We start from the raw sequence: 72,089 nt of genomic DNA on the forward strand, positions 1-72,089 counted from the left end.
ACAACTGTATTTGTCTGTCTCCCACTTCGTTTTCTTTTAAAGGTAGACAAGCAGCTCTTTTTTCTTTGACTAGAAAAAAATAAAAATAAAGCATAACGCCTCATTTTGGTGTCTCCTTTCTCATTTGGAAGGTTCACACAAGGAAAGGATTTCTCATTAAGAATTTTAAATGAAGAATCTACCAGTGTCACTGTTTATAGATACCACATTGACATCATTGCCATCATTGTGCAACACTTCTACTTCTCCTTCTTCTTCGGTGGTTACACAACAAAATCCTCTTGAATTAAGTGTTGCCACTCCAAATTAGTTGGTGTGGTTACTCCATGATGTTAATCTTCACGAAGAGGTCATCGATCAACTCGTCAAGATACATCACATGTTCTATATATTTTAGATACATGAACCTTGATGAGTTGATCGAGGGCTTCTTCACAGAGATTAACATCATGGTGTAACAACACCAATTGATTTGGTTGTATGAAACTTTTTTATCGAGATGTGCACATGACGTGTGAAAATCAGTATATAACACGTTTTAAGTATTTTATCATATGTACATTTTACTTACATGTTAATTTTTGTATATCTACTTATTGTGTATTCTAGTTTCTACTCTAAACACCAACAACTCTTAAATGTAAATCAAATGAATCAAAATAAGGAACTCAAACTTGAAACAGTGGAACTAATTTTTTTTTTTTTTTTTATCTTTGAATTTAAAACTTTTAAAATTTATTATAAAGCTCCATTAACAACTACTAAAAATTTTGAAGCTTTGAATTAATAGAGGTTATAATTCAAAAGATCTAATATTTAAGTTTCATCTAGTATCAACTATTACCACGGAGCCGAGAGTCTATCGGAAACAACCTCCCTATCTACCATGGTAGGGATAAGATATGCGTACACTCAATATCCTCAGACCCCACTTTGTGGGACTACACCGGGTATGCTGTTGTATCAACACGGATTGAGGTTATACATATTTTTCATGCTTTTTCAATAGCTGCATTTATTAGTACCTAATTTATCTGATTTTATGAAACCTTTTTATCGAGATGTGCACTTTAAGGGGAAAAATCAGTACATAACACGTTTTATTGCGTATTTTTGTCTTGTAAATGATGCTTGTTTACTGTCTCCTTTCTCATTTGGAAGGTTTCCGAAAGGAAAGGTTTTCTCCTTTAAGAGTCACCATTTACAAATACCACATTGACATCATCGCATTGGTTAAATCTACTAGAGTCGCCCTTTAGAGATACTACATCGACATCATAGCCGTCGTTGTGCTACACTTCTTCTTCTCCATCTTACCCAGTGGTTACACAGCAAAAACTTTTGACTTAGATGTTGTCACTCCAAATCAGTTGGTGTCGTTACTCCATGATGTTAATCTCCGTGAGAGGTCATCGATCAACTCATCAAGGTACAGGACACGTTCTAAATGTTTATATATATACACACACATACATACATACCTAATTTATATGGTTTTATGAAACTTTTTATTGAGATGTGCACGTGACGTGCAAAAATCAGTACATAGCACGTTTTAAATATTTTATTATATGTATACATTTTGCATACATGTTAATTTTTGTATATCTATTTATTGTGTATTTTTGTCGTGTACGTGGTGGTTGTTCAGTGTCTCCTTTCTCATTTGGAAGGTTTTGGAAAGGAAATGTTTTCTCTCTCAGAGTTTCAAATGGAGAATCTATCAGAGTCATCGTTTACAATACCACATTACCATCATTGCCATCCGTGAATCTACCAGAGTCACTGTTTACAATTATTACATTGACATCATCACCTTCATTGTACAACACTTCTTCTTCTCCGTCTTCTCCAGTGGCTACACAACAAAATTCTCTTGACTTACGTGTTGCCATTCCAAATCAGCTGGTGTTGTTACTACATGATGTTAATCTCCGTGAATTGGTCATCGATCAACTCGTCAAGGTACATGACATGTTCTATATATTTTAAATACATGTACCTTGACGAGTTGATTGATGACCTCTTCACTAAGATTAACATCATGGCGTAATAGCACCAACTGATTTGGTTTTATGAAACTTTTTTATCGAGATGTGCGCATGACGTGCAAAAAACAGTATATAACACGTTTTAAGTATTTTATCATACATACATTTTGCGTACATGTTAATTTTTGTATATCCACTTATTGTGTATATTTGTCACGTACATGTTGGTTGTTTAGTGTCTCCTTTCTCATTTGGAAGGTTTCTGAAAGGAAAAGTTTTCTCTTTAAGAATTTTAAATGGAGAATCTATCAGTCACTGATTACAAATACCATATTGACATCATCACCATCGTTTAATGTACTAGAGTCATCGTTTACTGATACTACATTGACATTATCGTCGTCGTTGTGCAACACTTCTTCTTCTCCACTTCTCCGGTGGTTACACAACAAAATCCTCTTAACTTAGGTGTTTCCACTTCAAATCAATTAGTGTTCTTACTCCATGATGTTAATCTCCATGAAGAGGCCATCGATCAACTCGTCAAGGTACATGACATGTTCTAACTATTTTTCTTGTATATCCATTTTTTTTTATATTTTTGTCCTGTACTTGGTGGTTGTTCGGTAGGTGAGAACAGAGGCAAGGAAATTCATCGATCACTGGTTAAATTCTTTCGTGTTACTTTTGAATGGGCATTAAAATGCACAAATGAACTTTTTCCAACGACTTGTAGAATATATATGAATGATATAATTATCTTTCTCTTTCTATACGCTATTAGATATTCATATGTATCAAAAATCGGTATTTTTTCGAGTTCATTTTTCATATATATATATATATATTTTTTTTTTCTTGTATATCCATTTGTTATATATTTTTGTCTTGTACTTGGTGGTTGTTCGGTAGGTGAGAATAGAGGCAAGGAAATTCATCGATCACTGGTTAAATTCTTTTGTGTTACTTTGAATGGGCATTAAAATGCACAAATGAACTTTTTTCCAGCGACTTGTAGAATCTATGAATGATATAATTATCTTTCTCTTTCTATACGCTATTAGATATTCATATGTATCAAGAATCAGTATTTTGTCGAGTTCAGCACAATCTCAACTCAGTCTTTCACTTGAAAATGTTTGCAAAATATTAGTATATACATATCCCTAATTAAGTGGGAGGGGAGCTAGCCGTGGGTAAGCACTTCAATATTTCTATAGAGTGATAAATCTATTTAATTTGTCATTTATCATAATAATGTTATTTGTATGACGATTAAGTAATTCTTGGTGCAATTCTTTAGTAATTAAAATCAATACCGTCATTCATATTTCAAGATTTTTTTTTTTTTTTTTATTGTTGTAAGAATGATATGTACAAGTCATTTTCGAAATATTTACCTATATATGAAAATTATAAACCTAGTTACCTCTATTAAGGAGGTTCCTATTTAATTACCTAACATAAATATATTTAGGGAAAAGGGTCAAAAATACCCGTCTACTTTAGAAAAAGGGCTAAAAATATCCTCTGAACTTATTTTGGGTCAAAAATACTCCTCCCATCCTTAAAGTTTTCAAATATACCCCTGTCTTGACGGAAATTATCCCCCAAAATAATCCGAAATCATTTTTTAAATTTGCTCCATCATTTAAACCCAACCCAACTAAATAATAACCCATAAAATCCCCTTATTCCCCCAATTCCCTCAAACTTCAAACTTACATATTGGGGGAATAAGGGGATCTTATGGGTTATTATGTAGTTAGGTCGGGTTTAAATGATGGAGAGGATTTAAAAAGTGATTTCGGGTTATTTTGGGGGATAATTTTCATCAAGACAGAAGTATATTTGAAAACTTTAAGGATGAGAGGGGTATTTTTTATCCAAAATAAGTTCGGAGGATATTTTTAGCCCTTTTTCCAAAGTAAAGGGGTACTTTTGACCCTTTTCCCTTATATTATCAAAGGAAAAGGCTCAAATATGTCATCCAACTATCGGAAATGGCTCATTTATGCCACTCGTCAATAGTTTGGCTCATTTATGCCATCAAACTGTAGGAAATGGCTCATTTATGCCATCGAACTATAGGAGATGACTCATTTATGCCACTCATCAATAGTTTGACTCATTTGTGCCATCGCCCGTTACCAAAATGATTCATCCATATCATATTTCATTAAAACTGATTTTACAATATCATATATGACATGTGACCTCCAACTAGATTATGGTTGTGAGTGGGTAAGGTGTATGGGTCGGATTTTTTTATTAATTTGGTATTTAAAATTGGACTGGTTTAATTAAACGACGCAGACCTCTAATTGGAGGTCACGTGTCATATTTGGTATTATAAAACCGGCGTTAATAAAAAAAAAAAAAAAAAACGGATGAGTCATTTTGGTAACGGGCTATGGCATAAATGGGTCAAACTATTGATGAATGGCATAAATGAGTCATTTCCTATAGTTCGATGGCATAAATAAGCAATTTTCTGTAGGTCGATGACATAAATGAGCCAAACTATTGATGAGTGGCATAAATGAGCCATTTTCAATAGTTGAATGGCATATTTGAGCCTTTTCCGTATTACTAATTGTATACAAAGAAAGGAACTAGACTCCAATCCTCTTAATTTTAGGCTTCAATAACTTGAGCTTTAAAGTGCCAAGTTTAATCCTCAAAGACCCATCAGCTAGGTCTCGAATAAATCCAAGTTCAAATAAATATCCTGCCACATAACTTCAAAATGTATTCTAGTTTCTACTCTAAACAACAACAACTACTCTTGAATGTAAGTCAAATGAATCAATATAAGGAATTCAAACTCGAAACTGTGGAACAATTTTTTATCTTTAAATATAAAACTTTTAAAATTTCTCATAAAAATCCATTAACAAATACTAAAAGCTTTGAATTAATTGAGGTTATAATTAAGAAGATCTAATATTTAAATTTCATCTAGTATCAACACGGAGCCGAGGGTTATTGGAAACAACCTCTGTATCTCCCAAGGTAGGGATAAAGTCTGCGTACACTCATCCTTCCCAGACCCCACTTTGTGGGACTACACCAAGTATGTTGTTGTAGTTTTTGTTGTTGTTGTTGTATCGACACAGATTGAGGTTATACATATTTTTCATGCTTTTTCAATATCTGCATTTATTAATACCTAATCTATATGGTTTTATGAAACCTTCTTATCGAGATGTGCATATGAAGGGGAAAAATCAGTACATAACACGTATTAAATATTTTATCGTATATACACATTTTGCGTACATGTTAATTTTTGTATATCCACTTATTGTGTATTTTGTCTTGTACATGGTGCTTGTTTAGTGTCTTCTTTCTCATTTGAAAGGTTTCCGAAAGGAAAGGTTTTCTCTTTAAGAATTTTAAATGGAGAATCTATCAGTATCACCATTTACAAATACCACATTGACATCATCACCATCGTTAAATCTTCCAAAGTCACCGTTTAGAGATACTACATCAACATCATCATCGTCGTTGTGCAACACTTCATCTTCTCCGTCTTCTCCAATGGTTACACAACAAAATCCTCTTGACTTAGGTGTTACCACTCCAAATCTATTGGTGTTGTTACTCCATGATGTTAATCTCTGTGAAGAGCTCATCAATCAACTCGTCAAGGTACATGACACGTTCTATATATATATATATATATATATATAGATTCCTAGTTTATACGGTTTTATGAAACTTTTTTATCCAGATGTGCACATGACGTGCAAAAATCAAGGCATAACACGTTTTAAGTATTTTACCATATATATACATTTTGCGTACATGTTAATTTTTGTCTATCCACTTATTGTGTATTTCTGTCTTGTACGTTGTGGTTGTTTGGTGTCTCCTTTCTCATTTGGAAGGTTTCCGAAAGGAAAGGTTCTTTTTAAGAATTTTAAATGGAGAATCTATCATAGTCACTAATAACGTCCAAATCCACTCCTCAAAGAGAAAGTGTACACGGTCATCGTAATGTAATTTACCCAACTATGAGTCGGGGTCAAATCCATAGGGAACAATATAAAGGTGATTGTGAAAGTAAAGGATTTATCACCAACTACGCTAAGCCAAACACTTTTTCAATATTTGATTTTAAAAACTAACAAAGATCAAACTAGAACGGGTAAAATGATCAATGGCCGCAAGCACGGATACAAAGGACTTTCAAATAATGATCCTATATATTTTACGATTTTACAACTAAGAGCAAGTTTATGTTAATAGATAATGATTTCTAAAACCTCAGTGAAAGTCTTCCAACCAAACCAATGAATTTCACTCTAAGCTTTTCCAAGCCTTAAAATGCCTAACTCAAGTTATTAGATGAGGTTTAAAGCCCCAAGTTCTTGTTAATTAATCTTTCTCAACCACAATTTTCCTCTTCCGAGCTCAAATCGAAGTACATGGGTGGGTCCTAGGGTTAGCTAATCTCTTAAGAAACATTAAAGAAAAAGATTAATTAAAAAAACAAAGACCCACTTCATTAGAAATAAAAATCATTCAATACATAAGCAAAACAAAGGATTTAATCCAACACTTGATAATGAATATTCTCATAAACAAGATTCTAGTGAAAGAATAAAATACTACACACTTAAATATTCAATACAAAGCAAGGTATTAAAGAAATGAAATAAAGTTTCAAGAAATTGCCCAACCAAATCTTCAAATCTTCAACACCCAAGTGTGGTGTAAGAACCCTAGCTCCCAAAATTCTTGTGAAATTGGCCAAAGATGAAAGATATTTTTCCCTAAACTTCACTTTTATAATTCTCAAATTTCCCAACTCAAAACATGATAAAAACTGCCACTAAATTTCGAAATTGCAGATCTGACCCCTTTTTGCATTTTTAGCTACTTTTCTCATTTTCTTCAATTTGGCCTCTTTTGACTTGTTTTTCACTTGGTTTCTTCCCGATCACTTCTCAATCATACAAAACCTGTAAAATGGAATTAAACAACATTAAATGCACTATTTTCTCAATCAAACATAGCAAAAATCTAAGATTAACTAAGAGATAAGTTGGTAAAAGTCACCGTTTATAAATACCACATTGACATCATCACCATCGTTGAATCTACCAGAGTCACCGTTTACATATACTACGTTGACATCAACTTCGTCGTTGTGCAACACTTCTTCTTCTCCACTTCTCCCGTGGTTATATAGCAAAACCCTCTTGACTTAGGTGTTGCCACTCCAAATCAGTTAGTGTTGTTACTCCATGATGTGAATCTCCGTGAAAAGACTATCGCTCAACTCGTCAAGGTACATGACACATTCTAAATATATCCATTTGTTACGTATTTTTGTCTTGTACTTGGTGGTTGTTTGGTAGGTGAGAACAGAGGCAAGGAAGTTTATCAATCACTGGTTAAATTCTTTCATGTTACTTTTGAATGTGCATTAAAATGCACATTGGATGAACTTTTTCCAGTGACTTGTAGAATCTCTTAATGACATGATTAACTTTCTCTTTTTATACGCTATTAGATTCTCTCTCTCTCTCTCTCTATCTGCACACACACACTCTTGTGTACGTATTTATTTTTGTATATCCATTTGTTATTTATTTTTGTCTTGCACTTGGTGGTTGTTCGGTTGGTGAGAATAGAGGCAAGGAAGTTCATCGATTACTAGCTAAATTCTTTCATGTTACTTTTGAATGGGCATTAAAATGCACATTGAATGAACTTTTGCCAACGAATTGTAGAATCTCTAAATGATATGATTATCTTTCTCTTTCTATACGCTATTAGATAGACATATGTATCTAAAATTGGTATGTTATAGAATTCAGCACAACCTCAACTCAGTCTTTCACTTGAAAATGTTCGCAAAATATTAGTATATACATATCCCTAATTTAGTGGGACGGTAGCTGGCCCGTCAGTAAGCACTTTAATATTTCTATAAAGAGATAGATCTATTTAATTTTGTCATTTATCATATTAACGTCATTTGTATGACGATTAAGTAATTCTTGATGCCATTCTTTAGTAATTAAAATCAATATAGTCATCTATTTTTCAAGATAAAAATATTGATATTGTTGTAAGAATGATATATGCAAGTCATTTTCGGAATATTTACCTATATATGAAAATTATAAAAATAATTACCACTATTAAGGAACTTCCCATTTAATTATATTTATCAATTGTATACAAATAAAGGAATTAGACTTCAATCCTCCCAATTTTAGGATCCAATAACTTGAGTTCTAAAGTGTCGATTTCAATCCTCAAAGACCCATCAGCTAGGTCTCGAATAAATCCAAGTTCAAATTAATTTTCAGCCACATAACTTCAAAATATATTCTAATTTCTACTTTAAACACCAACAACTCTTGAATGTAAGTCAAATGCGTCGAACTAAGGAACTCAAGCTCGAAACGGTGGAACTATTTTTTTTATTTTTTGAATAAAACTTCTAAAGTTTATTAAAAAGTTCCATTGACAACTATCAAAACCTTCGAAGTTTTGAATTAATTGAGGTTATAATTAAAAAGATCTAATATTTAAATTTCATTCAGTATCAACATTGATTGAGGTTTTACATCATTTTCAAGTCTTTTTCAAAACCTACATTTACGTTACCTAATTTATATGGATGTGTAGTTTTATGAAACTTTTTTTTTTCCGGAATGCGCACAATGTTGGGAATAAAATAGCCCCGCAAAAATAATATTCACGGTATTAGTGATAAACGCGGAACACTAATTTATGGTTAAATTAGCAAGAATAAAATACAGCAATAATGACACCAAAGTTTTACGTGGAAACCCTTCTGAATAAGGGAAAAACCACGGCCAAGAAGAACAGAAATATCATATCACTATAGTAAGGAATTTTACCTTTGTGTAGTAACGAGTATAAATACTCCTAAGACCACTACACCCACAAAAGAAAAACACTCTTTTGATTTTTCCCACCTTACTACAATATCACTCACACTCTATTTTTCTTCACAGACTATTTTCTTACACAGTCTATGGTATACCTCACTTTGCTCTCACTCAGATGTATTGTCTGAGATTTTTGGTGTGTCTTCCAAATGAAGCTTAGAACTCTATTTATAAGATTCAGAAAACACGTGAACAGTACACCGCGTGAACGGAAATCGCGTGAACGTATCACCGCGTGAACGATTCTGCAAACAAAATCGCGTTTATACGCGTGAACGATCACGCGTATTTACTATTCAACTCGGTGGGCCCCACATGTCCGAGGGACCTACTCAACAATTCTCCCCTCCCGACGACATGGGGAAGAATGTTCTTGTGAATCACCAAGAGCTCATACTGCTAGCTTGGAACAAACTTCAAGCTTTTGCCTTGAGACCGCCTTTGTCATCATATCAGCTGCATTTCCATCTGTGTGGATTTTCTTCAACTGGAATCTTTTTGTCTCCGTAGCATCACGAATCCAGTGATATCTGACATCAATGTGTTTTGTTCTCGCATGGTACATCGAGTTCTTGCTCAAGTCTATTGCACTCTGACTGTCGCAATAGACAATATACTCCATTCTTTGCTGCAATCCAAGTTCTTGAAGGAATCTCTTGAGCCATATCATTTCTTTGCCGGCTTGATGGCCGCAATATACTCCGCTTCCGTTGTAGAGAAAGGCGACACACTTCTGCAACTTTGACTGTCATGATATAGCTCCCCCTGAAAAAGTAAACAAATATCCAGTAGTGGATTTTCTGTTATCAAGGTCACCTGCCATATCAAAATCTGTATAGCCCTTCAAAATTGGATTTGATCCTCCAAAACACAAGCATTCATCTGAGCTTCCTCTTAGATACCTGAGTATCCACTTCACAGCTTCCCAATGCTTTTTTCCTGGATTTTCGAGAAATCTGCTAACAACACCGACTGCATGAGCATGTTATATCCCGCATTTTGTGCGTCGGAATATTTCGAGATCGAGTAAATCGAAGAAAATAAGTTCGACGAAAATTTGGGGAAATGCTGGGCGAATTTTTAAGTCAACTATGGAGGCGCATATCTCATAGTATATGTGGAGTTTTAAGGTGTTTTAAAAGCCTAAAATGAAGTTCGTCGAGTCTAGTTTGTAATGCAACAAACCGTTCATTGATAGGACATCGGAGTAGAGAATTATAGACGTTACAAAGGAAAAAATGTCGACGAAAACAGTGTTCCCGCGGTACAGCTAGATGCCATAGCTACTGTTGCGCTTAAAGATGCTACAGTACTGTATGTAAACCGACGTTAATAAAAGGGACAGAAACTTCATTTTATTTCAGCAAAAAAAGCTCCACAAATTTCCAGAAATTTCAGCAAGAAAGAAGAGAAAAAAAGAAGAAAAATCTCAAGCCATCCAACTTTGATCCAAAAAAATTCTTCTCTTCTTGAATTCTTATTAAGTGCAAGACTCTCTTCAACATGGTATAATTATTATGGCAAGAGAATATTGGAGGCAAGTGGAGAATTTGAAGAAAAGGTAAAAATTTTATTCCCTTGTGTTATGGAAAGCTTATCTATATGTTGTAGCATGTGAAAATGAATAAAAGTATGAAATTGTGGTGTCATGGTTATGTATGTGTGTGGCCGTGTGCTATTGAGCAATGGAGAAGGATGAACAAATTTCATTTGTTATGTTAATTGTGTTGTGGTAGCTTTGCGGTGTAAAAGGAAGAATACTAGCCATAATTTGCATGAAAATTTGGTTGTTAAGTTGTTGTAGGAAGTTTAGTGATTTTATGGTAAATTTATGTAATTATGGAAATGAATTGTTAAGGTGCAAATTGTGATTGTTGTTAATGAAATTGGAAGATAAAAATGTGTTGTGAAAGTTTATGTCGAAAATTGGAAGGTTTTAAGTGAATTGTGGTTTTGGTGGAACTTTTGCATATTTTGTGGAACTATATGAAATGCTGGAATTGCACTTGAATGGTCTTGAATTAGATAAAGAATATGGGAAGTGTTGATACTAGTTTGATAGTATGAAGTTGGGATGGAAGTTGTTGAACTATGTAGTGAAGGGAACTATTTACGTTATATGTGTTTCGTGATGCTTTTGATGTTATTGGCATTGTTGGTTTGGTTGTTGTTGATTTGGGCCGAGCCATAATTCTCGGGACGGTGTATTTACAGAGGAGATGCTGCCCAAATTTTTGTAGACAAGTGAAGAATGGAAGAGTTGAAAGCAAAAAAAGTCTACTATTGACCATTGGTAAACATGACCATTTGCAAATTCTGGGCGAAACGGGATTCGAGATTGAACGAGCATAAGACGTCCGAAAGGTATGTAAAGCTTCACTTTCCTTCTTTGGCATGTCTTAGACGTAATAGGCTTGAATATGTGCCTCGGGGACAATTCCTCTCTTAGAAATTCGAGATTGAAATTGACTACTATTCATTCAGTAGAATTGAGTTAGAAATTGTGTGAAATGATGGAAGAACTCCCTAAACCTTTAGAACTTGCATGAGTAGGACCCGACTACCTTATTATGTTCTACAATGTACGTGGTGGTATGACAATGTTCCTAATATAATTATTTCCTCGGTTTTCCAAGAAATGGCTTCAAACATGCGTTTGTGTTCCTTGATGATTTTAAAGAACTAATTTGTACAAAGGAATACAAAATTGACTTTTCTAAAACCACTCCGATGGGGGTGTGAGATTTTAATATTTAAACTTTCTAAAACCACTCCGATGGGGGTGTGAGATTTTAATATTTATACTTTCTAAAACCACTCCTAGGGTGCGGTGGCCGACATGCTTTAGCGTGCTATAGCCTCGGTCCGTGTCCGAGCGAGGCGTGGCCTATGTTATCAACGAGTGTGCTATGGCCTCGCCACTCACGTCGGGAGTACTATGGCCTCGAAGCCGTGCCGAGTGAGCTACTTTTTCCAAAATCACTCCGAAAGGGGTGCGAGATTTTACTATTTCATTTCACTTACTACTTTTATCATTACTAAAATGCCCGAAGGGCCATATATTATTGATATTGAGCTAAGCGATGTGAAGGGCCATTATTGATATTTGAGCGGAAGCGATTCCTACCACGAAGGGCCATTATTGATATTGAGCGCGGAGCGCCCGCCCGAAGGGGCCATTATTGATATCGAGCCGAGCGGATTTGCGGGCTATCATTATTTTGCGGAAGCATCGTCTGATGTGTTGCATTCTTTAGAAGAGGTTTCTAGATTATATTACTTACTTTGGATTCGTTCTCGGGATTGCGATTGTTTACTTAAAGCTAGTTGAGACTCGTGTATTTATTTATGTTTTCTCTTAAGCGAAGGCGTACGCGAGGTAATGAGCGTGATTGTGATTTCCTCCCTCCCGATTGAGCTATGGTTATTTGCTATGTCGCCTACATCTCGCACATATTCCGTACCGACCCTCCTTCTTCGGGGTCGCGTTTCATGCCACTTGTACACCCGGACGATATAGACTTTGCCAGAGGTCGTTCGGTGGGATTGGCGAGCTCCATCTCGATTCGGAGCGTTGCCGGTCGAGTACCGATGTCATAGCATTTGTACATTCTAGTGACTTTGCGGACGTTGTCCTTTGGATAGTGCGTCGGGAGAGCTTAATTTGTAATGTTAAAAGAGTATGTATTGTCCGATAATGATTGTTGTTTGAAAAGTTCCATGTTTAAGAGTTTTTGAAATGGCGAGGTTTTGCTACGCGAATGTCTAAGGGTTCGCTCGACTGCGAAGAGTCGGTGCCCATCACACCTAGTAAGGTCGGGGTGTGACGAGCAATATCCGGTCGAGTGCATACCATTGCATACATCAAACTTCCGACGAGCGGAGGAATAAGGAATCTTGGCCATTCTCTCTTTTTCCTCCGTTGTTGTAGGACACATCTCTTTGCTCGGTTGATGACCGGGGAGAGTGTGCTAACCCACTTAGCATTCTTCGTATTGAAGCGCTGTAGTACACGTTCTATGTACCTTTCTTATGACAAATAAAGCTTTCTTTCATCTCTTGAACGAGTAATTCTCATGCCCAAAATACGCTTAGCATGACCCAAGTCTTTCATTGCAAAAGACTTACTCATTTTCTTCAACTCGTCAATCCAGGCATTCTTGCCTACAATCAACATATCATCCACATATAGCGAAAGGATGATAAAGTCATCATGAGAAAATCTTTGTACAAACACACGGTTGATTCGAAGAAGTCTTTATAGCCTTGCTCCCCCATAACGACTCAAACTTCTTTTACCACCCGCATGCGGGAGCTTGCTTCAATCCATATAGACTCTTCTTAAGTTTGCATACAAAAATTTTCTTTACCTTTTTCCTTGAAGCCCTCGGGGTTGTTCCATATAAATCTCCTCTTCTAAATCACATGAAAAAAAACGCGTCTTCACATCCATCTGCTCAATCTCCAAATCAAGACTAGCAGTCAAACCAAGAACTGTCCGAATGGAGGACATTTTCACGACGGAGAAAATATTTCGTCAAAGTCAATACCTTTCCTTTGACCAAATCCCTTAACAACCAATCTAGCTTTGTATCCGGGCTTCAAACTTTGTGTTCTTCGGCTTTAACTTTGAACACCCACTTGTTCTTCAAAGCTCTCATGCCCTTAGGCAATTTCACCAACTCATAAGTATGGTTCTCATGCGGAGATTTCATCTCATCTTGCATGGCTTCGATCCATTGATCCTTGTGCTCATCTTCCATGGCCTCCTCATAACATTCGAGTTCTCCCATTGAACAGTAATACATACTCGTTAGGTGAATAACGGAAGAAGGAACATCTTTGTCTAGTAGACCTTAAGTGGAATATACGAGTCATCACGACTTCATGAGTAGAAGCATCTACCTCATCAATAGCGACATCGTTATCATCATCAACATGCTGATGCGGAACATCATTACGGGCATCGCCATCGTTATCGAGCCCTGACTTCATCAACATTTGTTTGAGGAACTTGATCGAATTAACTAAGCCTTGAACTTGAAGATTTTATCTTCTCCGCTTTGTTAATATCTTGAATAGTTTGATCCTCCGTGAAGATAACATCACGACTTCTTATGAGCTTATTATCAATTGGATCATATAGCATGTAACCAAACTCATCAAGGCCATGCTTAGTGAAGATGCACTTGCCTTGTCTTAGCGTTAATTTTGACCTCTCATTTTTAGGCACATGTACAAAAGCTTTGCAACCAAACACTTTCAAGTGGTCATAGGAAACATCCTTGCCATACCAAACTCTGTTTGGAACATCACTTTGCAAAGCAACCACAGGGGATAGATTAATAACATGTGCGACGGTCAACAATGCCTCACCCCAAAAGGAATTCGGCAACTTTGCTTCAGAAAGCAAACATCTAACTCTTTCCATTAAGGTCCTGCTCATCCTCTCTGCTAAACCATTAAGCTGAGGAGTCTTAGGAGGAGTCTTCTGGTGTCTGATACCCTGTTGCTCGCAGTATTCGTCAAACGGTCCACAATATTCTGCACCGTTATCGGTACGAATACACTTGGGCTTCTTTCCGGTTTCTCTTTCAGCCCGGGCAAGGCTTAAAGACACCCAACACTTGGTCTTTAGTCTTTAAGACGTAGACCCCAAAGTTTCCTTGAGCAATCATCGAATAAAGGTAGCGAAGTAAAGTGCACCACCCAAAGTCCTTGTCTTCATTGGACCACATAAATGCTGAATGCACTAACTCAAGCAACTCTGTCTTTCTTGAAGGAGGATGAGACTTGAAAGAAACTCTATTTTGTTTTCCGGCCAAGCCGGTGCTCTCCACACTTTTCTAATTTAGCACTTTCGAAATTTGACAATAATTTCTTTTTGGCCGAACATTTAGTCTTTCTCGCTAATGTGGCTAAGCCTCTTATGCCATAACGTTGAAGAGCTATTGCTCTGTTGCATTCACCATATCAACACGAGTGAGGCCGTAGTCCAAGATAGACCACGACGTTTTTCGCCACGAGCCACGATCATGGAACCTTTAGTAAGCTTCCACTTTCCGGCACCATTGGTCGACATATCCTAATCATCCAAAACACCAACGAGAGATCAAGTGCGGACGAACATCGGGTGCATGCTTTACATTGTTTAAAACTAGTTTAGTTCCAATACTAGTTTTCAAACAAATCGTTCCAACACCAGACCACCTAGATACGGTCTCATTACCCATGCTCAAAGTTCCAAAGTCACACGGGAGTATAGGATGAGAAAAATTCCTTCCGTGATGTCATGAGATGCGGCACCAGTCCACAACCCGGCTTGACTCATTACAAGCAATATTTATCGAATCCGCATCAAGGATAGTAACAAGATCTTCCACCAGTGACGGCGGCAACACGATTGCCATCTTCTTTCTTTTCCTCCCTTATCTCTATTCTCCTTTTTCAAAAATCCGAAGAAAACTTCTTTGTGTGCCCTTTTTTCCCGCAATGATAGCACTCGATATCTTTAAGTGCAGCACGGATTTGCTTCTATGATGTTCTCTTATTTTGAGAACCACGATTCTTACCTCTCCCCCTAGTGTCGGTCACCAAGACATCGATGAGGAGGAACCTTGAGATTTTCTTCTCATCTCTTCATTTAAAAGACTACTCTTGGCAAGATCCATAGAGATCACACCATCGGAAGCGAGAATTTGATAATGAAGTTCTAATAATTTCCCAAGAATACGGTAGGGAACCAAGTAGAAACAAGCCTTGAATTTCTTCATTAAAGTTAATGCCCATAGCGGATAAGCTGGTTCATGATCATCGAAAAATATTCGGATGATCTGTCATTGCGGAACCATCGTGGTATTTTAAACCCAACATTGCTTTATCAAAAACATCTTGTTGTTACCGAGTTTTCCGAGCATACAAACTTTCAAGATGCTCCCATAGGGTCCGAGCATGTGTCTCCCCGAAATATGGTTCAACACGTTATCGTCAACCCATTTGTCTAATAAAGCCGCAAACTGCCGATGCAACAAATTCCACTCTTCGTCGATTTATTATCGGACTTTTTTATTTGCAAAACGGAGTTCATGAAAATTCTTGACATAGAGCAAATCTTCCATTTTGCCCTTCCAAATGGCATAATTTACGCCACTCAAAGTAATCATTCTACTAGTGTTGGCTTCCATCGTTTATCACAAATACAAATACTATTTTATTCGAAGACCAAAGTAATTCTTTTCTGATGTGGAAGTTCAGACTGTGCTGCAACCACAGAGCATACTCAGACAGAACCTTGGCTCTGATACCACTTGTTGGGAATAAAATAGCCCCGCAAAAATAATATTCACGGTATTAGTGATAAACGCGGAACACTAATTTATGGTTAAATTAGCAAGAATAAAATGCAGCAATAATGACACCAAGGTTTTACGTGGAAACCCTTCTGAATAAGGGAAAAACCACGGCCAAGAGGAGCGAGTGATATCACTATAGTAAGGAATTTTACACCGTGTGTAGTAACGAGTATAAATACTCCTAAGACCACTACACCCACAAAAGAAAAACACTCTTTTTGATTTTTCCCACCTTACTACAATATCACTCACACTCTATTTTTCTTCACAGACTATTTTCTTACGATATGGTATACCTCGCTTTGCTCTCACTCGGATGTATTGTCCGAGATTTTTTCGGTGTCTCTTCCAAATGAAGCTTAGAACTCTATTTATAAGCTTCGAAAAACGCGTGAACGATCGTGGCTGGCCGCGCGTGAACGGTTGCAAGCACGAGAAACCGCGTTTTATACGCGTGAACGATACCACGCGTATTTACTATTCAACTCTGGTGGGCCCCACATGTCTGAGGGACCTACTCAACACACAAGACGTGCAAAAAGTGCACATCTATAAAAGGTTTGCATAGAAACTCTAAACTAGGTACTGAAATGCACATTTTGAATGCATTAAACTTGTTTCAAGTGAACATTGTGCAATTTTTGTATAACTTCTTGCATGTTTTGCTGAAACTTTATGGTACTGTATGGATGCCGTATACATGCTGTTTGTGTGTATATTTATTATATACATATGCATAAATTCCTTTAAAATGTCTGAGAAATCATCATAGACTCTCATAGGGCCGTCTTAACAATATCGGGAGCCTAAAGCCAAATTTCAAATAGAGGCCCTAATTTTTTAAAAGAGAAAATAGTCATATATATTTTAATTTAAAGTCTACTTTTCTAGTTTTTTTTTTTTTTTTAGATGAGAAATCATTAATTATTGTTTTATAATCGATTTGTTCTAACAATTCCTTTTCAATTGATTATATAGGTAATCCATTTAATCTCTCTCGAGACATTATTGATCTTGGATAAGAATTTATCAATTTTAATTTTAAAAAGTTTCTTTCAGTTGAGACAACATTTTGTATATAAAATACAACTTTAAGGAAAAAATTAGGGGCCCAAGCGATTGCTTTATTCACCTTATAGTCGAGCCGCCCCTGGACTCTCCGTCGATTTAGGTGTATAGTTCTCCGTTGCAACTTGCAACGCGAGAATAAATTCCTTCGCCTTTTTATTATTGCACGTTATCAATTTATGATTTTTAAATTTCTCTTCTTTTTTACTTGCAATTATCGATATCAAGATTTATATAATTCGCTGAGTTTGTTTTGGGGATAATGGCTCAACAAACTACATCTAGTTTTTCTGAGTTTGTAAATAACATTATGAATAATTTGCAGCATTTTTCTTTAGTGATTATGTCATCCCAAAAAGAGATATTGGTAATGAATCAGCTTATGTAGCATTGAAGAACTGATTAGCTAGCCTTTTGATATTTTTACTTTTTAAGGTGATACGAAAATTTACAGCTAAATGATCTCAAATTATTAGTCAAAGAACATTTTGCTTATTTCTAATTTGCAATATTCTGTAGTAGACGACATAAGTTTCGGCAATAATGCGAGTTACATGTCTGTTTGAGTTCAACTTTGAGTTACACATTCCCAATAACCAGTGCTGCAAAAAATCAGCGGCTTGATGATATATTGCATCAAGAATCAATGGACATGATGTTAACAATTATACAATTACCACAATATCAACACTTGCTCTCTGACAGCCAAATAAATTTTTTTTTTCTGTTCAAAGTAACAGAGAGCCTCAAATTATGTGTGATATTTGGATTAGTCATGTGACGGGTTTGCAAAATATTGGAAAACTCATGACAATTAAATAAGGATTCCAAGAATGTGGTGCATTAAAAGGCCATATATTTCTAGCTTACCAAAATGTGCATAAAAGAACTTTAACATTAACATTAACAATTACATAGAATTAGGATAGGATTTAACGTTCCACCCAGCTGAGGCCACCAAATTAAAAAACTTAATAAATTATGCAAATTTTTAACTAATTTCGCCAAGCTTCCAAAATCTGCTTATTTCGAAAACACTTTTTGCTTTTCAAAAGAAAAGAACATTAGAGTAATAATTTGTGTTCGACTTATCAATTTGAAGAGCAATTTTACCGATATTAGAATATCGATTTGTGCTTGGCCAAGGTTCAATAATTGCTTCCCGAAAAAACTATTTTTTTTAGTTTCTAAAAAGTAACTTCTGCTACTTCTCAAAAGCTTTTTTTTTTTTCTAAAAGCTTGGCCAAACCTACCTTAACTTTCTAAAATAAGTACTCTTGGCCAAACAGCCTAGCCACATAATAGGACTGAGATTTCCAGACCAGCATGATCACTTTCCTTTTACTATTATAAATTTGGCTCAACAAGATGATAATTTGCAGGATTTTGATAACAGAGAGGAAAGACTAAAGAATAAAAGGATAACTAAAATACAGCAACATTTCAGATTACATTTACACTTCTGTAACACCTACAACTTAATAAACAAGCATACTTCTCTCCAAGCCGCGGTCATTGCTCATTGTTTTGTGAGCAAAAGGTTCATCTCCTAGCAAGGGCAGCACGCCCTGACACGGTTACATATTTTACATATGCTATAATTACTAGGTTTCCATATAAAAAACTACCGTTTTTCATCTGGATTTACAGAATTTAACCGTCTGGATCTCTGGTCGAGCTCTGCCATTACTGCTGGTTCCTGCTTTTTCCTCTGTTTTGATATAGTAGTTGTTGTCATAGAGCCAACTTTGTCAAAAGCAACCTGAACGAATGGTAACGAAATGATTCACTGCAGAGTTTAACATAGCAGTATGTTGTCCTAAAGATTAAGCATCTTAATTCAGAACAAGAAGTTCCAGAACCAAAACTCATTTATGCAACGTTTGATGAATGAGTAATGAACGGATAATTACATTTTTGGACTGCTCTAAAACATAATAGTCGGTAAATGTATATGCTTTGTATATTTGGTGTAATATACCTATAATATACATAAATATACACATAACATAAATAATCAGTGTAGAGATTTTGTATATTTTGGCTAGCACCCGTAATTAACTTTGGCCGACGTGCCAAAAATGAAAAAATCCCAAAAATGAATTACATGGATCATCAGCATAAAACCAAAATAGGGTCTAGTGAGAATATGTTACCGTCAACAAGTCATCAGGATCAAAAAGGTGATGAGTGCTTCTCTGTATGATACTAATTACATCCCCCACATGATGTGCTACCAGCAACTTCTCTTCATTCATCTACAGTCATTTAAAAATTGCAGAACTCGCTTATAATTTTGAAATTCACTTCTACTGAGACAGGAAAAGTATCGAAGAAACACATTCAGCAAATATGTAAAACACGTACATGACACATAAATTTGAAGGAATATTTACCTTGAAAATTGCCAATGCTACATGAAATAGAACCTTAGCGCCTTCATAGAAGAGGACATCCCATACCCGCAAAGTTGTCTGAAATAAATTAGTAGACACAAATTTACTAATCAGTAACCAATTTACTAAACTATTTTATAGCAATTCAGAGATTCAGACACACAGAGAGAGAGCGAGCGAGAGAAGAGAGAGAATTCTTCACCTCAGAAGGCAAACTTTTGGAGAAAAGGCAGAGAAACCACTCAGTGCAAACAAGAGAAACATCAAATTCTAGAGAATCCAAATGAGCGGCTAACCTGCATTTTCCTCATCAATTTCAGAAAACAGTCTATATCCATGTGAATCAAAAACACCAGTTGAAAAAAAAAAAAATTAAAGAAGGCAAAAGAGCAATTAAGTACCTTGGACATTTTTTGGTTAGTAGATCCTTGAAGACTCTTTGCTCAACATGGCATCCGGACAAGTTATTAGTATAACAATCACTAACCAAGACATTCTCCAAAAGGACAGCAAGCATCCAGAAAGCATCTTCTTCAGTTTTCATCACAAGCAACAATAATGCTGCAACATAGTTCAATCCCTGCAAAACAATCAACTCATTTAAATTAGTTTGAAGGAGAAATTACGTGTTTTGATGTATCAACTACAAGTCAAGAAAAAAAGAAAACCGCTTGCTACGCTTTCCTACCTCTTTTTATCTAAGTGCAGGGCTCATTTAAGGCCATCTTATGTCTAACATCTTTTGACATGTAAGAAAAAGTTCAATTAATTTGGTTGAGAAACTGGCTCTAATAAGCTAAATATATTTGTGTTTGAACATTTGTTCCTTGAGGAGTGCTACATATAACTTCCGCAATAAGACAGCATCATTATAGCAACATAGGAAACAGCAAATCAGTTTGTTTTTTGGCTTTTAAACTGTCTAGGGTAGGTGCAAACTTGCAGGACGCCTTAATTGGGTCGAGTAGATTAGAGCTACGCAACTGTGCTATATTAATGAAATGAAACAATATATTCCTTAGACTAATTGCCCATCCTCAAATTTCACTTCCAAAGTAGCCTTAGTTAAATGTCCTTTTTTCTTCTAGTCAAGTCAAAAACAAGGACATAGCTTTCAATTACAAGACAACATAAGAGAATCAATTGGTAAGCCTCTAAGAAATGCATAATCTAGCTACCTAACAGATAAGTGGTTGTCACAAAGGACGGCTATATTTCTATAGGCTATAGAGCATGGTAGCATTGAGTTTTGTATATGAAACAGTAATATCAACAAGAAGGATAAATCTACCTGGCAGTAGCCAACATCAGAATCTCGGAAGGAATAGGCAACAAGAACCCGCCTAAGGGCAGAATGACCGTCAGGAGTGTCCAACCAGGGATGACCAGGAAAGGTTCGTGGGAGGTCCTGCAAATAAGAAAACAGAATACAGATTACAAATTTCATAATACCAAAAATGTTAAATAAATTGTAATACCAAGTTTTACGTTTCACTTCAAGCTCGATAACAAGTTACTAAATATAATTCTTGTTTCCACAAATTCCTCACAGAAGTAAAAGAGTTTTCTTGGACTTTAATTCACCGAAAACTAAACATCACTATGAAATAGCAACAGTGGCCTAGCTACCAGCCTGCATGCACTTCAAATTCATCAATCTGCATTGAATCCTTAACTTAACAAAGATGTCGATTCAAGCACTCAATCCCTGAAAGCTGCAGTACAAGTCACCTCCTAAAAACAGTGCCTAACCTTTCAGTTTTGTCCTAGATCAATGATTCAGGGTATATTCAGAGACGAAAAACCCTAAGAATTGCTCAACAAAGTAGATTTCCACTGAGACTCAATAAACACATCAAAACCCCTACATAAGAAGGTTCTATGGTTAAAACTTAAAATCATTGTCTTTTTCTCTTTTTCTTTGTTCTTTTTGGTTAAGGTTAACTGGTTAAAAACCAAAAAAAGCATTACAATTCCTATAGTCCCAATTAAAGTAAAAATAGCTTCTGCGACCTCAGCTTTTACCCTTTTTTCTCCACTCAAATTCTCAAGCTAGAAAACTAGTCTTGATTACTCAAAATTGTCAAAGTGAGTAGTGGCTGCCTTCCTCTTAGCTTTCCCCAATACCGCAAAAGAAATGCCAAATCATCAATCAGAGATTCAGCATTGCAACAAGCTAATTGCTGCACAATGAGAATTTTCCATCTCTATATTATTTACATTGGAAGTTTTTGGACCTCTTAAAATTGTTACATAATTGTTTAATTTAATTCTATAAAGTAGCCTCTATGCATCTTCAAATCCGCCGTAAAATTGCACAGGTCGTAAAACCTTATCACTCTAATGAAATATTAGGAAGAGAAAAATAGTTGTACATGTACATACAACAACTTTATCTGCCCCCCTCAAAAAAAAAAAAAAAAAAAAAAAAAGAAATCAGAATTATACTTCACAACAACCCAGGATTTTACTCTGCAACTAAATGATTATTAAGTATGCATTCGGAGCATATATTAACAAGAAAACTGCCCTCAAATGCATCCAACAAGTTATCAATAGTCAAGATATAGCAACAAAACAATCATCAAGGTAAAATCAAATAGCACACAAACACATTAAGAGACATAAACAAAACATGTCCTCCTAGTCACAACAAAGGATCAAGGTAATGTTTTGACCAAAAAAACTCACATGATCAATCTGTTTTGTTGCAGGTGTGTGCATATCCACAACAGCCATGGTCAAATCTTGATAATAACTTTCAGGCACGGTTGATTTCTTCTTAGCAGCCCCTGATAGTGAAAACCACACCTTAGGCCTCAACACAGGTGGTATCCCTTTCCTAATTAGCTTCTTCAAAGTAATTGCATTCACCAAAGCAGACAGTTTTAAGGATGTTTTAAGGGTTGATGTAACTTGTGTTTGCAAATACCAATTTGCACCTTTACTAGCTTCCAATGCCCACCAAACCCTCCCTTGTTCCCTAACCTTTTCCCTAACCTCATTTAACACATTAACATCATCAACATTGCCTTCAACTGTGAAACCATATAGATCTTGAAATTTCACAGTTATATTTTCCCTTCTTGAATGAATACTTGGCCTCAATATCTGAATTTGAGGATGGTATTCAAATTCCAAATCTTTTCTTCTACTTTGTGTTCCATACATTTTTGCAAAGATTAATCAAAAGGGTATGTGAAAATAGATGTAACAACACAAATGGTCAACTTTTTAGGGCCTTAATAGGAATGGATATTTGTGGGGCATCAGATTCTTGAAAATAAACTGATTAAAAAAAGGCAAATTTTGAAGCTTTATACAGAAAGATTATGAATTAACATATGGATAAGAGAACTTAGCCTTAAAAATCAGATCTTTTTTAAGTTCTTGAAAAAATTGTAAAAGGAAACAGCAAAATCCTTAACAACAGAAAAAGAGGAAGAAAGAAGATAAATTAGGAACGTTGGATGATGGAAAGTTGGATGATTCAAATGCAATGAAAAGACAACATTTTGTAATTTTGTTTGTGTTTAATCTATATAATTGAGTGAATCAAAGCTTTTTTCAAATGAAAAGGGATTTGGTGGCCTCAAAATAGAGAGAAGGACAAGAAAGATATTTAATTATTAGTCTTATGTCTAATTTACGATTTCTCTCCATTAACTATTTATGTGTCATTTTTATTAATAATAAAATTATACTAAAAGGAAAAATAATTAACTGTGACTTAAATTCTTAAAATGATAAATAATTTGAGTCAATTATTTTGAATAACTGCGATAAATAATTCGAGACGATAGGGTAGAAATTTTGATTTATTGTGACGTTATATTGAGAAGGATTGTGGGGTGCCATGATGTTTTTAATTATTAATTTATGGGGATAAGGTTTGTTGTTTTGCTTGGATGCCACTCACGCAAAGGCCACATATTAAATTCACTATTACCAATTTTTGCTGCTTCTTCAGTGCATGGTAAAATATTAAAGTATGAATCTACTTCCTTCGGTCCAAAATAGTTGAAGTATTAAGCTTGGATATATGGATTAAGAAATTCACTAACTCATAAAAAATTAGAGTGTTTTGACTCATATACTCTTAATTATGATTTTTTTATCTTTTTAGGTTGATATAATTATTATGGTGATATGAAAATGTGTCAATGACAAATTTGAAAAAGAAAACTAAATTCTTTCTTGGTTTTATAAAACATTAATTATTTTGGATCAACTTTTAGATGCTAAAACCTCAATTATTTTGGACCAGAGAGAGTATAAAACAAAAATATTTCCATTCATGTACCTCCCAAACCAAAGAAAAAAATAAACAAAACAGGGGTGACATGAAGACACTCTATTTACTGGTTCAACAAACGTGACTGCCTCCTAGTCCTAGATATGGAAAATAAATAAACTTAATTTATTTGACTATTCCAACCATAATTCATTGATCTACAAATGGAAAAAAAAAAAAAAAAAGGAATAGCAGCCTATAACATACTACTCCAGTAATAAGAACTTTTCTTAAGGAATTTTCTTATTTAGATACATCAATTTAGCCAATAAATTCAATCAATTTGACTTAGAAAATAACTGTTTTCCCTTGTATAATATTTTCAACTACATCAGTTCAATGTCGTTGAAGTTTGTATTGTTGCTCTAACAAAAATCATCTCAACAGTGCCCTATAATTGCAATTAATCCTCTTTTTATTTTTTAGGTATATTGGGAAACTAAATAAAATTTTAATCTTTCATAAGTTACATGACATAAATTTATTAGTTAGATTTGTCATTTAGCTTATGAACGATATGAACTTTAGGAAATTGAGAAGTTGGACGAACCTTGAACTTGAAGGATCGATTAAATTGATTTTCGAACATTTTTTATTATCCAATATGCTTTGGCAATTGTAAGAGTGAAGTTTACATTAAAGTCAAGGTAAGTTAAGATTTACTTACTAAAAGGGAATCCTAGTAAAAATTAACGTAGCTGATGTATTCGATGAAACGTCTAAAGAAGGTTTGTTTGTGATTCAGTACGCATTTCACCCCATGTTTGTTCAGTTTAGTCTTATATGAAAAATGTGATATTATTACATGTAATTTTGTGCCCAATATGACTTGTATGTTACCTTGCTTGGCCTTTGGAAAATTATAAGCTTACATACGTAACTATTTGTTGTGTGCTATTGTTGGTTATGCTTATATTCATCCAGATTCAGTTACTGTTGTGATCATATTCAGTTTGGAAGAATTTGCCAACTTCCTTTTACATGATTGCCACGAAGGCCAGAGTCAACTATCACACGCTCACTTGTGCTAATTATTTGTTGAGAGACAGGCTGACACTTCTTTGTGCATGTTGTCAGATCTCATGTATGCAGGGCCACAGTGTGAAAAAAAAGTCATTTGATTTTAAAACAACTCAATTTTCAGTTTCAATCATCAACTCACAAACTCAGTTTTCAGATTTTGTTTGTTTTGCTTATTCTGCTTTACCTTTGAAAGTCATGTTCCTCCTTTTTAAGATGCAGTCTATTATACTTACTGACATCTTATGAGTGATACTTAGCCCATGAAGGACTACTTCCAGTTTCTTGGACGCAGATACTAACTATATTTCAAGTACGACCAGTTACCCTGAAATTCCTAATTTGTTATCTCTGCCATCTACATTGGTGGGAGTTTATTCTTTAGTACTTAGTTTACACATTTCAGTATTCAGCAGTACGCCTCAAAAATATTTTGTAACCGATATTCATAGTGGCTTATGACTTAGACTAGTGGATGTGTATGATTTCAGTTTCAATTTTAGTATTGTACTCTTAGATTTAGACTCGAATGATTAAGTATTACTATGTATGTCGACCTTTCTAGTTAAATCAGGTAGTTTAATCAAGTTATTGTAGGGTTTAAAGACTGTATTAAAAGACGAGGTGTAGTGTGAATTGATGGACTGAAATAAAATAGGAGAAATGAAATTTGAATAAAGTTATTTTTTACAATTGAACTTTGGCCCTCATTGGCAAGGGAAATCAATACTATTATGCTTATTTATAGAAGCACATCTCCTAACTCTTAAAGAGTTGAGAAGAGAGCCTCCCCTCTCATCGTCACTAGGCGCGGCTTCTGATTTGGTCAAATTACTTGATTGATTTATATATTTTTTGGACCAATTATTATCTATTTCCATTATTTAATTTCCAATTTATGATAATTTCGCATAGATTTTAAATTAAAATTCGCAGACTTTTTCAAATTCTCAATTCAGAACAGACACTGTCTTTAACGAACAAGCATGTCCGCACTTGTTGATACCCAAACACATGTATAAATTTCGAGGCTTTGCCTCAGGTTTTCGACATCAAAAATCAGCAATTAATTTCTCCTCTCTCTTTTGCATTCTGCGTCATTTTTCAAAAGCAAAAACGTAAGTATCGAGTGTGATTTTGCTTCGCCATTTGAGTTCCTTGAAGTTATGCAATTGACATTGCCGCTATTGCAGAATAGTTTTTCCGTTCTATGCTAGGAGAAATTAATCCAAGTACTTTGGCAACTGTTAGGGAATTAAATTTCTTAACGACACACAAGAAAATTGTGGGCTCGGAATTTTCTGATTCTTCTACATTTCTATTCTTAACGGATTTCTTGTTTTAAAATAGAAACTGGTTTTATTAAATTACGGCCTTGAACACAGAGAGAAACCAATTATATTATAATCAATTGGACACACAAGTTCGCTCGACGATCAATTCGAGTCGGATGTCAATCACGTCTTACCCTAATTTTGGTGCATGACGCTTTATTTGCCAAAAATCGTTTATTTATTTGCTTCCTCAGAATATGTATAATACTCCCTCCTTTCACTTTTACTTATCCAGTATTCTAAAAATAGATTTTCACTTTTATTTGTCACTTTTAGCATATCAAGAGAAGACAATTTCTTTTTTTCTGTCTTACCCGTAATATTAAATACTTACTTCAAATCATTTTTCAAATCCAATAAAAATATGCACTATTTAATATGAGTATATTGGTAAATTATGCACTTCATTTATTATTTCTTAAGGGGTGTGCATAGTCAAAAGTAGACAAGTAAAAGTGAACGGAGGGAATAGTAATTTTATTCGCTCCCAATGAATATTTACAATATTCAATTATTGACCTTAAAAGACTGGAAGTTGTATGTCTTCTTTATAAACTTGACAATGAGCAGACACTCCATTCCTCATCCTCTTTATGTTTTGTGAAAATCATGTAACCATCCTGTATTATTATCTTCTTACTTTTTCTTGATTGAATCAAAATCACCTTTTGATGATGTGGTTTACTTGTTTTCTACTACTCCCTTCGGATAAAAAAAAAAAAGTTCATTATTTCGCACACTCCTTGAAAATACTAACTTGCATACAAAAATAGGTAATTTGACTAAACTACCAATAATTAAATAAAAGACTTGATTTGATCATATAACACTTAATAAAGTATATGAAAAAAATAAGGTTAATTCTTTTCTTGATTTTATTCGTGAATTTCTTTTTGATAAAAAAAATTAAAGTGAACTTTTTTTTTTGAGGAGTATAATTTTTCATGTACTATCTTTGGTTTAAGTTCATTCTCTTTTATTTCTCAATCATTTGAACAGAGAAATCTGATCCTTTTTTGCAACAGTAGCTTCACGAAAACGCTACATGCAAAACAGAAGTAAGATTATATCATACAAAATGGAATCATAGTTCATCAGTCCCTATCATGTTTCACTGTTAGGAAAGAAAAGTTCAAAGAGAGATCCACACTTTAATTAATGTGTCCACACCTACCTAATATAATGTCATCCTAAAACATCAAGTAATGCAATTATATTGCTTGGACAGCATTTGAAACCAATTAAAAAAAATCTGAAAAAAAATATTTGTAAAGTTATTGTAATGCATAAACATGATTTCATGTCATTGATCTCATCTAGTGTGACACTGAGACGTGTAGTTGTTTGAACAATTAACTTTTTTATTAATGTTGCAGAGCCTATACGCTATTTTATCCCATTGGATGTATTGATTATGATTTAAGCAGCTCATTTGAATAAAGCATAGATTGTTCTATGCTGATTTACAAATCATAACTTAGTACTTGTTCTTTTACTGCATCAGTAGGTAAAGAGCTTATTGACTTCAAAATCTCAACTTTTTATTTCTTTTTTAACAAAAAAAATATCGACTTATAATGTCAAGAGACCAGAAGTTCTATAGAAGTGTGGCAAGACAAACCACTCGCATATCATCAATAAGAATAGGAATGACTACCTTTTGGCAGTTTTCTATCATTTATAGCTATCTTTTAAAAATTATCATTTGTAGCTATGTTTTCCTAAATTAAGGTATTTTTCGGATGTATTTGATGCTTATAAATACATAGTAACACGATAAAAAAATAAAACATATCCTTGATTTAAGGCCATAACGGTGGGATCAATTAATTGGCTATTAATTGATATTTTTTACCATACCCTTCGAAAAAATCAGATTTTAGATTACCTTTCCATAACCATTTTCTATTCCTCCATCCAATCTTCAACATTCAAACATAAAAAATCAAAAATTCAAATTTTGAAAACATTCAACAGCCAATATATTTGAAGTTTTCAATATTGATTTCATTCTTGATTTACCCATGTATTTGATAGCATAACCAATGTATTTGAAGTTTCCAATCAAACCCTATGTATTTTATATTAAATCTCATGTATTTGTGTGAGTAACAATTTGCCTCATCCATGTATTTTAGCGGTAATGTATTTGAAGTTTTCAATATTGATTTCGTTTTGATTTACACATGTATTTTATAGCATAACCAATGTATTTGAAGTTACCAATCAAACCCCGTGTATTTTTATATTAAATCTCATGTATTTGTGTGAGTAACAATTTGCATCACACATTTATTTGATGGATTAATTTGAACAAAATACACAAATATATAGAAAACTTACAATGTATTTTCGTCACTCATGTATTTGAAACTAGATGAGCGAATGGAATTAATTTGAACAAAATACACAAAAATATAGAAAAACTTACATAAATACACCACCAACCACAACAATTGTTAGCTATATCATAGAACATACACAAATACATATATTTTTCATCTTATCAAAACCCTAGACCACCAAAAAATCCCTAGCCACAGATCAAATGCAACTCGGTCCAAATTTATGGGCACTGGTCCACATCCCAAAAGTCTTGGCATTTACAGCTACAACTTGCCCACAATGGGAGATAAGCCTTTACGTACCATAATAAATGATCATTCTAGTTGGAACATCATTCACATAAAAAAGAAAATGGAAAGGTTAATTGCCTTCTTATGTTTAATTTGTCCACAAAGCTTGAAATCATGCAAACCAATTTTTTTTAGAGAGGGGCAGCCGCCACCCGTGGTGGTGGTGGTTGACAGAAGGAGAGAGAGAATTTTTTAGGGATTTGAGAAATGAAAAATCTGAAATGGTTAGTGAGTGAGAATAGAGAAAGTCAAAAATTTATGAAAAAGGAGAGAATGGTAATGTATCTTAAGTGATTAATATTGTTATCATTAAAAGGGGGATATGGGATTGGGGGTGCTAAATTTTAGGTATATTTGTGCACCAAGAATGCGAAAGTTCTTGTGTAGGTTATATTAGTTAAATTCAAAAAGTATTTAGTTATTATTAGTAATTAAAACAAAAGGTAGTTAATGTCACTAATTATGTACTAAAAGTAGCTATAACACGTAATTTTTCCATAAGAAAATATCTATTTAAAAAAAAAAAAAAAAAAAAAAAGGTCAAATTGAACATTTTACACTTTTTGTGAGTATTATATAGAACCACACCAGTAGATATTAAGTTGTGTCAAGTCGTATGTGAGGTCGCTTGTAAGAAAGATTAAATAGCTGCCTCTTATATGAGCACAACTTTTTCACTTTTTTGTTTATTGATTAAATATGGGGGTAATTGCACTTTTAGACCCTCAATTATTAATAAAATCTGATTTTTGTCCTTGTAATATGTCACTTGACACATTTAACTTTGAAATAGACGTGCGTTTTTTGGTCAACTTTCAATTAATTGACACTGTGCTCTTTTTACTCGTGAAGCTTCACAAGTATATCAAATTGCCAACTATTGACCCATCGAATTACTCGTGTTATGATAATAAACAGTTAAAGGGACCAAAAAAAGAATTTGTCGATATTTCAACAACTAAAAGTGCAAAACCCTTGGTGCTTAAAGGAATTCTGTATCCAAATAAATAAATTACAAACGTAGTTCCGGGAAACAGACTGCATTTGATAAAACAAAAGGGTCCCACTTTTATTTTCTGTGCTGCATTCATGCAAGGCATTAGTATCAATATCTACACTAAGATCTCACGCGTTAATAGCAAAAGGAAGTTTGACAAATAGATCTTTTGACACCATAGTGCCAGAGTCCAGACTGCTGGCCACAACATTGCATAAAATAAAATAAGGCAAAAGTCAGAACCTATTGTTGGATCATGGATGTGTGCTTATAAAATTCCACATTTGTAAATGAAAAGAAAAAGAAGCTAAATCAAAAGTGTGATGATACTTTTAATGATGTGACCATGCGGGATTGGTCCAAAACAACAATATCCCATCATAATATCTTAGGACTGTTTTAGCCAACACCTACATTTCTATAATGCGATATGTCTACCAATGCGGTTTACGAGACACGAACAACAGTAACAATTACACCACAGTCCCGATATAGTTGGAATCAATTATAAGAATCCCCTATTATTTGAAAGAAGAAAAAAAAAAAGGTTCTCTGGCCTAGAAGTTGTTTACATTTTCTTCTTGGTTCTCAAGACACATCGCCTGAAAAAACACTAGCACTACTATAATGATAATTATTATTTTTTTTTAAAAAAAATAAAGAAATCAGAATGAAACTGGAGCTTCAAGGCAAGAAAAAGTTGGCTAAACGTTTAATTTAAGCGAGCTATAGCCCCTCAAACCTCCACTCTTCCTTCAACTTATTCTCTGTTCTTGTATTTGATTTTGGAGACGGGGCGGGAGGGCTTTCGTTTGCCTCACCTGGTTAACCATAGTTTCTAACGCCTGACAAAACCCTTGCTCCAGCTTGGGTTTTGGTCAACTGGATCCGTATTCAGTTGGTTGAAGTGAAAAGCAAGCAAGAATTTGTTCCTCCAAACCCAAATGAGTTTGATAAACCAGCTTTAATGGTCATCTCCTTTGAGGTAGTCAAAGGCATGAAACCACCATTGAATACTGGATCTGGTTCAGAAAGGTTCAGTGTCAAAGGCGCAATACCCTGCAAATAAACATCAAAATGGTGAGTAGCTCATTCATGAAAAAGAAATTTTACAGTTGCCTCGTCAAGTCAAGAAAGAAGCACGAGAGTGGCAATAGTTAATGCATGTATCTACTGCCTTGACCTTTATCCCAATTTAACTTACACTTTTGTCATCTAAAATAAATCTTAGAGTTAAAAATCCACTAAGTTTATTAGATTTACGATATAATAACAGAAAATCAAGTCCTGACCCTCCGTGTTCTCTGTCAATAAAACCTCCGAAGTCTCAAAAGCAATTCTCATGTTTGACATCCATAAAATACACCTGTTTTCTCTATTTTCCTTTTTGTATAATACTTTCATTAATTGTCTATTAGTGTCATTTTTCTTGTTAAACACTTTAAGGATGCTGACGATGAAGCCAATAAAGAAATAGGGTAAAACTAGGAAGGAGTCAGCATATGCACGGATTTCTCCTGCCCAGCACAATAATTTCAACTCATTCCACAAATTGTTACCTTATCCACTTTGCTAAAGCTCTCCGGGTAAGGTGATCATTCAGCCTATGGCAGTAGCTCTTCTAATAAGATGCTCATGGTAATGCCTTAGCAGACTATTTACTTTATGACAACTCCTTATTACAACCTCTGATAGACAACACCAGTAAGTTTGTCCTTTATCCCCCCAGGAAAAAACAATATAATTAACGTAAGACACATGACCCCATTTGAATCCCGACCTTCACATTGAAGTACTTAAACGTAGTTTGAAGTCAAATGAAGATCATAAGTCCATCAGTTTCATATTCTGTATAATACCAAGAGCAACATAATTGTCTCAATTTATCCAGCAGAAGTATAGATTTTGCACAGGCTACTAATGTAAGGTCAGATACAAAATGATCTTAATGGAATCTCAGAAACAAAATAAAATTCACCATGTAGCACGGAAGGAGATACGATTGAGTATGAAGAATTAAGAATCATCAAATGTTAAGAGACGTTTGGAAAGTCTTCTCTAATATAAATGAGACATTCTTACGTGGTGTATTGCCAAGACAGTAAAAATTGATTCAACAGCTCCAGCGGCTCCAAGGAGATGACCAATGGCACCCTGATGTGTTGGGGTGAAAAATTCAGCAAAGATCATTAAGAAAGGGAGAAAAGTTATATTTCATCATGTCAATATTGCAGACAATGTGCTATAAACTGAGAAAAATAGGGTAATGCAGATAACATGCTAAGCATCCACTAATAATCAGTTAATCACAGTAATATAGAAATAATTCAACAAGGTGATAGTTCGCTGAAAGCACATGAAGAAGTTCTTTTTTTGAGACCGACACATAATAGTTTTAAACCTTTTATAATCTGATGCAGAAAAGACATGACAAGAGGTCTCCAACAGAGCAAAACTCTTCTTCAATTTTGGTTCTTAGGAGACTCGGAACTTTATTGATTCTAATGTAAATTAATTAGTGATTAAACCTGGTTAGAAACCCCGATTCTGATTACCTTTGTAGAGGATATGGACAAAGCCCCTGATGTAGCATGATCAGAGAACACAGATTTTATTGCATTTGCTTCTGCTGCATCACCTGAGCAGGTATTTCAGTAACACATACAAAAATGTCAACTTTCTGTTTGCCATTGAGGGCATAAATTGAAATCATTACAGAGCACCTTCACAATTGCAAAATGATTACCAAGGGGTGTAGATGTAGCATGAGCATTAATATAATCCACTTGACTAGGATGAAGACCAGACTGCCAATGACAAGAGGGGGAAAATTAGCTTTAGGTAAAAACATCTACATATAAAAACAATATCACAATCTTAACTCTCTGCTTAGAAGGCTAGAAAGGTCTCTGCTCTAAGTTGCATAAATAATAGACGTCTCTTGCTCTACTTTCTCGAACTGTATGCGAGACTCTTAAGTTTCTATGTTTCAATCAGATCCAAAGTAGAGGTTTCAGGAATTGATAGGTCAAGAATGTTCGTGTCACAAACGATGTTAAGTTTTGTAACTCCATTACAGCTTATATCCAGGATACTGTAGCAGCTAATGGATTCATGGAGAACCATTGTAATGTAAAATTCAATTGCAAATGAATTTGAATTCTTAAAACAAGTGAAAGATTTGTACAATATCTCAGTCCATTGGCTATTTTAACATCCTTTTTCGGCTACACAACGCTTTGCTTATGTACATATTGATGCAGGACAGAAAAGAGCATTGTTTATTCCACGCAATAGAATTTTGCATTGTTTATTCCACGCAATAGAATTTCACTAACTGTATCTTGCTTTATCATCTTTGGCTTTGTTTGGAAACTTCTAAACTCCACATACACTGGGAGCAACCCTGCTCCTGTACAAAAATAAATCGACAGCTAGGATATTATGGTAGTGGCAAGATGAATGGTTATAGTACGAAAGAGCTAAGATACAAGAGAAAGAAAGGAAGCTATTATTCAACTTCTTGATGTAATAGTCTTCGATCATAGTAGGCAGGAAAGGTGGTTAAAACATTGTCTACCAATACCGAGATATTGGTAGTTCATCCAAAGTTGCAAGCTTGAGGGCAGTTCAATGTAATTTATCCTGATTTTAAACACAAATTTACATATAATTTATTTGGACCTAAAACCACAACAAAGGCAATGACAGAGGTCACAAATCACAATAAACATTACCTGTTTCAAAGCACGTGTCATAGCCAAAACTGCACCTCTTCCACCAATATGCGGTTGTGTAATGTGATTTGCATCACCTAAGCAAAATGAATAGGTGATATAAAATTACAAGCAGAAACATAATGAAGGGATGAATGAAAGGGAGATCAGCTTTACAGGTGAAAATTACCAAAACTTTACCTGATGTTCCATAGCCACGTAGCTCTGCATATATCTTAGCTCCTCGTTTTTTTGCATGCTCCAGTTCCTTGGGACATTATACCACGTGTAAGATGAAAGACTAGTCCAAGTGATGCTAACTAGCAAAAATAGTAAGCAGAAAGACGAAAGGGGAAAATTAACTTTGTAATATCTCGATTAAAGGATCAAATTGAACAATCAAGGAGGTTTTTACATGGCTACAGCATTAGGAGGAGGCACCCCAATCTCGGTATGTTAAGGGGATAAGCCCCCTCCCCCTATTTACTATCTGAACGAAATACAATTTTAAAAAAAAAAAACAATCTCACCTCTAATACCATGACTCCAGAACCCTCACCTATCCTGCACTCCAAGATGAGGATGAAATATAAAGGTGAATCATAATCAGATCAGATATAAGAATATGCAAACTTTTTCAAGGTATGTAAATTACTTACACAAATCCATCACGACCACAATCAAATGGCCTGGAGGCTTCATGGGGTTTTGAATTATACTTGGTAGTCAATGCCCTTAACCTAAATCGGAAATGGCAATTGTCAAAAAGATAAATAACAGAGAGAGAAGGTGCTAAGGGTTCATTATCCAAGTAGGTCTAAATAGGGACAAGTAATGCCATAGACCAATATCTTAGGTGTACCTACAGAATCCAGCAATAGATAAAGCATCAATGCTGGCTTCTGTCCCACCTGCAACCATCACATCTGTATCTCCAAACTGAATCATCCTGGCAGCATCACCAATTGAATGAGCTCCAGTGGCACAAGCTGTCACAGCAGAATGGTTTGGTCCCTAGTCATATTCACAAATAAGATAGGCATTACTCTTTAGTAGATTGTATACGTTTTAACCAAAAAAAAAAAGATTGTATACGTTGATCTAGTACCAACAAAAAGGCAAGAAAAGTAAGGAGGTTAAGTTAGTCATATAACCTCTTCCTTTAAGTTTATGCATAAGCAACAAAAGTACCTTTAATGCAGAATGTTAAAATACTAGTCAAGCTGAAGTATGCATATTTCCTACGTACTGAAATTCTTAAAAATATGTTAGAACATTTCCAATACTTTTTTCAAGTACATGCAAAAGTTTTAGAAATTACTATATGGTGCATGCATAGAGTAAGGTCAGATGAAATAATCGCACCTAATGTGATATTTCACACCTAATGTGATATTTCACACCTAATGTGATATTTTATCTATCAGTCTTATTTATCATCGATTTCCTTAGTATTGTTTTTACCACTACGAACACAATTTAGAAGTCGGATTAATTTCTTAAACTCCGTGCCAGTCTGACCGGATGTCTGTTTTTTTTTTTTTTCTGCTTTCTCAATTATATGGTCGGACGAAATAATCACGTAACTGATGATCAACGTTTAAAGCAATAAAATGAATAACAAAGAACTGGACCAGATCCTAATAATCAAGCTTCTTTCTTTTTATTTTTCCTTTTCCTTTGTTTAATAAGTTCTGGATTCCAAGCTCTGTGAACTTCCGTTACTTCAGATTTATACAATTTTCATACATTTCTACAATGCTATTACATACCTGAAATCCATACTTCATGCTTACGTGACCAGAAGCCATGTTGATCAATATCCGTGGGATGAAAAATGGACTAAGCCTGCGTATATTCTGGCATCAGAAAGTATATTTGTCAGTAGTAATTGCACAATCTATATATTCATGGGTAATTCACAGCAACTTAGTAGCAAAGACCACCAGAAAATGACGACATCGGGAACCTTTTTTTTTCCCCTTTTTTTGATAGGTGTGGTCTCACTATGTCATTATCACTCAGCAAGATAAAGCTATTAACCAACCTTTTCACAGATCATTCTGGACGCTTCCAATATGTCACTGATACTTCCAGTTCCAGCACCTAAGGAGACACCCTGATGTACTTTCCTCTTAGATATCCATGAAAAGCAAGAAAAATGATATTCTAACATCAGGAAAAAATAGGTAATACCGTCTGTTCCTTCTCATCCTGCTCAGTTGGAATCCAATTAGCATCTTTAAGAGCTTCATCAGCAGCACATAATGCATATCCTATAAATCTTGCAATTGATCTATGCTCCTGCCAAAGGTAGATATCACAAGGCTATTATGGGACCAACGTGAGCTATCATGCAAAAGCAGCATTACAGGAAAATTTGTCACTCACAATAAAATCCAGAATCTTTTTCCCTTTCTCCCCATGAAGAGAGAAAAGGGGTAGAGAGATAACGAGATTAAAGCACCAACAATTTCATTTTAACACAACCACCTAAGCAACCCCTTTTAACCTGTATATCATTATCTAGTTTTAAAGGAAAACTTCTGATTGACAACATGAAGGAATATATCATTAATCTTAGGATTCTGTACTTTATTTTTATGTTCCCCACAACAGAAAATTTTAAACTCAAAGGATTTATTTTCCATCAACAACCATTGGTACTTGCTAATCTGCCAATTACCAAACAAAAACTAATGACCATTCTTGATTCTTTATGTAAACCATGCATCATCAAACTACATAACGTACCACATATTGCATCCATTTCTACTAATGGTACTAAAATGTTCTATCCTATGATTTAAGTGAATGTAGCCTTTTCCTAAATCTTTTATATCATGACATAAAAGTAAATTCAAAATCACTTGTAATATGTTCCATTGAAAATCTTAAGAGACCATTTAAAGGTCACATAACATAGAAAGAATGGCTGCGACACATTTTAATTTTGTTTCATGTGCTTGTCTTCTGAGCTGAAGATGCTCCAAAAAAGACAATATTTTATTTGCTTTTCTGAAAAGGTCTTTCCTTTTTCCTTTTATCTGAAAAAGGTGGATCTAAAACATGTCCTGCATCACATTTAGTTGGAAAAAAGTTGCAAAATTAAATGTTAAACAATTTTAGTACCACTGAAGTGTTTTCTTGGATAGAGCCAGTGGGTTGGCAATCTAACGCAGCCATGCTAATGATATTGATAGCAGAGGTTGCTAGGAGTAAGGGCGGGCCGGTGGAGGGGTTAGAAAAAGCGGCATTTTACATTTTCAGTAGAAGACGTCATTCCAGAACATTTCTACACATACAACAAAGATTAATATAGTGATTGAAAGTTGGGTGGTACCTTAGAGTTTAGCCACAACTGCTCATCGAATTCTCCTGAATTAGAACCACAGGGCACAATTGCAGCAACTTTGGATGTCAATTGATTAAATGTATACAACTTAACTTCTGGGTCAAAATTATCCATTTTCAAATCATCAGGAGATATAGCTCTTACACCACATTCCCCTTCTATTAGCCTCTTCCATGTGGTTTTCACTCCACATCCAAGGGGAGTCACCATCCCTAAACCTGAAACAAATTTGCCAACCAAAACACTCATGATGTATAAAACCAGTTATCCTAAATTTCCAGTACAGCATGCACCTGTTGAACCATAAGTCTGGCAGAATCATCACACTTGTTTCAGCATTCACAAATTTTGCACAATCAGACTAAAAATGTAAAATGGCAATCTAAAGTCTAAACCATGTGGACTAGAGATGTTAATAGGTTATGCTATCCAGACACACCAAGCTTATTCTTCCACTCGGCCGTTCTAATCTTAGTACTTAACACGTTTCACACCCATGTATAAATCCAATTAATAGTAACAAAAAACATTTTTTCCTAAACCACATAGCAATTCTAAGGTTACAAAGTTTTTAACTTAATTATATCCACTGACAGCATAAAGTATTTTTACTTGATCAATGTAATTTAACCGGTTATAATAGGTTTTTACTTTGTTTTCTAGGTTACTAAACTAGACTTGCTAAAAACAGTTACTTGCAGGTCAGCTTAGCATGAAGGTCTAAAAAAAAACCATACACTCCATTGGACAAGACAACCAAAGATTCAAGAAACCAATTTTGTTCATTTGGATTCACTGAAAATTAAGCCCGTTTCACAGTTAAAACGGAAAGAAAAGGAGAACCAAAAAGAAAGAAAAAAACAGCTTTCTTTTTTTTTCCCTCAGGACAAGAATACATTAACCCAAGCACTAGATATCGTCTCTCCATTTCAATTTGTTTGTCTTTCTTTCCTTGTTCGGCAACTCTTTAATACCAACTTTCCAAACGGCATGTTTAAGACCACAAGATTAAAGATCATTCTGGTACATTCTACATATCTTTAATTAACAAGTAGTACAAGATTCAAAAGTCTTGGTACTTTCTTAAACTCCGTGTCAAGTCTTAGGGAGTACATCTTTATCAATTGCAGAATTCAAGCAGATGATACCATGGGCACTATCAACTTATAGGTTACAAATGAAAATAAAGTTGAAGAATAGGGTTTGAATTACCAGTAACAACAACTCTTCGAAGAGGGGGAGTAGGCGGAGGGTGAAAGGAAGTGCATGAGCTGAAGTGAAGGCGGGTACAAATGAATCCTACCCATTTTCTTCCCCTCATTGCTTGCTGATACTTCCCGCTCTATTCCTACTTCTCTCTCACTTTACACTTCTACTTTTAGTATAGAATTAGATGCAGACAATTATATACTCCCTTGAAATTTTAATTTGTGATTGAGATTAAAATGAGTATCGCTCGAATTAATTTCAAAAATTATACTTACAAGTTACAACCCCTTTCTCATTTCATTTGGCTTCTGTATGCCAAAAGTTTTATTATAACCATTAAAATGTTTCCACATTACTTCCTCCGTCTCAATTTATACGAGGTATTTGATCAAAAGACGAAATTTAAGAAAAAAAATAAAAAAATTTAATCTTGTGATCTAAAATAAGTGAAAGAAATTTTTGTGGCTAGAAATTATTTTTTTAAGAGTAAAATGAAAATTTTAAAGTTAAATTATTGATAAATATAAATAGGTGTTATTCTTTTTAAACTTATGTCGTATAAATGAAGACGGAGGGAGGAGTAGTTAGGCAGCTCCAACAATGGAAGTTAGGGCCTTAGGGGTGGCTAACTTACATTTGCCAGTTTTTATCCATTTGATTTATGGCAAAGAATTAGCAATCTGGCTCAGTGGTTAATGAAGTGAGTTGAGAATTATGAAGTCTCGGATTCAAATTTCAAAGAAAGACAAGAATACTAGGTCTGACCAGGATATCAAAGCTATCCAAAAAAAATCATATAGGGCAAAAATAGGAGTTTTTGTGTTTAAAATGTATAGACAGTGAGTAAATGACAAAAATGGTTCCTTATGTTTGAGGAAATAGTTCTTTAAGTATGCACTAAATAGTTTTGGTCCTTTGAAATTGCCATATAAGTATGTCATATGTATATCGTTGTATGTCATGTGCATATCTTATAGACTCTAATACATAGACAAACCCTCAAATTTGCGACCATTTAGAAGCTGGAACTACGACTTGTTCCAAATGAGCACCTGAACATATAATAAAGTGTTTCTATTACACTTTCGGTTCAAATTAAAAACTTTTGTACGTAATCTCAAATATAATGCTCATTTTGTAGATAAGTTAACCATTTAAAATATGTCATCTCCTTCAATTATACACATTATCCTCAATTTGAACATGCTTGAAGTTTTACAGCTTATTGGGACTGATTCGTACAATTAAAGGAGGTGACTTATTTTAAGTGGTTAAATTATCCACATAATGGGCATTTGAGAACACGCGCAAAATAAAATTCAAAATTTGAACCGAAAATGTCTAATATGAACAATTTATCGTGTGTTCTGCGCTCAATTGGAACAAGCCATAGTTCGAGTATCTAAATGAAATTTATTTCAAGTTTGAGAGGTTGTTGATATATTAACGTTATCTTTTATATATGGATACTATATATGCATACGTGACATACCCATGATATACATATTATATACAAGTGACATACATGCATGAAACTATTTTTCTTCGACCTTGAAATTCAAAATGAAATTTGATCCAAAATCACCAAATCATTCAAAACTTGAGATATAAGCTTCTCACATATTCACAAGCTTTTGGAGCAACATCCATTCAAAAATGATTCCGATTTTGCAATTCATGTTCCAACTTTGAAGGTTCATCAATGACGGTTAACTCTGAATCTAAGAGAAGATAAGAACAAATGGGAAGATTTTTAAAATCCTATTATTGTCGGGTTGGTGGAAGTTGTATATATTACGTGAAGATTTTGTTACTATGTTTTGAAAGTGGAATAGTATCATATTATTTGTTACACCCCGGAAAGTTTGCGTTACCAAGACTGTCGATGGCTTAGTACGAGCTCAAGGGAGAGCAGAGTTATACAAGAATTAGGGATGCAGATTATATTATCTGCATATAAGAGTGTACATATGACATTGGAGATCGTATGGAGTAAATTAGTTAACAAGTTACCTGATGATAGCCCTCGTAACCATAAGTTAAGGTGGGGCCCACATGTCGGGATTTTATAAAGGACATATGAAGAGATATATGGGTAGTACATGTGAAGTTGAGCAAGTCCTAAGAAGGACCCATAAGCCAAAAATGAGTGTAAGCCCTCCAAAGGACGATTTAAGAAAACGTTTTCGGGTGATGCGACTTCGAGGGGCCAAAACGGTATTATGAGTTTGGAATTTGGGAAAACTCCCGAGAATGAAAGTTGTATATAATTGAAATAGATTTCCAACCATATGTCGTGGGTTCGCGAAGACATCGGGATAAGGAGATATGGACGTTTTAAGGCGAGAAAGGTCGGTGGGCCCAACCCGAGCCCAACCAGTCGCCCATTACCCACACCTTTTTAAGTAAAGTTTCAGCCTTTTCTCCTCATTTTTCATACCAAAACACCCAGAAAATTTTGGAGAAAAAGAGAGAGGAGAGCTCTAGAGAGAAAAATCAATTTTGACCAAAATGCGAGCCCCGAATTCCGAAGACAATGAAGAAAAGTGTCGTACGTCGCGTTGCCTTTTCAATTTGAGCTAAAAATCAACCAAGAAGAAGAGGGTGGACATGGTGGCTGCACACTTCGAGGTAAGATTAAGGTTCCTTTTCATTGTTAACAAGTTTATTCGAGTTTTAATGGATTAGAACGAAGGGAATAGTGTGATAAATTCGTTTGTTGGTGTTGTCGGATTATGAATTTAGGCTTGAAGAGAAATTTGGATAAAAATATATGTATTTATTTTGTAGGATATTGAAGATGTTGTTATCGATGTTGTTGGTATTAATTTCGGCTTCCTTACGGAAATAAAGTTATTAATTAGTCGTATCGCAAGTTGGTTGGTTGAGAAAATGGGAAAACAATGCGTGGGGAGGCGTTTTATGGCATATGTTGTGTTGGAAATGATGTTATTACTATTGGTATTGTTGTTGATGTTGTTGGTTATTGAATTGGAATTTGGTGGCAGTATAAACGGGGGAGATCTTTCGAAATTTCGCAGACTATAAATGAATTTATTTGAAGGACTAAGACAAGCGTGTAATAATGAGTCTAATGATTGTGTAAATCCCTCTTAAATGTAGACTTGCGAGCTTGGACGAATAAGCGTAGCTAATAAGAGGTGGAACAGTATGTAAAGCTTACCCTCTCTTTCTTCGGGCATGTCTTAGACGTAAGTAAGATATGATACGAGCCTTGGGGTAACTCTATTCATAAGATCCGAGCATGTCTACGATTCTTATTCACCTCTTGATGTTAGTATTCCTAATATAGTCGAGCTATGGTCCTTGTGTCTTTTGTATGATTGGATAGTAAATGTTGCATAAAGAGTTCTTGTTCTAAAGGATTCTATGTTGAATAATGTCCGTAACTTTCATGAACGGGCTCGGATTGCCTTGATATGTTCGTAAAGTGTTCTCTAATGAGTAATGTCCGTAACTTTCGTAAAGGGTTTCGGATTGGTTTGATATATGACTATGATCGCCGAGACGTTATTTGATTTAGTTCGTAATGATATTCAAAAAGTACCGAGTATGACTATTATTCGGATACCGAGCGTTGGTTTGTCTCACTCATCTATCGAGTCTCGAAAAGGATGATTTATGTGTACGTGGTTACTTACTACTCGCCGTGCGTATGATCGTTACATCTTTCACTGAGTCCCGGGCCAGGACATGTTTTCGTGCACAGCTCTACTGCATTGTTCACCGAGTCCCTCATTAGAGGGGGCGGGACACATTATATGTATATGATGATATGATGATGGCGCCAGCCCACAGGATGGGCCGAGTATGGTATACATGATGGAGACAGGATCTCCTTCACCGAGTCCCTCATTAGAGGGCCGGGACACGTTATATATATATACATGACGGAGACAGGATCTCCTTCACCGAGTCCCTCACTAGAGGGCCGGGACACGTTATATGATTTCATTCACCGAGTCCCTCACTAGAGGGCCGGGACACGTTATACGTATACATGATGGTGATATGATCTTACTTACCGAGCCCCTCACTAGAGGGCCGGGACACGTTATATGAATACACGTATGCGGTGCACGATTGTCTGATCGTGTCACTAAGTCCCATAACGGGTTGGATATGATATTGATATGCATGATTTGTGTTTAAGAGCAAGCGAGGTTGGATATTCCGGTTATCGTCCTCGTTTACCGTACTTTTATCTCGCTTATGACTACATTCTTGTATTTCGTAGCTACGATCGGTACATATTTAAATCAATTTTCTTCTGGGGTCGCGTTTCATGCCCGCAGTACAAAACGATCGTTTTGGTGATCCGCCGCTTTAGGACATCCATTCTGGCATGTCTTGAGTGCTCCCTTGTTCGGAGCCTATATTGTGGTACGACTCTTCCGTTGTATATACGTACGCCTATTCGGGTACGGCGGGGCCCCGTCCCGTCATATGCTACCGTTGTTACTCTTAGAGGTCTAGACATACATGCTGGTTGTGATTAGTTCTTGTTCGGTTGTGTTTGTGTGATTTATGTTTGGGCGTCCCCGCTTTCGCGATGGGCCTTGTCGGGCGCGTACATATGTTTTGGGAAGTTGTGTATATTATGATAGCCTTGCCCCCGACTTATGTGCGATATATATATGTATATGCGACGCTTTGAGACGATATCTCGCCTTTGTATATGTATAAGTTATTTGTATGTCGATTTCGTTAATTATTATGTGTCAAGCCGCACTAGTCCACCTACGGGGTCGGTCGTGACATTATTTTTAATTAGGAATCTAATTACATACATCTATGTAAATGCGTAAGGAAAAAGGGGAATTGACACAATGGTACAAGTCCTACATAAAATTGGCATCTTTTTGACTCAAAATATTTTTAGCAAAAGTAGTCCCAAAAATAATGGCATTATGTAGCCAAATTTGTATTCAGTCCCTGAAATCATGCTAAGCAAAATATTCTTTTCTCTAAAATCAGTAGAATACTTTCCCTGCTTTCCATCGCATTTGCAACTGGTAAACCAATAGCTATTGATAAAGCTACTCAAGAAAGATCAAGATCTAGTACTGCTAGGGTGAAAGTAGAACTTGACTTGCTTGACAAAAGACCAAATCGAGTTAGAGTTAATTATGTTGATGAACATTCTGGTTAGATTTTAGAGTTCTATCAAGAACTTGTTTATGATAATCTTCATTTATTTTGTTCATATTGTAAACATCAAGGACATGAGGAAAAAAGATGTCGAATTTTTCTGGGAAAGAATAATGGTAATGAGCAGAAAGAAACTTCAGAGAAAGACTCCATTGTCGAAAAATACCATGGGGATCTGAGAACTATTTTGAATGAAAAGAGGAGGGCTGTAGGTAATACAAATAATAGCAATGGTGATGCTTTGGTGGCTGGGTTATTGAATGAACAGAGAGAGGCAAAGGACAAGGATGAGCAACATGAAAACATAGATACCACAAAGGCACAAGGTGATTTGGATGGGCAGAATAATGCAGCAAAGAGTGTATCATCGAGTGTCGAAGTTGGGCAGCGACTAAATATTGAAAATCAATATGCTATAGGGGATGTTGTTGTTAACAAAAAAGGGATGCAACCTGTGAGTAATCAGCAACAGTTGGCATTGACACAAGGAAAAAAAGTTATTCCTAGTATTGGGGGAAATAATGTTGAAAAGCAATTAGTTGCAAAAGAAATCCTAGTAATGTGCAAACTAATAATAAGTTTGCTTCTTTAGAGGATGGTGAAGGTGCGCATGAGGAAGTTGTGGAGGTAGTGGATATTGATGCAGACAAGCAGTTAGTTACATCAATAGAGGCAGTGGTAGAAAAACCACTGAATGTATGTTTCGAGAAACAACTGCATGCAGCACCAATTGTTCAAAATAATGCAGCAGCTGTTGATGTGATTAAAAGTGCTGAGAAACCTCTTAATGTTAATGCTGTTATTTTTACACCTGGAAAAAAGAGGCAATCTCCTAATAAAACAAAGCAGTGGACTGAGAGCTCTCTTCCAAAGCCTATGGAGGAATTGGTTACTGTGAATAAGGTGTGTGAAAAAGTTCCTTCAACCACGTATGCTAATGACAATGGCAATAGTGGGGATAGAAAGCTGTGGAGTGATCAAATTGAAGAGGATATAGAGGAAGGTGAGATTGTTGGGAGGAAAGAAGTTGATCAAGAGCAGTCTATTTCAGTAGAATCCTCACAGGATGTTGTTGAAATCATGTTTGGAAGGAATACAAATGAAGAAGTTGATGCAATTCAGCAACAACAAAATGAAGTCTCTCAAGTTCATGAAATGGTGCAGGATAATGCTAAGGTGTTGATTTCAGTTGAAAGTATGAATGAAAGCCAAGAAGTAGATAAACTCCCTGTTGATCAAAAGGTGTTAGCAGAGTAATTAATTCATGAGTAGCAACAATTACAACCATCTACTCCAAATGCAGATTGGGCAGTGCAAGTTCAGGAAGCCAGGAGAAGTGCAAAGAAACAGTCTCATGTTCCTACTCTGGTTAAATCAGATGGCCAAGCAAATAATTTATTTCATAAAGTGCAGCAGTCAAAGAATAAGGATACTCCCGTTGAAAGTTTACATGAAGATAGCCATGAAGTTGATAAAAATCCTACAAATCAGGATCAACTTACTCAAAATGTAAAGACTAATAAACAACAGCATAATGATACTAATGCATTAGTACTAGTTGAAGATCCTAAAAGCAATGCAAAAACTAGTTTTCGGGGTAAGTCAGGTGGTAAACAAAGCTTAGAAATCCAAAATTCTCAACAAAAGACAAGAACAAGGGCAGTTCAGGGACTAAGCAGCAACAGATGCATATTTCTGATAGGTAAGAGAATACTGATATTCAATTTCAGCAATAAAAACACAAAGGGAACAATGTATCCAAACAGCAAAAGGATGCAGCAGGATCCTAAAACCAATACAAGTAAGCAAAATCAGGTTACAGATCTAAATGCCAAAGGAAATTCAATGCAAGTTGCGTAGCAAAATGCATGGTAAAATTGATATGGATGGCGAGTTCAACGCTCGCACTTTTAAATGCTGCAAGGGATGGGAACTTGTCTCCTAGACAGGTGGAAAGTGGAAAAAACAAAAATGAAACTCATGCAAGAAAGCACAATTGGGATGGTAAATTGAGTGAGGAATTTGTTCCAAGGCATTTACCAATGAGACAGGCAAAGCAAAAAGGGGTTGTCCCTACTACTTCAACAAAGTCTACAAGATCCAAGAAAAATTGATGAAGTTCCAAGACATTTTGGAAAGGCTAGAAGATCAAGACAAGGTGATTGAATTACAGAATTTAGAAGATTTTACAAATTCAAAGAACAAGGGCCTTGACTATATATTCTTTCTAGTATTATTTTCTCATTATCTTAGTATTATCATTTGTAATATCATCACAGTGTGTTATAAACTCTATGATGATCATAGCTTATTTGGTCCTTTCAAGTTCATATTTTTTACATGCTTGCTAGTAGTAGAGGTTTTTCTTTGCCTCAATAGAATTAGTAAAGTAAGGCCTAGCCCCCCTTACTTGTACTTTTTCTTTTGTGGTTTGCTTTTAGAAAATTAATAAAATTAGCCCTGGGCACCAAAAATGCCTAGTGGACTTTGCTTTAAAAAAAAAAGAAAAAAAAAAGTGGAATACTTTCCCCTAATTAATATTAACATAATTTTCATAATAGAATTCTTCTATCTAGAATGTCTACTTGGACTAGGATCCATTCAAATAATATTTCAAAACGATTTCTTCCTACTTTTTAGCCAAATTAGCTCCTATAATGCTGAAGACTTTCTTCATCTTCCATATATTATATCCGATATAACGTCTATTTTTTAAGGTCAAAATACATCAAGAAAAAGATTGATTTTTTCTTTAAACTTAAAATGTTATAATTCTGCATATTTAATGAATAGTTTGGTATCATATTTGTATCCTTTTCTATACATAAAAAATTTACATTGTTTAATAGTATATATATATATATATTTTTTTTTTTTTTGTGCGTGTATATATGCATTTGTGTTTATTTATGCATTTTATTTGGCAAATATTCCCAGTATATATTTGCAGAATAGGCAAAAAATACATAAGATATATAACAACATACATTAAATATTTATTAAGTAATTATGGTATATTAGAATTTTAATCATGAATATTTTGGATTACTCTATGTATGTGTGACATTGTATACATTCTTATCATTTGTATACAGAACTAAAGATGTCTTCACAATATGTATATTCGAAAGTTTGTCTATATCTAATTCTCAGAATGTATACATGGTGCTTCACAATTCTCAGAATGTATACATCGTACTCTTCTTCTCCGTTGAATTCTCAGAATGTATACATGGTACTTCACATTATACAAAATGTATACATGGTACTTCACAATATATGTTAGAATGTATATATGATACTTCATAGTATGTATACATGGTACTTCACAATATACATATCAGAATGTATATATGGTACTTCACAATATACATATCAGAATGTATACATGGTACTTCATAATATACATATCAGAATGTATATATGGTACTTCACAATATATACCAGAATGTGTACATAGTACTCTTCTTCTCCATCGGATTCTCATAATGTATACATGGTACTTCACAATATATCATGATAGATTTTCGATTTTGATCGAAGAAATTTAAGAAGATGGAAGGAAAGAGAGTGAAAAATGGATGAGATATACACAATAATGGAGAGATGGAAGAAAAGAGAGAGAGAGAGAGAGAAACATTGGAGAGATTTTTGGGGAATGAATAAGAGAGTGGAGGAAATTGTGGGAGAGAAAATGGGAAACAAATATGTTGGGGCTGATTTATGGGCCATGTGGTACAATTAATGGCCATTTGGTGCCAACTTATTAAAAGTTTGGCTAATATATGCCAATTAAGTCTAAACTTAGTACACCATGCCAAATTCCCAAGGAAAATTACTAACAGGCCACCTATAATAGGCCTAAACCAAATATTGGGCCACTTGTAATAGGCCCAACCCAGCAAACCAACACGTCAATTACACTGAAGTAACGGACAAAAACAAAGTTACACTGAAGTTCACGAGTCAAGAAAACGTAAATATTCTCTCTTTTCAGTGCGAATTGCCCTTCTTTTGGGGTGGTCTTTAAATTTTACCCCTCATATTTGAAATTTTTAAATTTTGCCCTTCGGCTAAAATCCATGGGTTCCAGGTTCGAACCCCCACACAGTCAAAATTTTAAAAAAAATTCGCAAGGTAGTTTAAATTTCGCTATGCCCCCACCGGCATACACTTGTGAAGGAATTACCAAATTTATGCCGAACCCGGCACACTTATGCCTTATGGGCAGACTTGGCATAGCATAACTTTGGTATTCCTTCACAAGTTTATGCCGGGTCTGGCATAAAAATTTGCCCATTAAAAGTATGCTCATCAAGATAAACTTGTTAAGGTATTACCAAAGTTATCACGGACAACCCGGGCATACTTATGCCAAGTCTGCCCATAAAGGCATAGTATGCTGGTCCGATAAATTTGTAATTTCTTATCAGAGATGCAAATCTGCATACACGCGACCCAACTTTAAACTTGTTGCAATTTTTTTTTTAATTTATCTTTGCGGGGGTTCGAACTCAAAACTTCATGATTCGTGAATAACGCTTTCGAGTTGCAATAACGCGAAAGGCAAAAATTAAAGACCAGCAATAGAATAGGGGCATAATTTAAAGATCACAAATATAAAGGCAAGAAAATTTAAAGACCACCCAAAAGAAGGGCAATCCGCGCAAAAAAATGCTTTTCAGTTGGGGTAATAAGGAAAACGATAGTTCGACTTTGAGACTTGCTGATTGGTTTATTGTTTGACAAAATGGATAATGATTAATTTCATTGATAACTTACACGTAAAGATTGTGAAACTATATAGGAGGCTTGTGCTTTTTGCAATAGCCGCATATCCTATTCAAAACCGTGGGGAAAAAAATTTAAAGAAGAATTTGCATGCCGCCGTGTATAATTGAACTATTTGGATCATATATGACAAAGCTAATTAATCCTTACGCTTATTAACGAAAAGGAAGTTGTTTTTCCTATATTGATTGGTCTTGAAAGACAAAAAATATAATTAAGTAAAAAACATTCCATAACCATTTAAAATTTTAAATATGACAATTACACGACTTCATAGTTCATATCGCGTCACCTATGGATAAGTTTCTTTGGTTCGACTGTCAAAGTCGTATAAACTATAGAAGGAAAAAGAAAAAAACATTGCACGTTCATGCTTGCGCACGAAAAAAGAATCCAAATTGTGTGAGATAAATGAAAAACATAATTTAAACAAATAAAAGAATAACAATTTAAACATTAAAATTGTGTGTTCATATAGGATTGGGTGTGGATTTGACATTTTCATTTGTTTTTTACGAGATCCTCTGAAACTTTTAAAAAGTCTTCTTCTTGTTACATAATTTGACAAACCACTCTCCAGTTCACATAGTAATTTCAACAATGTAAGCAACGACGAATCAAAGAACTTTTAGTTTTCTTGTGCATAATTATGTTCTTGGTACAATATTATAGAGTCTGACTTTAATGCTCGTGGTTTCTTGTACGCTTTCTTCTTGTTTATACTCGTGGTTTCTTGTACGCTTTCTTCTTGTTTACTTCAATTATTGGATCCATGCTGAATATGAATCATGCATCTCATTACTTTCATGGATTTTGCATTTTATTTTCCATAGTCTAGCACATTAGTTTACAATGATCCACGTTTAGGATTTTTCATACATAAACGCTATGTATTTTTATTTAAACTGTACAAACAAAACAAAACCAGCGTAATTTCATAAGTGAGTTTTGGAAAGGGTTGTATGTACGTGGTGCTTTCCTAAGCAATATCTAGAGAACTTCTATTAAGAGAAAGTAAAACTAAACCTCCCGCCATATATAAAATAATAAATTATGTATCCTACTCATATGGGTAGAAATAGATAAATGTATGTTGATTGTTGAGCCCTACATGGTGTGGGAGGTATAATTTGGTCTTTTCTAACCATATGGATAACTTTTGCTCCATGAGCTAACTTTTAGGTTAAGTTTAAGGTCCATTTTCAATTCTTATTATTAGAGTTAGACTTATTCCAATTCTTGATTTATCCGATGTTGGATCCACCCATATTATATATATTGTCCAAGCTTTAGATATTCAGTCCTGAGTGTGAGGGGAGTATCAAGTCTCACATTGGTGTGGGGGGTGTAATTTGATCTTTTTATATGGTCTCGACAATCCTCACCATATGAGCTAATTTTTGGCGTTGACTTATACCCAAAGTCAATTATCTTATCAAAGCCAAACTTATCTCAATTTTTGATTTATGAGATGTTGGACACTCATATTATATTGTTCATGTTAAGATATCCAGTCGCGTGAGAAGGGTGTTGTTGGAGGTGTAATTTGGTCTTTTTTTGACAATGTCAACCATCATATGAGCTAGCTTTTGGAGTTGAATTAGATTCAAAGTTCATTTCTTAATGTAGAATACTAATTCAGATAAATTAGACGCCAATAAAAGGATAAAAATATTGTATCAAAAGTAAGATCAAGATTTTAGCCTGCCCATTTCCGATAAATTAGACATATGCTACTTCCGGAGGGAGGAAACGTAGTAAGAGCAAAATTTCAAAAATCATTATGCCAAAACAACATGTGCATCATAAGATCACAACTGCGGCAATTGTGTTCAAATATATATATCCAACAGTATAATAACTGCATGAATTGATTTTGGAGAAATATGAGTATTATATATTGCTTCGGTATTTTCAACTTTGATTCTATGATGGATATGCATGAATTAATATTGTTGATGATAATTCTATTGGGCAGCTTTTGGGAATCCAATTATTTAAGAAATTTGTGGAACAGGATTCAAATTCCATTCAGCTGTCAACATTAGTGTTCTCCTACTACCTCACATAGAGGAAGGGGGACCATTGTCAATGCAATAGGCAATTGGGATTTTGGAGAATAAGTCACTCAAACAAATAACAATAAAACAATGTATTATTTTTATGCGTGTATATATACTTTAATTAGGCATTTGGGAAACGCAATGTGCTAGTAGCATCGCTATCAAATGCTTTTTCCAGAGAGGCTAGAAGATAAAGCCATCCTTAGTATATACTATGCATCATTGATCGATTAAATAGCTCTATAATTGACCAATTATTGGTGTCTTATTATGTTCATGACAACACTTCTGAGTTGAAAGGAATTAACAACTACTATATGTAGTTGCAAGCCTTGTTTGAGATACAGAGTTGGCTAAAATATCATCCAACTACAAAGGTAAAATTCAATCACGAGAGTCATACAATTTGAAATGGTAGGATTACGTGTTTGAATCTCAGTTGTAGTCCTATGACTATCTACCGCAACACTATTAAAACGAATGACAGAGACATTATTGAGAAAAATATAACTTTTTCTGGATGAAATGAAAATTAAATTTTATGCATATTATAGGAGAAAGATTTTCCATTCCAATCCCCATACGCCGTTAATTACTGTAATTTTAACTTCGTTATTCTCCAGTATTAATTACTCCTATGTTAAAGATCATTTGCTTCACATCGACATTATACTGAAGCCTATCGTGACCTAGACTATAGCAACACAAGAGTTATATACTCCACAAGAAAAAAGAAGTAACGTATAATAAGAAGCTTAAACTTAATTTTGTTTGATTCCCTTCTGGGAATTGTAACTTTATAAAGGTATATGATTCGATCTCTCTCCTTTGAAGCAACCTTTATTTAGCAGGGAAAAAAGTTGAGAAATATGATAGGAGTATGTTGTCATTGCCACAAGAAAAAGAAGTAACATATATATACTACAAGTGGATGTGATGGATATATATTAGTCGGAGCCGTCGGTAAGAAATGTTTTATCTTCAAAGCAGGATTTTTCTCATACGAATTCATATTAATTAACCAAGACCTAAAGTGGGTGTCAGACATTGGGTGAAACGAAAAAAAAAAGTTGGATATTAGTGGGATAGGGGGTGGCTTCTTAGGTGTGCAAATTAAAGAGAAGGATTGTGAAGAGGAAAATGAATAAAGGATTGTAAGAGGAAAATTCTGACTTTTTAAGATAATCTATATCTATCTATCTATTTATACTATTTTAAAAGCATGAATATAAATGTTGATTGACCAAAATATCCTTCAAATATTGAACGACTTTTATACCCTTCAAAGTTTACTTTTTCTTTTCAAACACATTAATTTGTTGGATAGAATTGTAATATCTAATTATGACTATGAAATCAACTAAAACAGTGCCAAGACTTACAGATTGCATACAATAAGAATTCTAATAAGACATAACATATGGAGTATGTAATTAGTCAACCTTCTCAGCAAAAAAAATTACTCAACCTAATACGAAAAATAAGCAGTTAAAAACAATACGGAAGAGCATGGATTGAATAACTATTATTTCAATTCCTCTAATAAACTATGTCCAAACTCCAATGTAAGTTTGCGTAAATTTTGAATAGCATTACAGATTCATGTGTTTCTTTCTTTTGGTCTATGAAGGTATAAGTTTCGTGTTTAATTTCTTTTGGTCATACTTTTATATGTCTGGATCGCAAAAATATTGATAAGTTCTAATATATGGAGTAGAATTTGTTTTTCTTCTCTTCTTCTAATGTTTGGGTTTTGTAAATAACGTACTGCTGATGGTATAGTTATTAAGATTTTAAAATGCACTAAGGAAACTATAGAGGTTAATAATACACATAATAGTTGTTGATGATGTAATTACTAATTAATCACTTTTTAGTATAAAAATTGAGGTGATTTGCTTAAGCGTTTAAGAACATATCTCCATTAATTGCTTGTTTTGGATTGAAGATTTTGTTTAAAATTTTGAATAACTTAGATTTAAAAATGGAACTGATCTTAAAAATACACGTAAAGAAATTTTATCGAAAACAAAAAGTTGAATTTGACCGATATATGTTAAAATAGATAACTACCTGTTGAAAAAAATTTGATGAAGAACCATGGCGTTATGAAAACTTTTAGCTCACATATTCTCAATTTGAATAGGAATGTGTTGTGGGTAACTAAAGGTCCAATAAAATATTCTTTTTAAAAGTGGTAATATTCAGTGGAGGACAAAATAATAGGTAATTTCTATCTATCAAGCTCTGGTGTTGTCTTTAGATTTAAATTTTATAATAATTTTAGGCGTTACACGTGCGAGGATATATTAGGCATAAAAAGAAGTTGCGCGTGAATTCTATATATTAAGATAAGGATAGTAGCACGAGGATTTATATTTTGTGTCACTTGGTAAAGTACGTTGGGATAGGAAAACTAAGAGTTCTCACATATGATGAGTGAAACTTTTTTCCCCATAATTCGTGTGAATTATTTATGGACGAACATGCTACCACATATATTTTTATCAAAACATATTTGACTTCTTCCGCAAACAAATGGTCGTTATTCTTTTAATTTTGCGTAGTAACAATTTTCAGTTTAATAAAATAAATAAAGTATATGGTTACTATATAGCTCAATTCCTAATGCATGGGTTATTTTAGTCATGACATATCTTTTCATGTAGGTAAAAACATAAAGGATATATATCAAAAATAAGATTTTAATGGGAAGTATTAAGTGGATACGATCAAACAATATTTTTATACTTTATAACATAAATAATATGTAATTTCAAATAACATTACCTTACTTGAGAAATTGACAGGGAATAACGTGTGAGGCACGTTCATAGAGACTAGTTATTTTAAAAGCTTGAATATAAATGTTGGTTGACCAAAATATCCTTCAAATATTGAACGACTTTTATACCCTTACTATTACTATTAACATTTAATTACTAATAATCCTAATTCTATTCTCCCAGCCGTTACTAAACTCATTACCAATCCTATTTCAACTAACCCACCTTTGCCATTACTATTTACTAATCCGTTTTTTTTCCTGAAAACTCATTACTAATCCTATTTCAACTAACCCACCTTATAGCTGACTTTACTAATAATTTTTTTTTTCAATTACTAATCATATTTCAATTGACATATCTAATAGTCGAGTTTTACAACGTCTACTATACTAAATTCCTAATCCTACTTCGGTTGATCTTCTTCTCCTTTTCTATTTGGATTGTACTCACAATTTAATTTGATGGGAGTCAAATACGTCTATAACAACCCCATTGTTTCACACATTCTCCATCATAATTTTTTGGCATACTTCTCGAAAGGTATTATTTCTTTCTACTATTATACTTTTACCACTTTGCCAACTGTCAATAGCTATTGCCAGTACAAGTTGCCTCTCCTCTTTAGAAATTATTAGATATCATATTAGATAATAAATATTAATTTGTATTTAGAGTAGATATTGTTTTGAAACTTCTTCGTAATTATTACAAGTGTTTTGAAAATAGCAATGGAATCAGATTTGGCAAATGAATATGTGCCTATAAATAATCTTAGAAAGTCCGATGTTCAATGGGTAATAAAGGTATTGGTCATTAAAAGAAGACCGATAATAGGATATAAAAACGCAAGTGGTGATGGTTTCCGTATACCGTTGATAATTGTGGATGAAGAGGTAATATTTATTGTATATTTGTATTATTTTTCTTACTTATTCATATTTTCTTTATTCATCAAATTAATTTTTAAATAATATGGTGGGTTTTGAATTTATTAAAGAAGATTCTCATGCAATCAATTAAATAAAAGAGTATATTAGTTAGGTTAATTTAGTATAAGTTTATTTAATTTAATATAGGTAATTAAATAAAATAAATAATACTCCATTATCTAATTTATTATGATTGAGATTGACTGAGAATAAAGTGCAACTGCACGTTTATAGAGACTAGTAATAGCTAAAAGAGCCAAAGAGGTAACAACGCCTTAATCTAATGGTGAGTATCCTAATTGGGACACGACATTCTTTTCAGACAAACCAAATTTATCCCTACAATTGAATGAGAAGCCTGTATTTGGCGAATGATGCTAAGGTTATCAGAACCTTTTTGTTTGTTCAATCTTACTAGCTAGTGTTTGGGCACGTCATGTCATGTGTGTATACGCTGTATCAAATGAACATAAACTTTTTAAGAACCAAATAAATAAGTATAATATGTGTCTCATCATGAATTTTAAAATAAAATCTAAAGAACAAATTACAAATTCCTAAAAATGACAAATGCTGAATTGTTGATCAGATTTAGCGAAATCACTAAAGGCAGAAACCATCCTTAGTTTTACTACTATGTTGTTCCAATAGATAATCACGTAGCTTCCAACAATGGTGCAAAATTCAAGTGAAACTTTGCTCCTTTAAAATATTTGCGGACCAATAATTATTTACTACGTATTCTTAGGGAATTGACAACCCATCAATTGCGGCATTATGCATGTGGTTAATTTCGAATTGTAATTGTTTGTAGATACATGAGTAAAGTCCTCTGAAAGTTTCAATGTGAACATTAACATCACAAAAACATTTGTAATTTACAATATTTTGTACAACAAGTGCTTAAGAGACAATTGGGTATAACTTTATCATTTATTGAAAGATAAATTTATTTATTTTGGTAAAAGCAGTACTAAAAGAATAGTGAGAGACAATTGGGTATAACTTTATCATTTATTGAAAGATAAATTTATTTATTTTGGTAAAAGCAGTACTAAAAGAATAGTGAGAGACAATTGGGTATAACTTTATCATTTATTGAAAGATAAATTTATTTATTTTGGTAAAAGCAATACTAAAAGAATAGTGTTCGTACGTAAAATGATTCGTCCTTTCTTTGAGCATTCTGGTTATTCAACATTTCACTTTTAAAATAGTATACATAGATTTACTTAATTGACCATGGTTTTCTCATAATTGCCTTTACTTTTTTTCGAACTACTTTCATTTGCTTTTAGTTTTAGTTTAGCCGAATGTCTATCGGAAACAACCTCTAGCTCTATCTCCAAAGTTAAAGGTATGGTTTGAGTATACTCTGTCCTCTTCAGACCCACTTGTGGAATTACAATGGGGATCACTACAACAAAATATGCTTTTAGCGGCAATTAATTTGCGGTAATAACTTAATTGCCGCTAATTATATTCTAGAATCAATTATTACCGGCAATTTCAAACTTTAGCCCTAACAATAAATGCCGCTAAAGGCTTTAGCGACTTGATCTAATGACATTAACCAATTCTTGGTAAATGTTTTGGTGGTAAATATCACGCTAAAAGGAAAATATATTGTCACTAAAAGCCTCTTTTGGTGTAGTGATGATGTTGTTGTAGATTTACTTAATTGATCGGCTTGTAATTAAATGAAACCCTAAAAGATATTAAACCAAAGTTTTTAAATGGTGAGGAGTCAACTTACTTGCGAAGGGGTGAATTAAACCAAACGATAAGTGGCCTAGTAGTGGAGTGGAATCTATTAGATGATCTTTCTTTATGCAAAAAGGAGTTTAATTAAAATTACAGAAAATACAAATATCCCATAGTAAAATAAATGGTGGGACAAAAAGGAGAAAAGATAAAGAAGGATGAATATTCGAATCTTCAAAAGGGCAAAAAAAAAGATATAAAAGGGGAACAGAAAGGCACTTTTTTTATTGGCTTAGGCTTTTGTCGCGTGAATGTACGGACATGGAATAAGCCGTGGCGAATTGGCCTTGTATTCCTAACGATCTACAATGCAAACTATGCAAAAGCATATTCCTTGGAATGTTCTCTTTTCCATTATGTTGTGGACTACATAAATCATAATTGCGATTTTTATAAGGTCCCTTTTTATAATATATCCTTTTTGCTGTCTATCATTATGTATTGGACTCTACTTAATGAATTCAAGAATCATGCAGCTTTGTTTTTGGTTCATCTGTAACTTTTGTCTCTGTGGGTCACTAGTGTTGTTTTGCTCAAAAAGAATAATGTATCACTCCGTCCGTTTTAATTTGTTTGATATAGTTTGATTCAATGAAATTAAAAAATTGTAATTTTAAATATGCCTAAATATTGGTGTTACTATATAACTTTTGAAATTTTTGAATCTGAAACATATTAATTCTCATTAGGAATAAACATTATTTTTCTGTCTTCTATTTGTGGAGGAAGAAAAGCACCACCAAGCCAATAAAAAAAAAATCAAAACCTACATGAGGTAGACTAAGGGACTTGTGTGCCTTGTGAGAGATTATCTCGGGTCTCGGTATCAGGGTTGTGGGAACAAGAAATTTCAGTAAATAAAAGAAACGTAATAGGAGTCATGAAGTCATTTGTTTATTACAAAACAAGTCTTGGGCCGTAGTTGTCCTCTCTTCCAGATCCTCGCTTTTACGAGCCACATTAAGCACTAGTCTTCTTGGGAGTTCTCTCCTTAACCACACCTTTCTCGGCTTTGTTGCCGAGCACTAGTCCTGAGCAATCTTTTCCTATTCATCAGTGTTCAAATTTGGTATTTGTGCCTCTTCTTATCAGGTTCCTCTAAGACCACAAAATGGTTCGAATTGACTATGTCTAGTTGGGTCATTCCACTTGCATACTAGTGTCGAATACATTTTTACTGTTGCCGCTATATATTGGTACCTCACTCAAAATAAAAATAAAAATAAAAAAATAATTATTTTTAAATATAAGAATATATTTTTTCGTTCTAAATTAATCAAAATATAATATTAAACAAATTGGAACGATGGGAGTATCAAATAGCAACAGTATATACCGGAGAGCCAGGTTCTGCAGTAATATACTAATATGTAATCTTAATCTCTCTAAAATGTCTAAAGACTACCGTAAAAGGAACTACAAACTTATATATTACAGCCTTCTATATGTTGCTACCATAATTGGACAATGGATTGTTTTGCTCTCTGCAGATTGCAGTATGGTCAATCAGTTATATATACTTGATGCATATATAATTCATTTAATTTTTTTTTTTTTTTGGCGACAACACGAAATGGAAACTTCAAGCCCTAATTTGAAACGAAAGGAACAATGTTTCTGTTCCCTTTCTTGCCTTTTTTGAAAAAGTTTACATTTTATAAGGTTGGAAAAGAAGCGGAATAAAAATTTATCGTAAAAGAGCAATTATTGTTGATAGTAATTAGTCAATCTATTGTCATGTCCCATTTGAAACTTCATTTCCTCTTATAGTCACGATTATGACAGTCAACAAGTTGCATCTATTAAAATATATATGTAAAGCAAATAGAGTTTTTGATAATAAAATATTTAAAGTTTTAGTTACTCCTATCTTTTTAAGTTTCAAAGCTTAAAGCATTACAAGACGCAATTAGTGGAAGAATACTCAAGACCAGCTAGTCTAATATTCTAACACCTAAAATCAATTTGACAAAGATTATCATTCAAAAGATGATTTAATGGTTGTAGTTTGTTTTGGTGTCAAAAAATGGATTTTTTTCTTAAGAAAAAGCATTGATTAAAAGGCATGTGATTGACAGCACAATGATACAAAGGATTTTGTAACCAGTCTTTTTGATTTGAGGTCTTTCTACTCCTGATACCCTTCCTGGAAAGTGGTCGGGTGTGGGGGGGGGGGAGCGAGGGGGTAGGATGCTCTTTAATTAGGGTGTAATTTGCTTTGTTTGTTGGTATAGTAATTAACTAATTATTCACATTAGTTACCAAGAAAATAAAAGGCGTTTGACGAGAATATGAGCTAGTGGTAAAGTTTCTTACGGAAAAAGGAAACAATTCCCTTTTGGTCGACCATATTTTCTGACTTTTAAATTGTTATATACTCCTTAAAAGATACTTGATCTTAATCATAAACGAATTTTTCTAAATTATATTTTGTCTCTCTTAAAACATCTCACTATTAACTCTTCAGTAATAAAATTGCTAATATTTGTACCAAAGGACACAATGATCGACCACACGTTCCGAGATTGTTCTGTTGAAGTTAAAAATTACGAATATTGAAAGTTGAAATTGTGTCTAGTTATGATTGTTTTTGGAAGAAAAAAAAAATTGAAGTTTTGTTCGTAATTTCAGTTGAAATATTTCTAAAGTCAAACTTTCTATTTTTAATTCTTTATTTCAAGTTGAAATAAAAAATGATGAATAGACTAATTATAAAATGAATAATGATTTGCAACTAATATTTTTATAGACTTTTTACCACCCTCAATCTTATTTAATCTATTATAACAAATTACATATAATTTATTTTAGATTACCAATTAATGTCTTTAAATATATTCACAAGCAAGGAGTGCATTTCAAGTGATCTATTGTACAAATAATAAATAATTTCTTACACCATTAATACATAAAACTCTACCCTGTCTGTCTCAATTTATGTAGTGCTTTTCATTTTCGAGATTGAAACCATGTACAGTTTGAGTTAAAGGTTTATCGAAAACAACCTCTTTACCTCCACAAGATAGCAGTGGCGGAGCCACTCATGGCCAAGGGTAGTCACCTGCACACCCTTGGCTGGAAAATGGTACTGGTATATGGATTAGATATTATAGTTAACTGGATATAAATTAAATTTTGAACACCCTTAAAATAATTGAGATAGATAACTTAGAGGTAAAGGGTGTTCAGTTTTACCTAAAAGTCACGGTTTAAAGCTTGCATCAAATGCCGGTCATTTTCTTTCTTTAAAATAAAACATACAAACAATGTCTGAAGTTACTTGGTTGATTTGTATTTGCACTTATTTTCTTCCATGTTCCGACTAAACTTATTTGTATTTGAGTTATGATTTGCATTTGGTTTATTCCTATGTTGGTTTGGAGTTACATTGGACTCATTTGTTGAAGCGCTTTTAGTCTTTCTTCTTTCCTTCCTATTTCCTAGAAAAGAAGAAGAAGCATTGTTAAAAAGAAGATAACGAGATCTAATAGCAACTTAGCTACCACTTATTTTGTTCTCTTTTCTTTTTTAATTGCTTCTGTGAACATTTTACTTATCCAACTTTGTTCCCTTTTTTTTTTTTTTTTTTTTTTTTTTTAAAGAAGATTAATTAGTCGTTATCTCTCACTTTGTAACATTCTCGGAATGCCCCTTGTTGTTCTCCACTTGTGGGATTACGTACACTGAGTATGTTGTTGTTTGTTATTGCTGTCATTTGATACTGTAATCACCGTAAGAGTTTTCTAGCAATGAAATTTATCAAGAATAACTTGCGAACTCAAATGGACCATAAATTTTTAGGCGGGTGTGCAGTGATGATATTAAAAAAAAAAAATTCGTTGCACTCATTCATTGGAAAAAAATTATATACTCGTCAACATTTGAACAACCTTATCAAAATTTCTAGCTCCGCCACTACAAGGTAGGGGTAAGGCCGTGCAGAGGTAGAGTTACGTTATTAGGTTAATTGCAATGCACGTGAACTCATGGTTTCTCCACAAAATTAGGTATTTTATGTATGTATTTTTAAAATTAATATAATATTATCTGCCGGCGCTAGCGCTTTAAAAAGGTCCAATGGTAAACTTTGTTGAATATTAAGTTATTTACCTAAAGGAGTAGGGATCATTTCTCACTCGATACATTTTCCCTCCTTTTTTTTAGTGGTGCGCTCGTATTATAAAAATCCTAGATCTATCTATGAGGTTGAGTACACAGCACCCTCCTCATACCTCAGTCTTAAAATTACGTGACTGTTGTTGTCGTTAAAAATGTGATATCAATTGGAGTATGAACTGAGGTAGGTCTGCGGTTGGAGGTAGAAGGTAGGGCGAGCACAGGCACAGGAACATTACTCGTTTTGTCTGCAACTTGAAAAGAGAGGAGGACCTACGCCTGCCTCCCGTCTCCATCGCTAAACGGCCGTTAATGTGCGCGCCTCGTCATGCATGAATCACATCATTCCTATTACTGCTTTTATTTATTGATTCAATGTTGACCGTTAGTTTTTTATAATAATAGAACTCTAGGTACTTTCACCGTTCGTTTATTGTTTATATAGTAAATAAATAAGTGTGTACTTATAATTCATCGTTCTGCCTTCGCATCACACTGAGCGGTTGTTATTACACGAAAAACCATCCACTTCTTAGTTTTACTTCTTCTTTTTTATAAAGAACCAAATTCTCCTAATTTTATCAAATATAGTTTAAAATTATCTTTCATTAATAACTGGGCTCGAATATATTTTCGTCGTTATAAGATTGGTTCAAATATATATATACTCTTGTTTATTAAAGCCTGAAGCTTTCAAATACATAGGTCTTTTTTACAAAGAAAGAATGTCAAATATATTCCTGAACTTGAAGAAGGGGTTCACTGACTCATTGTTTTGGCATTAGCACTTCAACAATGAGAAATTCTAATGACTAAGTCTCTATTGTCTCTATTCCCCAAGCTCAAATTAATCGCACTCAAACGTCAAATCATCTCAAATAAAATTAAATTAAACAACGATCAATTGCACCACCAAATTGGATTTCGATTTATGTTAGAACTAATTCGTAAACACTACTCTATCACCAATCTTTCTCAGATTGCAATTATAGCTCCACACCTCCTAATACTAAAATAAACCTAGTTACACATCACTACTTCTATACAATTTGCAACAATATTGTGACGGTAAAAAAACAGGGATCTGTAAACTGATGATAGGGGAAAAATAATAAACAAGAAGGCATGAAAGAGATCGTTTGAATGAGGTAGGTTTTTTTGTAGTCTTTCGGTGTGTGCCGTTAAGGTGAAATGGTGGTGAGTTAAGGTGATCATGTGGTGTTTTTCATCAATTTATGATGGATATTGATATATGATGATAGATGGTAACAGAGAAAAATCAAATCTGCATAATTTCGTAAAGTTCGGAGATAAATTTAGACAATTTCAAATAATTCAAAAATAAGCTTGACCACCTTCCTTTGTAAAACCAAAGGCTCATGTGTTGCTAAGTTATTCCCCACTAATTTGCTTTTTTTGTTGCTTAATTTTTGCGGTTTGGTATATTCAGTTGTTTGCTTAGATGCAACATTTTCATGATGAATAAGAGCATATTTGATTGAGAGATTAGATATATGTAACCGCAATATTAATGAAAGACAAATTTAAACTATATATTTCACAAAGTTAAATGATAAAATTTGAACCTTTTCCTTTCATCTTACATTAGAAAAGTTAGTTGTTACTCTAGTTTTCTTTTTTCAAACATCTCTTTCCGCAACATTATTATTTTACGGCAATTTTTTTGGCTGATCAAGAGTAAATTGTAAATTAAGACAATCTTATAAATAACAGATTATAATTTAAATTGCATCATTTTTTACTGGCAAGGACGACAAGTAAAATAGTCCGGAGTGAGTAACGGAAATAAAGCGAATGCACTAGCCAATGAAACATACCGTTTAAGAAAAGCATGAAGCAGGTCAGGGAAAGTTATTTTAGATGCATCTAGAGCATGTTTAATCATGCTGTCAAAAATTACTTATTTTAATTTTTTGTTTGTTAAAATAAAATTTTAGAAAAGTATTTTTGAATGTCAATTTATGAAACATTACCAAGGTTCATTTGGCAGTTAGTATTATTTAATCTGTAAAATAATTTAAATATTATTCTGAAAGATTTTAATTTAGTATTTATTTTTCTTTATTTAAAATAAAAAATTTAAATACATATTAAAGACTTTTAATCGATACTCCTGTGAAATATAGTTTTAAAAAAAAAAGTTGGTATATGGGATACTTTTTTTTTTTTTTTTTTGACATGATGACTTCAACATATTAAAATAGACCATTTTTTATTAACCTTTTTTCTTATTTAGTATCACGTGGCGGTTGAAAGTGAAACGTTGCTTAGTCATTTCATTTGATCGGAATAAGAATTCCCGGATAAGCCCGGAGCGAACCTTCCGAGGAAGTTGTCTCGGGTATTAATGGGAGATTAACGTTGTATGACCGGTTCGGATTCGAAGCAGAAGTTATAATTTAGAATTAAAGCAGCATTATCGTCTATTATTATCCATTAATAGGATAGATTTACAGCTCAAAGCTGGTGATTATCAACTATAAAAGAAGCTCAATAGCTCATTGTATGGATCATCGAAATACACTTTCTTACACTCAATTATACAATCCAGTTCTTCCAATTTGAATAGTTTTACTATTCTTTTGTTCCGGATCACCATTTATTTATAAAAGGCCTAGGCGTACAAGTGCTCCACCGAAGGAAAACTTATCAAAGAATTTTCTCCGGGGATCATATCAGCTCAGGCTCAATTATATTATACCATTTCTATTTTATATTGTCTTATTAATCTTGTTTTCTTACTTGTTATCAGTTATTTAAGCACTATTCATAACAAATCAATTCACCTATCTTTTAAACCACAAACAAATTTAACTGTACATTTTTTAAGGTAAACAGTTTGGCGCCTATCGTGGGGCTAAGGATAATTGTGATATTGTTTTGTTGTTCTAATTACTTTACTTATCACTTTTTAATCCCTGTTACCAGGTAGTTTTTGACAATGACAAACACTGAAAATCAAGCTGATGGAGTATTGAACAATGTTAATGCACAAGAAAGAGATGCGGCAACAGGAGAAGTCAGGGCGAGGGATCATCAAGCCCAGATTTCCCCTTATGGATCCAAACATACGAGAAATGATTAACTCTCAAGGATGAACGCAAAGAAGAAGTGGCGGCTACAAATCCAGGGTTAGCAAAGATCCTGGAGCTACTGGAAAAGCAGCAAAAAGCTATTACTGATTTGCAAGCAAGAAGGAATAATGCTGGAATAAACCTACCCAATGCGAATGCTGAGCACGGAGAAAGCAGCAATGATACCCAAGGTGACAAAACGACGCTGGACATTATGCAATACACAGGCCCTTTCCAATAGGCTAGAAAAGAATGCGAAAGAATTAAACAGTCGATTGGATCGGAACAAAAAAGAGTTTAAGGCATTTAATTCTCGGATAGAACAGATTCTAGGAGCCCCGCCGGTACTGAAGGGAATGGATTTGAAGAGATATGTGCAGTTCTAATTCCCACCAAGCGCAGCGCCTAAGTTGATCCTGAAGAGATTCAAAATGCCTGATCTGCCCAAATATGATGGGACCACAGATCCTCAGGAGCATGTGACATCATACACATGTGCTGTTAAAGGAAATGATATGCAGCCGGACGAGATTGAATCTGTTTTACTCAATAGTTTGGCAAAACATTGTCCAAAGGGGCAATGACTTGGTACTCTCTGCTACTGGAGCATTCGATTCATTCTTTCGAAATGCTTGCAGATGCCTTTATCAAAGCACATGCTGGAGAAAAGAAGGTGTCAGCAAGAAAATCGGATATATTCAAGATTGCCCAAGGCGACTCTAAGTTGCTTCGTGAATTCGTTATAAAGTTCCAAAGAGAATGTATGCTATTGCCAGCTGTCCCGGATTAATGGGCAGCGGAGTCATTTACTAAGGGGTTAAACCCTAAAAGTTCAAGTGCCGTGTTAAAATTGAAAGAAAACCTATTGGAATTTCCTGCTACAACTTGGGCAGATTTCAGAACAGGTATGAATCAAAAATTCAAGTGGAGGATGATCGGGTTACCGACTGGATCAACTGGCCGGAGTCGGAACCATGACAAGTTACGAAGAAATGTTAATTATGGCTCCGGATTGGGAAAAGAAAGATATCAGCCTCACGGTCGATCAGAGAGGCCCCGTTCGGGGATGGAAAGAACTGTGGTAACCAGTTCGAGAGAGCGAGCTTCGACAAAAGCAGCTCAGATGATGACAAATTTACATCAAAGGCCGTCTCAGTCAACGGTGTTGAAAACCAAAGTTAGTCGGATTATTGTTTCAACGTCGATACGGCTTGGCTGGTTGCGGCTCTTGAAAAAATTGACGATACCAGGTGGCCTGAGCCCATAGGAACGGATCCCAGTAAGAGAAATTCAAATTGATTTGTGATTTCCATGGGCACTGAACTGTTGATTGTCGTCACCTTAGAGATAAGGTCATAAAGTTGTTAAAGAAGGGACATTTGAGGGAATTTTTGAGTAATAGAGCCAGAGATGGTTATGGAAAGAGCAAGGGTTCAAGCAGACATTTTGATCAGGGCGAGCCTAGTCAGGTGATCAACATGATAATGGGAGGAACCGAGATCGCGGGAACTCCTTTTATCACGAAAATGACGAAATTCTCAATAACACGGGAGAAGAGATTGCGAAACTTTGTCCAAGAAGAAGCGATCGTATTCACTGATGAAGATGCAGATGACGTTACTCTTCCACCTAATGAAGCCTTGGTAATCTCTGTTATGATTGTGGATTGTTGGGTTAAACGAATTTTGATTGATTCGGATAGTTCAACAAACATCATCCGGTGGAAAGTGATGGACCAATTGTCGATGTTGGACGGACTGACACCATCTTCTAGAGTGCTTAATCGGTTCAACATGGCAAGTGAGATGGTAAAAGCTGAAATTATATTACCAATCAATGCGGGAGGAATGCTCAAACCCACCAAATTCTATGTTATTGACGGTGATATGAGTTACAATACGATCTTTGGAAGGCCTTGGATACACGATATGAAGGTAGTGCCTTCGACATTGCATTTGCTTTTCAAATTCCCTACACCGAATGGAATTGGAAAAATTCGGGGTGAGCAATCGGCAGCAAAAGGAATGTTCGCTATTGAATCACATAAAAGCAAAAACTAGAGCTTGACAAGGAAGAATCAGCTTCAACAAATGAGAAAGGGATTGAAACTGAAGCAAAATAACAATTACAACAAGTCGGTTCGACAGTTGCATAGGTTGTGGGTTCACGAGAAGTGGAAGTCACTGAGTCGAACGTTGAAGAGCCTGAAGAAGTGGAAAATTATGGAGTGCCTAGGTCATTCGTAGTCCCGGATGAATCGGACGCCACAAAATCCACCATAGAGGAACTGGAGCAAGTTGTTCTTTTTGATCAGCAGCTAGAAAGGAAGGTATACCTGGGCACCGGGTTATCCCCGGAGCTTAGACTTGATTTTATTAGATTTCTTAAAGATAGTATTGATTGTTTTGCTTGGTCCCATTTAGACACGACAGGGATTTACCCATAAACTAAGCTTGGACTCGAGGTTTTCTCTGGTAAAGCAGAAGAGGAGGCGCATGTCACGCCCCGAATCATGGCCTGGGCGAAACACGGCACTCGGTGCCTTACTGCATGTGACCGAGCGAACCACATGGCTTGCTGAATCATCATGAGGCATAACATGAGCGGAATATAACGTGAATGCATGATGAGCCTTTATAAAACGTAGTAAGTCATAATACTTAATAAAAATACTTGTTTAAACATGAGTGCGGAAATAACATGAATGAGCCAAAATAGCTATACGACTCCGAATGTCGACATAACATAATCGACTTGTCTAGTCTATGAAACCTCTGTCATGAGTCGGTGGAAAACATACTTGCGGGACAAGGCCCCCGGTACCCTTAGATGCATAACTAATCATAAAATAAAGATTGACTAAACCCGAATGAGATGGGGCTCACGATAAGGCGATACGAATGCGTCCCTGCGAGCGGATGTGTCGTCCGCATATCGGCACTGCGTCGTGAAATGCGGGCCCGGGCCGGGCAAATAAAAGGGGACGTCAGCACATTGAATGTACTGGTATGTAAAGCAACTGAATGAAATAACATGGGACATGAAATAACATGATAAGAACTGAAACTGAAAACCTGGACATGAACATGAGCATGAGCATGAGCATGAGCATGAGTACATATATATGTAACATAAGTAAAACATGATAAGTAGGGAGAGCATTTCATAAACCGACCATGTGATATCACCACGTGGGTACGTGGAGTCTGGTACCTCGCCGGACCCGGCGAGCCCCATACCTTGCCGAGGGTATAAGGTGGTAACATGCACGATGGATCCGTTCGGTGTAAAATTAAGGTATCGTCTAAGCTGGCGGAGCGATCCTTGTCCTACGGTGGCTACGTAGTTTCGAGCTATCCGAGCCTTCTCGGTGGTCGTGCAACTCCCAAAACATGAACATAATATAGTTGGCTAAGAAGCCCATGATTTTCGTGAATTAACTTGTACTTGTCTTGTAATCATGATTTCACGAAAATAACTTGTAAACATAGTTTCATGAAATAACTTGTAAACATGGTTTCATGAAATAACTTGTATTTAAACGTATGTATCTTGAGTCATGGTATGAACATAGTTATAAAATACAATTGCATGAAATCTTGTAGACATGTAGGATATTCATGAAATAAGCATTTTTATTCAAAAACATGCATGCAAGAACCCATGGAATACAAGATATGGGTTTTCATGGATTACGGACGGATTCTCAATAATCATAAAGAAATATTAAGAACTCAATGATGGAATTATAACAATTCATACATAATATAATCATGGACATGGACCTAGGGCTATCATGAGCATGGTATAGAAACCCTAGTTTTAGTAGAGAATCATAATTTATGGATTATGAGGCGTGGGGAAGAAGCAATGATGTTCCCGCGTAGATAGTAACTCTACATACCTTAGTCGCTCCAAAACTTGAATTAAAGACTTGAGCTTTGAAGAGGATTTCCAAAATCTTGAATTCTTGAACTTTGAGATGGTTTTCTTGAAAACCTTAGTTTTAGGAATGATGATTTCTTGTTTAGATTACAAGGATATGTATTAGAATTGACTTGGAATAATTAGAGTAGGCTTACCTTGGTTTTCTTGAGGTTTGGGACTTGTTCTCTATGGATTTAGGGTGATTTTTCGTGAATGGGGTGTTAGAGAAATAAACCCCAAGCTTAAATATAACTTAAAACGCGAAATCCCGAATTTTGACCCGAAACCCGACCTTTTGCGCGATGGGTCCGCGATGCACGGGCATCGCGCGACATTCTGCAGGTAAATACTCAGATTGCACCATCGGCCCGCGATGCGGAGCCATCGTACGCGCCCGCAAGCGCCCACACGCGCGACACGTATCGGTTCTGTACAGTGTTCGGTAAAATAGGCATAACTTCTTGTACATAGCTCTGTTCAAGGCCCATAATATACCGTTGGAAATCTATTTCAAAGGGCTACAACTTTCATGTTTTAAGTTTCCTCAAATTCCCAACGGATTTTCACGAAATTTGACTGGAAGGCAGACGTATCAAAACTTAGCCGATTCTATAGACTTTTAAACGCCTTACTATTAGCCATATTGAGACGATCATATCTCCTTGCTCCGATCTCTGATTGGCACAGTCATTATATCGTTAGAAAGCTATTTTTACGTACTACAACTTTCATTGAGGGTACTTTCCCAAATTCCCAACTAATCAAAGAGTTATCAACGCCCAAGTAGGCCTATCAACCATTTTCGCAAAACGTTCAAACCTTCAATTTTTCCGCTAAAACTCTAATGATATGAGTCTAACCTTAGTTCTAAGATACGGGGTGTAACAGCCCATAGCACACTACAACAACAAGTTTGTTAAAGAAGAGGTAATGAAATTATTGAATATAGGATCTATCAGGGTAGTAACTTATCCTGATTGGTTAGCTAATGTAGTGGCACAATGGGAATGGAACACGTGGCAGTTGAAAGTAAAACGTTGCTTAGTCATTTGGTTTGATCGGAATAAGAATTCCAGGATAAGCCCGGAGCGAACCTTCCGAGGAAGTTGTCTCGGGTCATTAATGGGAGATTAACGTTGCATGACTGGTTCAGATTCAATGTAGACGTTATAATTTAGAATTAAAGCAGCATTTATTGTCTATTATTATCCATTATTAGGATAGAAATTACAGCTTAAAACTGGTGATTATCAACTATAAAAGGAGCTCAATAGCTCGTTGTATGGATCATCGAAATACACTCCACATTTTATTTGGTCACACTAACCTTCCTTGCAGTTTACAATATTACTTTCACCTCCCTTATTTTAATTTCTTTTGATTGTTCTAGTTTTTTTTTTTTTTTTTTTTTTTTTTTTTTTTTTTTTTTAAATCAAACACAATTGTTCTAGTAATCTTAAATTGCTTTCTAATATTATACTTTATAAATTTATTAAAAGCACTAGGATCCAACCAGCAACTATAGTTTGAATTCAACCATTATAGGTTTGAACTCCAAGCATCACTATTTCTTCTTTCCGCTTCACACGGTATTCAACAAATCAATACCTCTTCTAATATTATGGAGACAAAACAAGTTAATCTCTTTTTGTCGGGGAGGAAAAACAATGAAGAAGCAATTACAATCACATATGAATCGAGAAGGCTACATTTAGGAACGATATGAAATACGTAATTATCATCGAAGTTTGTCTAGATGGAAGTTATAATACCAAGTTTGACTAGTCATTAAGAGATTGTTGATAAAAAATATCCATTTTATACTGGTGAAAAGTACATGAAAGGGATACTTTCTCGTTAATGCGCATAAATAGAAAGTGGAGTAGAAATTTTGGTTTACCCTACACCTTTTTCATGACCAAAAAAAAAAAAAAGTAGAAACTTAGAACTTCCAAATATTAAATATATCAAAATATTGTAGCCTTTATATATGAAGAATCAATACTCGTCTTGACTGCTTTTCTTTCTTCTGGTCTACATTCCGACATAGCTGGAATACTGAGCAATTTTCACAATGACATGATGTTTCCTTTTTTCTATTTGGGTTCATTGCACCAAACAAAAAAAGGAGAAAAAGAGAGGAAGAAAATTAAAGCAGCAGTTGTTATAGCCAATGCTAAGAAAAGAATCTGTGGTCTTCTATTGGAAAACTCATTTCTCTGCACCAATAATTGAGATATGTGACTCTTATGATCAATTGGCGAATCTATATATATATAGATAACATTCGAAATATTTTATTTTATACCTCACACAATTGAAACTAATTTTGTGAGACTTGATTTTTTTTTTTTTTTTTTGACATTTGATATTTATTGGATTGATCGAATATTTATCGGGAACCTCATTAGTATCTCCTTTGAGGATTGATGTCCAGTGTTTTATCATATTAAAGAAGTTCAACAAATATAGATATTCGTTAAAATTTGTGCTCCTACTCCTCCTACTTCATCTCCTGCTTCCTCTATTTCCCATTTTTTTTATGTGCTACATAAAATTGAAGACTCGTTATCTATTAATTAGTGGTTGATTTATTTGAAAAAACTTGAAAAACGTTATTATTGAATTTTTGAGTTTGATTGTTGAAGAAGACATGGTCTATTGAGTTTTTAAGGTTTGAGTGAACCTAACAATTGAAAATTACTGAGATTTATATTAAAAATATCAAATTTAGAGTTAATGGGTAAATTTGGATCAATTTTGAAGTTAAAACATTTTGGTGAAGTTTCTCAAATATTTCTGATAACCGGGAGGAATTGTTTACAGTTTGTCCAAAATTACGATAATTTTTTTTTACTAAATCCTTGTGATTGCAAGGACTTCTGGCAAAGAGCCTGTTTGGATGGGCTTAAAAAAAGCAGCTTCAGCTTATAAGCTGCTTTTTTTAAGGGGAGAATAACCTATATATACATAAGAATAGAGTATATTTACAAAATATGATGATACTTTCTAGTTTACAAAACATACCAATAGATTTCTTGCAAAATATGTACGAAAATTTGTGTATGAAAAGTGTATGAAATGTGTATATCTGGCTCAAAGCTTAAAATTTTCGCTCAAAATTTTGTGTATGAAATATGTATATCTCGTTCAAGGATTAAAAATTTCGCTCAATTTTTTGTGTATGAAATATGTATATCTCGTTCAAGACTTAGAATTCTCATATTTTTCGTATATGAAAATTGTATAGAAACATTATGAAATATGTATATAACTGTACAGAAATTATAAAAAATTCATGTTAGGTTTTTGAAAATTTCATACAACTGTACTATAACAACATTGTATACAACTTTCATATAGTTAATTTAGCAAATAAATTTTCATTGATTGTTATTTTATCAATTTTCACAATGTTCATGTTAAGATGGAAGAGGCAAAATAATGTCCAGAATAGGAGACGATATTTGAACTCCGATCAGGTTTACTTGGGCTTTGCCAAATTTAACACTGTAGCAAGTATGTAGCGAATGCCAAGCTATGGCTGGGCAAAGGCATCATATTGGTTAGATTGCAAAATGGGGAAAATGACCTAATAATGAGCAAATGGTCAACAATTTAACCCTATCTTCCTTCTCTCTCTGCTAGACTCCAACCCCTCTCCTTTCCCTTCCAGATCGATAAAAAATAGGAGATTAAAAAATTCCAACACCAAGTCAAAACTCAAATCAGAAGTATAGGGTTCCTCCGATGGTATATCAGGCGAAGATTTGAAGTGTTTGGAGAAATTTCATGTGGAAATTGGTTCCATGGCAAACCAATATGTATTGAAGAATGGAATTTGATGGCTCCATTCTCTCGGTATTTTTTTTTGAAATTTGCATTTTTCTAGATCTGCGCTTTTTCAAATAGTGTTTGTTTAGATCTGCCATCGAGCGTGGCGTGAACTCGCCAAAGTAGACGCCGGAGAAGGGGAAAAGGGAAGAGAAGGGTGGGGCGGTGGAGTTTTCGGAGAAAACAGAGAACGGGGAGAAAGGGAAAGGAAGGGTGTCTATTTTGGATGAAACAGAGAATGGGGAAAAAGGAAGGGAAGGGTGCACTTTTATTTTTTTCAGATCCGTTATGTTTTGTAATTAAGTTGGTATGTTTTGTAAATAAGAAAAAATATACTTATGTTTTGTAATATAGAGTCTTAAATAGTATTATTAGGTCATTTTCCCTTTTTTAAGCTAAGCCAAATGGGCCAGCTCATTTTTTTGGGCTTATTTTAAGGACAAAATGGCTTATAAGCTGGTCAGTTAAACACTCAAAAAAGCTAAACTTATAAGCTAAGCCAAACGGGCTCAAACTCATCTTTCAGAAACTCATGGTAATTTGCCATAATTTCTGAACAATTTATTTCAAAATTATAACAAATTTTGTACTAAAATCCTGGCGATTCACTCAAAATTGTGGCAAACAGGCCGATACATCAAAACTACTAGCAATATGCCACGAGTTGTGGCAAGACAAGTTTTTTGGTGATTAGTCAATAACTGAACTCCAACTTTTAGCGCGAAGACTGTTTTCACATAATTTTTTAAAACGAGATCAAAAGCTAAACACTACTAGAAATTTGGTCTATGGTAACGGTGCCGTTACCGTTGCAGTTGCTTGTTTTCCCGTTGCTATAGTGATAATGCAACGGGTTTAGTTACTGTTACAACGAGCTTGCGTTACAATGAGTCTATTGTGACGGTTAATTGTGACGGTTTGTAAAAAACCGTTGCAATATATTATCCTACCGCAACGGTTTGCTCTTCACGATTATTACAACGATCATGTATCTACGAAACGAGATATGAACCGTTGCAATATAGATTTTTGCATCGGTTATTCAACGCTATTGCAACGCTCATTTCGACTATTCAACTACTTGCTTCCCTATTGCAACGGTTGTTATAGAGCTAATGCAACGCCTATATAATATTGCAACGATTATTTTTAGGACTATTGCAACAATTATTAGAATTCTCTTGCCAGCAACGGGTATTGTAGGTCTACGCAACATATATTATGGGGCTACCGTGATTATTGCGGTGCTACTTGCAACGAGTATTATGATGCTACTGCAACGGATATTATGGTGCTACGC

At 34.6% G+C, this 72,089-nt stretch overlaps 3 protein-coding genes across 3 annotated transcripts; 1 reads left to right on the plus strand and 2 right to left on the minus strand.

Moving 5' to 3' along the window:
• Positions 1 to 18,759: 18,759 nt before the first annotated feature.
• On the minus strand, positions 18,760 to 23,358 carry LOC132036197 (uncharacterized). Its single transcript, XM_059426465.1, has 7 exons — positions 22,440 to 23,358; positions 21,040 to 21,156; positions 20,150 to 20,328; positions 19,951 to 20,044; positions 19,749 to 19,826; positions 19,509 to 19,610; positions 18,760 to 19,114 (listed from the first exon to the last, which is right to left on the minus strand). Exons 1-7 carry the CDS (start codon positions 22,917 to 22,919, stop codon positions 18,977 to 18,979), a joined length of 1,188 nt encoding a protein of 395 aa, XP_059282448.1. The 5' UTR covers positions 22,920 to 23,358; the 3' UTR covers positions 18,760 to 18,976.
• Positions 23,359 to 30,424: 7,066 nt separating this feature from the next.
• Positions 30,425 to 38,431, minus strand: LOC132036192 (3-oxoacyl-[acyl-carrier-protein] synthase, mitochondrial). Its single transcript, XM_059426459.1, has 14 exons — positions 38,313 to 38,431; positions 37,089 to 37,318; positions 35,942 to 36,049; positions 35,793 to 35,864; positions 35,518 to 35,604; positions 34,608 to 34,759; positions 34,405 to 34,485; positions 34,276 to 34,309; positions 33,947 to 34,013; positions 33,767 to 33,843; positions 32,776 to 32,836; positions 32,585 to 32,667; positions 32,112 to 32,183; positions 30,425 to 31,088 (listed from the first exon to the last, which is right to left on the minus strand). Exons 1-14 carry the CDS (start codon positions 38,419 to 38,421, stop codon positions 30,924 to 30,926), a joined length of 1,398 nt encoding a protein of 465 aa, XP_059282442.1. The 5' UTR covers positions 38,422 to 38,431; the 3' UTR covers positions 30,425 to 30,923.
• A 25,028-nt stretch (positions 38,432 to 63,459) lies between these two features.
• Positions 63,460 to 65,088, plus strand: LOC132038418 (uncharacterized). Its single transcript, XM_059429090.1, has 3 exons — positions 63,460 to 63,580; positions 63,667 to 63,775; positions 64,374 to 65,088. The coding sequence occupies exons 1-3, from the start codon at positions 63,460 to 63,462 to the stop codon at positions 65,086 to 65,088; spliced, it is 945 nt and encodes a 314-aa protein (XP_059285073.1).
• The last annotated feature ends 7,001 nt before the right edge of the window (positions 65,089 to 72,089 follow it).

Source organism: Lycium ferocissimum, chromosome 11, assembly GCF_029784015.1.
Source record: "Lycium ferocissimum isolate CSIRO_LF1 chromosome 11, AGI_CSIRO_Lferr_CH_V1, whole genome shotgun sequence".
NCBI classification, from domain to species: domain Eukaryota; kingdom Viridiplantae; phylum Streptophyta; class Magnoliopsida; order Solanales; family Solanaceae; genus Lycium; species Lycium ferocissimum.

Excerpts from the sequence above, each read along its gene's own strand:
- LOC132038418 (XM_059429090.1), top strand. The coding sequence starts at position 63,460 with ATGCCTGATCTGCCCAAATATGATGGGACCACAGATCCTCAGGAGCAT. Across the intron at positions 63,581-63,666 it reads TGAATCTGTTTTACTCAATA|ATGCCTTTATCAAAGCACAT; the intron begins GTTTGGCAAAAC and ends AAATGCTTGCAG. Across the intron at positions 63,776-64,373 it reads CTTCGTGAATTCGTTATAAA|AGATAAGGTCATAAAGTTGT; the intron begins GTTCCAAAGAGA and ends TCGTCACCTTAG.
- LOC132036197 (XM_059426465.1), bottom strand. The coding sequence starts at position 22,919 with ATGTATGGAACACAAAGTAGAAGAAAAGATTTGGAATTTGAATACCAT. Across the intron at positions 19,827-19,950 it reads CCAAAAGTTTGCCTTCTGAG|ACAACTTTGCGGGTATGGGA; the intron begins GTGAAGAATTCT and ends AATTTATTTCAG. Across the intron at positions 19,115-19,508 it reads ATCCTGATGACTTGTTGACG|GTTGCTTTTGACAAAGTTGG; the intron begins GTAACATATTCT and ends CCATTCGTTCAG.
- LOC132036192 (XM_059426459.1), bottom strand. The coding sequence starts at position 38,421 with ATGAGGGGAAGAAAATGGGTAGGATTCATTTGTACCCGCCTTCACTTC. Across the intron at positions 35,865-35,941 it reads AGGATGAGAAGGAACAGACG|GGTGTCTCCTTAGGTGCTGG; the intron begins GTATTACCTATT and ends AAAGTACATCAG. Across the intron at positions 34,310-34,404 it reads TGTGGTCGTGATGGATTTGT|GATAGGTGAGGGTTCTGGAG; the intron begins GTAAGTAATTTA and ends CTTGGAGTGCAG.